The sequence below is a fragment of the Musca autumnalis genome, unplaced genomic scaffold, assembly GCF_047663935.1.
Source record: "Musca autumnalis isolate F117 unplaced genomic scaffold, ASM4766393v1 scaffold_3, whole genome shotgun sequence".
Lineage (NCBI taxonomy): Eukaryota > Metazoa > Arthropoda > Insecta > Diptera > Muscidae > Musca > Musca autumnalis.
The window spans coordinates 99,171,699-99,232,646 of NW_027411866.1; the positions used below are offsets into that span (position 1 = coordinate 99,171,699).

At 35.4% G+C, this 60,948-nt stretch overlaps 1 protein-coding gene across 1 annotated transcript; it reads left to right on the plus strand.

Annotated features, from left to right (window-relative positions):
• Positions 1-17,714: 17,714 nt before the first annotated feature.
• Positions 17,715-60,712, plus strand: LOC141398264 (uncharacterized). Its single transcript, XM_073975543.1, has 5 exons — positions 17,715-17,855; positions 44,811-44,943; positions 45,013-46,223; positions 59,296-59,428; positions 59,501-60,712. Exons 2-5 carry the CDS (start codon positions 44,821-44,823, stop codon positions 60,710-60,712), a joined length of 2,679 nt encoding a protein of 892 aa, XP_073831644.1. The 5' UTR covers positions 17,715-17,855; positions 44,811-44,820.
• Positions 60,713-60,948: the final 236 nt, after the last annotated feature.

Sequence of the window (60,948 nt, forward strand, 5' to 3'; positions counted from 1 at the left end):
ATTGTTTTCTTGAGTTTTTAACGGTTTAGTATCTGTGGAGCAGGGACCGAGAAAAGAGGATAAAAATCGCATTTGATTTACTATTTTGACCATTAAGGACCGTTTCTACAGAGTTCGTATGTTCTAGAAAGTTGTTTACTAAGATCTAAGGTACATTTTTATAGTTGGTTGGAAATTTGACCTTGAAGATGAGGTTAAATGGATTTTAGGTGTTCACAATTATTATTCTTTAAGACGAGAACTACAACTTTTCTTCTACGAGTAAACCCAAATTCTTAGCGGTTTGGAAGTTATGTGCCTGACAAAATGATCCCCTTTGGCATCAAGGCCTCAGGTCTATGGGGACCCATAACCGCGAAAGTTGAAGTGATAGGGAAAAACGCTGGGACACGTATCTTCTTATTTTTGGTCTTCTATCACGCTGCGGTGTCAGAATATGGTTAATAAACCATGACTCAAAAAATCACACACAGTGTAATATAATAATTGTTCCACAAACATCCCAGAAGGGACAGGGCGGGGTGTACTTCTCAATGTCCTAAGACATCACCTGTAGAGAAGTTTTACATGGCTAATATACTCAATTAATGTCGCCAACATTACTGAGGGGTATTTGCCACCTTTGAAAATTTGATGTGTAGAAAATCCAGGTCAGGTCACATCAATTTTTCAACGGTGGCAAAATACCCTAAGTAATAGAGACAATTTTTAGATTGATAGAAGGCGTGGTTCTCTACACAAAACCCATTATATATTAGGCAGTAGGCCCGTTATTTAGCAGACACATTATTGCAATTTGCTTCAGGGGAAAGGTTAGTAGTTCTTTTTCCATATATAGGCTACTTTGCCGGTATATGCCCCCCAGGAATTAACATATGAACCAAAAATAAAAAGTTGATATTTTTCATACCAAAGTAATGGTCCATTTCACCCGCTAAATAATATCAGATTTTCATCCAAAATTGTAGGCATCTTCTTCTACCTAAACTTTTACCTCCTGCAAAATTTCGTGACTATTTAGCAAATAACTTGATATATTAGGCTGTAACTCTGTTAACTGATTATGTACACCAACACAATTGGCATCAATACAAAGGTCAAGAGTTCATTTTCTAAGCATACTTTACTTACCTGGAATGTGTCTTCCAGAAATAAAGATATAAGCTGTATATTAAAAATTTTCACAATTTTCACACAAAAGTTGTGGTCCATTTGCAAGCTTCTTCTTTGTCATATACTATTACCTTTTTAATATTTCGAGGCGATCAGACTATTATTGCGACCTACAGAGCAGCTACAAAACCGCATAAAACTTGTGTTTTTGCTCCATTTCACCAGCTAAATATTTCACGATCATCACCAATAACAATAGCTGTCTATTCTGGTCTAAGCCCGACCTCCATGCAAAATTTCGTGACAATCGGTCCTTTATTGCGGCATGCAGTTTGATTACAATTAATAATGGACAGACGGACGGACACACATCTCAAAATTACTTTATCTAGTCGAGATATGAAGATTGGTATACCACATTGGGGGTCTAGGACCAATATTTTGCGGTGTTACATGAATCTTTACCAAAACAAACTTATAATACACGGTGCTCTTAAATCAACTTTAAATGGAAGGTGCTTACACCTGGGAAGTTTTTGCGGATTCTGAAACTACAATCTTCATAGAAGAGGAAAATCAAAAAATAAAAAATTGCCGGAGCGCTTTTTAAATAAATTAGGTTTTCACTGTTTTGCTTGGAAACCGCAAGTCCTATCGGAATAAGACTAAAGAAAATGTTATAGCAGTGACAATTCTCTACAATCCAATCCTGTATGATATTTCCGTAAGTTCTACCAGTTTTGAGATATAGAAGTTCAAGGTGCACCGTACATGACCATGGCACAATTACACAGGTAGTGGCATCGTAAAATTTTGAATATGTTATGTCAAAACTTTCTTTGTGTTGTTGGGGAAATTACAACAAAAATAATTTTTTATAAAGGGATTTGACTTTTCATATTCGATCAGCTGGTGTGATACCACTACCTTGTAGTTCTGCCATTGTACATGACATTGTTTTATAATAGCTGCTCATACAACAACAAACATATTTTGTTATTGTGTTGGTTTTGAAACACAAACATTTTGATAGTTTCCCAACATTCAGTCTGATTTTATAAAATTTACGAAAAACAATTCGTATAAATACATTCTACAATTACTCCGATAAGCTAATAACACTGTGATACAAAAGTGGACAAAATTTTTTTGCAGGATTTCTGTAGCACAAATTCGGTTTTGTGGGAGTCCATAGAAGACGAAAATACCTTTGGTTTCTTTGGGTCACTTCGGGTTTTGATTTTATAACGGTAAATGTAGTGAAAAATGGGCTTTCTTGGATTTTCAAATTTAAACGGACATTACTTCTTTTTTCCACAACCGATTTGCACACACTGTTTTTCATTACAAAGGGGAGAGTAATGTCTTTCGAACAAGCCATAGATTGTTAACATCGGTTAACAAATGGCTAAGTAATAGTGGTTTAAGTGTGACAAAAACGCATAAAAAAACAGTAAAATGTTTTTCCTTGTGCTCTAGGCTGCGTAAACGACACCTAACAGTACAATTATTTACTGTTAACAAGTAGGAAATTCAGTTGGCTTTCCAAAATGGGAAAAACCAACGAAATCGGTTGAAAAATGAATGCGTTATGGAATTTTTTGTGTTTAAACTTTTTGGTTTTTTTCATATTTTCCATTATAAAAGATGGGTATCTTAGCATGTATGATTCTAATTGTGAATATCCTGTTTAACAATTACGCACAAGGTATCAATGTTTTATAAAGGAAAATATGAAAAAAACCAAAAAGTTGAAACACAAAAAAGGTATTTTCGTCTTCTATGGACTCCCAAAAAACCGAATTTATGCATTAGAACCCCTGCAAATTTTCACTATAGCACAGTGTAATTAGCATACACCTTCATTATTTTCAAGAGAATCAAGTTTAGTTTATTTTACAGTGGTTACACAAGAATTTATAATTGAAATATGCTGTTTTGTTCGAGCAATGTTGGTTTGGTAGGTCCATACATTTACTGCCAAACTGCTGCTGCCGATGAACCCCTTGTGTACGTGTGTGATTGACATTCCTTCAATCTATATTCCAAAAATGACACATTGTCCTCCAAAACGCGACTTCGAGTTAAAGTTTTCAAAAAAATTGACTTTTTCACAAACAATATTTATTATTTTCAAAAACTGTTTTTTGATTTCTTGGAAAATACACAAAATTCCTCGGATTGAAAGTGTTTCATTTACAAAATCAAAACTATTTTGATTTCGATCCTGCTAAAAATACTCCCACATACATTGACAAACACTTCAAAATTTACTAATTCTATTACAAATGCTGTCCTGCATGCCCCCAGTGTATGGGTCGCATAATGGAAAAAAATGTGTATTGAAAATTTTCATTTCAAAAACAAATGCTCTCTTTGTCAATTGTGTGAGTGAGCAAACTGACACACACCGACAGCAGAAGTGCGTCCTTTGAGCAGCCCTATTTTATAAGGAGGCGTAAAGTCAGTGCATTCTCCCAATTTGAATTTCTATATCTCAAAAATGGTAAATTTCAATTTAAATCGCGATTTATTTAAAAAGCGCTCTTGCGATTTTTTTATTTTTCTCATCTATGAATATTGTAGTTTCTGAATCCGCAAAAACTTCCCAAGTATAAGCACCTTCCATTTAAAGTTGGTTCAAGAGAACCGTGAGTAGCCTTTCCACATAGCGTATAGAAATATGTGGGGTATAAAAATGTGTGGGCCTAAAGACCCATTGAAAAATTAGAAATTTCAATTTAGCATCATTTCCCAATCCCTAGTCTTTTTCCCAATCCCTAGTCTTAAAGCAGAAAATCTACTCCTTCAAATGTATTCCTTCCTTCCATTTGTATTCTGCTATTAATATCCACTCCTTCAAAATCAAGTCATTTCACAAAGGTACACCAACTACTCCAGAAATAATGCGCTCTAGAAAATTGCATTCCAAAAATTTAAATTTTTTCAAATTTTGACATCTGTTTTCGTTAGGGCATATCTTGGAGATGTAAAAAATTAAAACTGTTGGTATCTGTGTAAAAGTGGGATTCTCCTCTTTCAAAACCCCGTCTAGGACCAAAGATATTCGTCATAAAGGAAAAATATTCCGAATTCCATACAATAATTTTAGTCAACTTTGACCCCTAAATACTTTTATACTCTACACCACTAGGTATCATTATTTGTTTTGGCCAAAAAGTTTGTAACGCATCGAAATGGTCGTAACCCATACTTATATACACCAAAATAAATGTCTCGTCGAGCTCAGTCGATCTGGTTATGTGTGTCCGCTACAGGTCGCAATTTTGACGAATCGTCACCAAATTTTGGGTGTTGGCGACGCTCCGGGAGAGAAAAAAGCCTATTGATTTTGGTAATGGTCGGATAATATTTAGGAACCGAACTGTGCAAAAAACTTATTTGGAGAAAAGTTAACGTTTTTTCCAATGCGAATATCTCAGCTTATATGAGGGTTACAGCAAAACCTAACAATGAAAGTAGAAAATATCACCTTTGTGACGATATAAAGTAGGTTGTCGTTGGTGGTCAAACAACGAACATGTCACAATAGTCGCAGATAAAACCCAACTTATCATTTTTGCATTTTGGTTGGGGACTTTCCAAAACCAAAGCCTGACTATGCAAGTAGAAAATCCCATAATTTCATTGATTCAAAGTAGGTTGCCATAGGTGGGTCAAACAACGGAGATATCGCAAAAGTCGGTTAATAGGGCTCCCAGAGAGGAAGAAGCACATTGAGTTTGGTGATGGTCGGATAATATTCAAAAGTCGGAATGGGAAAAAAATTTATGTGGACAAAAATTCAAAGACATCTCGCTTTTAGTAGTCGTATTCCAAAAGGAAAGCCCGTGAATGAGGAAGATATCACCTTTATTATGATGCAAAATAGGTTGGCGCACATCCCACTTCCCCATTTTTATACCCTACACCACATTGTGTTAAGGGGTATTATGTCTTTGTGCATTTGTATGTAACATGTAAAAGCATCTCATTTCCTTTTGGGGATAGACATAGAATCACTTTCTGAGTCGATTTATGGATGTCCGTCCGTCTGTCCATCTGTCCATGTATTTTTGTGAGCAAAGTACAGATCGCATTTATTGTCCGATTCTGCTGAAAATTGAGGAAAATCATTTGTTTAGCCATTTGAAGAACGTTAGAGCTTTTGGTGAAGATCGGATTTGGATATACCTTCCATATATATTGTCGTCCGATTTGTGGTATTTCGTGCAACAAACACGCAAATTATGTCCAAAATTTTTGGAATATGCAAGCTGTCACTGAATTTAGACTAGAAATAAGTAAACCAAATTATACTGAAATCGGTTCAGATTTGGACATAGCTCCCATATATGTGTTCGCCCGATTTCATGTATTTGGTGCACCAAACCCACAAATTCAGTCCAATTTTGATGAAATTTGAAAAATGTAGCAAATTTCAAACCGTAAATAAATATGCCAAATTATACTGAAATTGGGTCAGATTTGGATATAGCTCTCATACATATCTTGAAGTATTTGGTGCACCAAATACCCAAATTCTGTCCAATTTTGATGAAATTTGGTAAATGTCGCCGAATTCAAACTAGAAACCAAATTATACTGAAATTGGTTCAGATTTGGATATAGCTTCCATATATATGTTCCCCCCAACGCATATTTATTTAAGGTAGACGTGACAATCAGCTGTATTCTTACTTTTTTGTAAATTTAGTTTTTGAAATTTCGAAATTTGCTACCATAAAATACTGCTTTTCATACTAAACTTGTAATAAAAATGCCCTACGACAGTTCTGAATGCTATATATTTACATTTTGATTCAAATTTGTTCTATTTTAGAGGATTTTCAAAATGTATTTATGTTTTTACTGAGAAAATTTTTGGAACAACCCTTTTATTCAATGTTTTCTTTGACAATTAATTTTCAATAACAACAATGTTGTTTTGTAAATTTGTTAGTTGTTGTAATTCATACATGTACAAACTTTTTTGAAATATGTTACAAACTTTTTGAAATATAAGTCCCAATTTACATTGGGCGAGTTTACTTGCGGCAATTGTCATTTTGTAGGAGAGAGAGGTGAGGCATATGGTAACCCTTTGCCTCTCAGCACCCTCTCTCACCTACAAACTGACAATTGCCGCAAGTAAACTCGCCTAATGTAAATTGGGACTAACAGGAAAGAACTTCGTACGAGCGAACGACACCGACGTAGCCAGAACGAAATAATTTTTTTTTTCTCGTTAGAGACGAGCTTACTGACCAATATGCTTTTTGAAAAAGGAAAGCCGACGATACGAACCCACACAACCACCACTGTGTGACATGACATGTTTCGCCTTTGGTTTATGAAGGCTCCTCAGACACATCGATTGTGGGGCGGCTTCGCTATCATCTAACTTTTTTCCTCTTTCAAATGCAATTTGTTTTTACAAAGTTGAATTTTTTGTTCAAATCTTTGTATGGCTTTCATGACAAACGCTTAGCGTAGCCTTTGAAAGTTATGAGTTTGGTTCTGAACACTAACACGCCGTGATAACACTTTTTTCATATGTTTTTCAAGGACGTGGGTTCGAACCCCAGCCTGGGTCAAGCTAATTTTTATTTGAAAATTTTGCCTATTAGGCGAAGGTCATTTTTTATTAATTTTTTAATTAATTTCTCGTTAGAGACGAGCTTACTGACCAATATGCTTTTTGAAAAAGGAAAGCCGACGATACGAACCCACACTACTGTTACTGTTTTAATTTTTTTAAGAAATATGTAAAATATTTACAAGAAGTATTACAGAGAACTATTTAACTACATTGGTATTATTGTCCAAAATATTTGAAAGTATACATATAATGAACAATTTAGGTTTTTTGAGCAATTTTCTGCATAGTTGTTGTTACATTTTAAAGTATTGTTTAAGCATTTAATTAACTTTAGGCTGACTGTAAGTGTTACTGGGTTCAGTACAAGAAATGTTGTTTATGTTTGAAATTTGCAAAAAAAAACTATATCAACAATTTTTATGATATAATTTCTGTTCCACCGCAGTGTCGTACGTTGAGATTATTTGAAACTGGTGTCTTGATACAAATTAGTTAATGTCTATTGTACAAAAAAGGATTTTTCTGTCGATTACTCTTTGAATTGTATTTTGGGAAGTACTTTCAATGGATGCACTTTTCTAGAAATATTCCTTTTTCCTTCTTCGGCAAAGGATTTTGTGACGACAAACGAAATAAAAAAAACAGATTCTTCTTCGTCAAAATCTCAGCAAGTATCTGTCGGCTTTGCGGACAGGAATATACCCTGAGCTTGTGTGAACTGAAACTTTCATCTATGGATAGAACGAATAGTGGCTACACAATCAAAATCCTTCAACCCAAAGCTATGTATTAGGAGATTTTCAGAATTGTGTAGCCATTTTCGGACGTATGAACTTGACAACAAACGGATGGATTTTATCATTGATCACAAGTGCTGCGGAGGAGGTGTCTGAAGAAATGGACCGGAAGTAGATCTTATTTTGGGAGTCATTCTTTTAAAGGATATTGCGCCCACCAGTCAATTCAGTTCGAAGGTCTGTGAGGGATGTACCCAGTATGGTCCATTTTCGAACTAAAACTAAGTTTGGACAAAATATTACTAAATCCAAATTTTAGGCCAAATCTGTTGCTTCGTTTAAGAAAATTCGCACATACCACTTTAGCAGAAATTCTTGAAATTTGTGGAAAAAATACCAGAAAGAGCAGGTGACACCATGGTGCAATGGTATGCACACCCGCCTTGCTCGCTAAAGGTCTGCGGTTTGATTCCCAGGCCAGGCGACAACAAATTTTCAAAATAGCCCTTAGTAATGTTAGCGACATTTCCTGAGTATTTATGCCATGAAAAACTTCTCTACAAGTGGTGTCTTAAGACACGTCGTTCGGACTCGGCAATAAAATGTAGGTCGCATGAGAGAAGTTTCCCTCGTCCCTTCAGGGATGTTTGTGAAACAATTATGTATATTATATATACCAGAAGGAGCAAACCGAAAATCACCATCTTCGAACTTTATATAAGGCTCGCAGAAATACTGTGATAAAAAAAAGTTTGGACCAACGCAGTATCCATTTCGAAAGTTGTGCGCATCAGCCACTACACATGATGGCATTTTCTCTGGAAGTATGGACTTGCACCTGAAATTTTGATATTTACTAATTATCCAGAGAACTCTTAAACTCCACTTTTTTTGATTTTTGAAATACTCTGTGGAAGGTTACCGAAAGAGTGGATCGATATGGTCCATCTTCGAAGTTGATCAAAATTTGGCCTTCGTGACCAAATTTTAGACCGGATCGGTTGATCTGTTCGAATTATCGTATTCTCCAGGCACCCACCCAGACGGACGAACATAGCTAAGTCGACTCCAAGTTTTCTGAAACAAATTTCTTCCAAACACACTTTGGCCCTAAAACCAATATTTCGATGAGACACATTTTGACTAAAAACTGAGGATATAAAGGAATGTATACGTGTATAGACCTTGGAATGGGCGCCAGAATTTCATTTTAAAAAATTCAAGACAGGTTGCTAGAGTTTTCCTTTTTCCTGATTCATTTATAAGAAGAACCACGATAGGAAACCAGAATTTCTATAAGAGAAGTCAAACGATTGGACTCCAAAATTAGTTTATTAACAGATGCACGATTGGGCGACAGAATTTGTCATTTACATACCCGCGATTGGGTGCTAGAATTTCATGATGGACATCCTCACTATTGCTCAGCACTAGTTCTCTATCAAGAAAACCACTATCGGCCTTCAGAAATTCTTTGTGATAAGATCTACGATTGGACACCAAAATATCTTTACGGAAATAACTACAATTGGGTTATTTATGATAATAACAACGATTGAACACCTGAATTTCCTAAATTGAAAAATTTACCATATTCTGACACCGGAGCGTGATAAAATACCAAGAAAAGAAGACTCGTGTCTCTGCGTTTTTTCCTTTATTTATATAACTCCTAAATTCTACCTGTAAATATAAAAAACACTAGTGGATAACGCCATGATATCCAAACGTTCCCTCTGCATAAATCAATTCTCTACTAATCCCATTTTCCTTCAATAAATAATAATAATAATAATATAATAATAATTGTTCCACAAACATCCCACAAGGGACAAGGGAGATTTCTCTCAGAGAAGAAGTCCTTCCATAAATTACTCAATAAAATTGGAATGGAAAATTTAAGCCGCGATTTTGGACTTTTGTGAAGTAGAAAACAAAGGAAAGGTCCTCAACATTCCATGTAAACAAAAAAATTAAATGTTAAGATATTTCTAAGGTTTTCCGATTGTATACTCTACTAGCTGAACCCGGTGCGCTTCGCTATCCCTACCAAATTTCATTAAAATCGTGTATATATATCGTGTTTGATGCATCAAATACATGAAATCGGACGAAGATATATATGGGAGCTATATCCAAATCTGAACCGATTTCGATATATTTTAGCACTTTGTTTTTTAGTCCAAATTCCGTCACAAATTCATTTAAATCGGGCATATATAGCGTGCTTGGTGCATCAACTACACGAAATCGAACAAAAATATATATGGGAGCTATATCCAAATCTGAACAGATTTCGATATATTTTGGCAAATTTATTTGTAGGCCAAATTCCGTCACACATTCCAAATTTCATTAAAATCGGGCATATATAGATTCTTTGGTGAATCAAATACATGAAATCGGACGAAAATATATATGGGAGCTATATCCAAATCTGAACCGATTTCGATATGTTTTGGCAAATTTATTTGTAGTCCAAATTCCGTCACACATACCAAATTTGGAGTCTCTATCCGTAATCGTTCTATAGATATTTCCATACAAAATCTAAATTTTTGGAGGTATCTCCGATTATGATGCTATATCTCCGAATCAGGGCCGAATTTCAAAACCGTTTATAGCCTATGTTACTTCCAGGCCATGTAGTGATATACCCTAAAAATTTCAGGAAGATCGGTTCAGCGGTTTTTAAGTCCATAAACTTCAAACAAAGAAACAAATAAACAAATATACAAACATTTTTCTACTTTATATATAGAAGATCTTTTGGTCTTACCGAAGTGATATCACTGAATTACATAACATTTACCGTAGTTGTGAGCTATTTGATAGATGATACACCCAAAATATATATATATATATATATATATATATATATATATATATATATATATATGAGATTATTAATATATACATTGTTTTGAACATATATTAACTCTGATATATTGACACCAAGGTTCTGAAAACGAGGGGTAATTGGCCAAGAAGTCTTACGTCATTTTAAAAAATACAAGTCTAAAATAAGTTTTAAATCATTGCTAAATAAGAAATTTTCGCTAACATGAATTTTCAAAATGAAATCCTGGCTACGTCCCTAGCGAACGATAATACCTCCACATCCATTGTATTGATGTAAAATGGCACAATCCACACTACTATATTACAGTCTTTACATTTGGATGACGAGTGTACAATAGGGTACACCGAAAATCGGGAGGTACCGTTCTATGGGGCTATAGGAAGGCGTGGACCTATATCTATAAATTTCATATGGAAAGTTTTATACCCCAAATGAAGACTATATACCAAATTTCAGCCATTTCGTAGGAGTATTGAAGCCACAATCTTCAAAATACCAAAGATCGGGAGGTACTGTTCTATGGGGGCTACATGAAGGCGTGGGCCTATACCAACAAATTTCTGAGGGAAAGATGTATACTCCAAATGAAGACTAAATACCAAATTTCAGCCATTTGGGAGGAATATTGAAGCCATAACCTTCAAAATACCAGAAATCGGGAGGTACGAGGAATCGGGGGGGCTATATGCAGGCGTGGGCCTATACCGACAAAATTCATATGGAAAGTTTTATAAACCAAATGAAGTCTTAATACCAAATTTCAGTAATTTCGATGGGATATTGAGGACATAACATTCAAAATACTGCAACTTCGGGGTGTACCGTTCTATGGGGGCTATGTGAAGGCGTGAGCCTATACCGGCAAAATTCATATGGAAAGTTGTTACGAAGGCATGGACCTATACCAACAAGTTTCTGGGGGAAAGATGTATACCCCCAACGAAGATCAATTACCAAATTTCAGCTCATTTGCAATACTAAACATCCTAGGAGTAATAGAAACTTCTATCCAAAGTACAAAACTCTGCCTTGACAATTGCGAGCTGTATCTTGAATTCAACAGACGGACATGGTTATATCGATCTAGAATATATATAATTTATAGAGTCCCCGACGAATATTTCGATGTGTTACAAGCGGAATTTAATTATGCCCTCCATAATATGGTGGAGGGTATAAAATATCACGTACAAACAACTTTGAAAAAATACCATGAAATGTAACAATTTTGTTTCTCAAACCATTATTTCTTGTAGCAAGAATGAATGAGCTTTTGCTTAGTAATGACTAAAAACTCTTATTCCATTTAAATATTGAAAAATGTCCCGCACAGACCACTTTTAATTGATATGATATATGAAATTATATATGAAATAAAATGATACATATATGTAATGACATTGTGATAAATTTAATGAGAAACAATAGGTTATGCCATTTTTGTTACGTCGCACAGTGTCACGACCGTGGCCAAAAATGGTAAAAACTAAATACTTCGTTGAACAAATTTATTGATGGGGAGTGATAGAAAACATATTAATTAAGAAGAATCTGAATTTTGGTACTGATAAGTGAAGTAGTTTTTGCTATATGAGGATTTAAATCCGACAATTTTAGTTAATACGTATTTTTGTGTTTTTTTTTTTTCTAAAATTAATAAATTATATTATGCGTTAATATTAAAATTTAAAAGTAACGATCGCTGCAAAAATTGTTCCTAAGTTCTCTTGGGGTGTAATAAACTTGGCTACACTTTTGTTTGCATGTAAATATTTATATCGGGTGGATATTGAGGCCACAACACTCAAAATACCGAAAATGAGGAGGCACGGATCTATGGGGGCTATAGGAAGACGAGGACCTATACCGACATATTTCTGGTGGAAGGTTATAAGTCCCCCAACGGAGACTTAATATCAATTTTCAGCCATTTCGGTGTGATATTCAGGCTAAAACCTCCAAAATACCGAAAATCGGGATGTACCGTCTTATGGGGGCTATATGAAGGCGTGGACTTATGCAGACAAATTTCAAAGTGAAGGTATAATGCCCCCCTACGAAGACTAAATACCAAATTTCAGCAATTTAGGTGTAATAATAATTATAAAATCTTCAAAATGCCGATAATCGGAAGGTACCGTTATATGGGGGCTATATCAAAACGTGGGCCTAAGCCCACAATTCTCTGTTGGAATGTTTGATACCTCTGCCGGAGACTAACCACAAAATTTAAATACTTTCGGTTGGTCATTGTGTCTAAAACATTCAAAATATCGAAAATCGGGAGGTACGGTTCTATGGGGGCTATATCAAAACGTGGACCAACCAACCCAATTTTTTGTCCTGAATATTGTTAGTCAATAATAGGTACGTGTACCAAAATTGATGCACCTACTACAACTCCTTCTATTTTTGGCCACACTTTATATGAACTCGCGACATTGTGCGTCGTGTGGCTCCAAAGCTCATTTTCCGTTATATATCTGCTCATAGTGACTTCAAAAGTTTGTCAAAAAGCTCTTATAGAAAAATTTTCAAATGACTTTGTTCGTAAACGTTTTTTATTAAATCACCTTATAATTAAGATTTAATCTAATCTTAGATAAAAACTCATCAAAGTATGTACTACCGAGAAAAAGTCATAACCCTAGAGTTCATCGTTCGAATCTAATCTAAAGCCTGGTTTAAGGCCCCCAGAACGAGTTAAGCACTAATGTAAGACCTACTACTCATTGAAAATATATTGAAATATGAAAGCATTGACAAACAAATATCTGACAAAAGAAATTAACAAAATTATAAATCATCTGTGGTATCTTTGTCCTGAACTTGTGGGCCTGGCATCAGATCACACAATGGCATTATGGATAGCAGAACACCGAAAAGAGCCAAATGGTGCCAATAATCTTAACAAAGCAAGCAGAATAAGTTGAGAATTTCTCCAGAAATAGTCAACGAAAACTAAAAAAAGAACAAAAACAAATACCTAGAAAAAGGTCTACTAGACTTACTTGTTGTTCAAGAGATTAAACACACTGTGCTACAGTGAAAAATTGCAGGGGATCTGACGCAAAGATTCGGTTTCGTGGGAGAAGACGAAAATAGCTTTGGTTTCTTGGGGTCACTTGGTTTTTTGATTTTATAACGGTAAATGTAGTGAAAACAGTGTTTCTTGGATTTTCATCTCTAGACGGGCATAACTTCTTGTTTTCACAACAGATTTCTATATTCTTTTTCTTTCCATAAAAGGGAAAAATAATGTCTTTCGAACAAGATATAATTGTTTAAAATCGGATAACAAATGGCTATGCTGTAGTAGCAGATTAAGTGTGAAAAAACGCATTAATAACAGGAGAATGCTTTTCCTCGTGCTCTTGGCTCCGTACAAGATGCCAAACAGTATAATCAAAACGTGGACCGATATGGTCCACTTTCAATACCAAATAATTATACCCTCCATATTATAGTGAAGGGTATAAAACGAAGTGACCCAAAGCAACCAAATGTATTTTCTTCTTCAGTGGATTCCCACAAAACAGAATTTATGCATCAGAACTCCTGCAAAATTTCGACTTTTGAATGTTGTGAACGACATGGTAGAAAGAGGTGTCAATCTCATCACAGATTATGGCCAATTAATTACAAGAGGGCGAGCAACAAAAACAATACTTTATCCAAGTAGTCAGCAGATGCTGTCAAATGTACCTAGATAGCTCCAAAACCACATTATGGCAGTTCCTTGGATAATTTTAATTAGGAATAAAATGTAAAATACATTTATTATACTTAATTTTTAGAGATGGGAAATGGGTAAATTGGGTACAATGGGTAAATAACCAGGTATTTACCCATTTCCCATCTTTATCAATGGGTGCACCCCGATTCATATTAGCTCAATGATATGGGACATACAGTTTATCGCCGAGCCCGAACGGCGTGTCCTAACACACCACTTGTAGCGAAATATTACATGGCTGAAATACAGGGGAAATGTCGCCAACATTACTGAGGGGTATTTTGGCACTGTTGAAAATTTAATGTTGCCTAGAGCCGGGGAATCGAAAACACGACCTTCTGCGTGCAAGGCATGCACAGCTGCACCACCGTGGCGTTTTAAATTTACCGATTTTTTTCTGTAACCAAAAAAATGAGTTACCGAATCGTTGTTTTTGTACCTAGATTCAATGTATCGTTGTGTACAAACTTTAATAGAATTTTAGCATCTGTTTCATTGAAATTTTTGTATCAATTTAAATAATTTAGTAGGTATATATTCCATTTTGTAAAATTAAAAATAAATAACACTTTAAATAATATTTGTATAAAACAAAATTTAATCATATATCTTTTAAAACTTTAACATAAAAAATATTATAACAAAATAATTCAATAATTAATGCATTCAAAAAACTACATACATGCTGAAGTTAAGTACACACAGTCAACCAAAAAAGTCTACATACACCCTATAAATCTCGGGTTTTAAGGGTAAGGAAGCATTTTTATGAAAATCCAAGTACATAGTTCTATCTCATATGCCTAATAAACAATATTACATACATCAAAAATATATTCCATAATACGAATAACGGTAAATTCAATAAAAATTAAAAAATAAACAGGGAAAAAGTGTGCATACACCCAATGAAATATAGAGATTACCGTAAAATTTATGGTATAAGCAATACAAATTTTACATTTTATTGCTTTATCGAATGTTTTTAGTCGTCTATGACATATTTTAGACAAAATAGGAACATATTTGTGGATTAATTGTCGTTATTTAATGTCAGACTTCGCGTATAGCTCGTTAAGGCGGACCCTTGCAGATTTCTTTGAGTTTTTCAGTCTAGTAGTTTATGAAACCTCAGAAAATACAGTGGGACTAATAATTTTGGGATTCAACAGCGCTATGAAGTTTTTCTTGTGGATAATATATGCTCCTGAGCTTCGCTAAATATATGAATTCCTGTGTTTTCTCATAAATTTTATAGTTTTCACAACATTCCATGCAGAAGCCTTAGAATTACCTTGTAATAAGGTCTGGTACAATCCTCGAGCATCCATTGAATCAGCAATGTAAAAGTTTCCGACATTTATAGCGCTTCAAGTGACCCTAACGATCATAATACGAGAGCATACTAGTTAACAGTGTAAATTTCATACAAATTTCATACATTCTTTGGCGGTGCTTTTATTTTGATGCTTTGGAAACTTTAGGAGCGGGTTTGTAGAATAATGTTGTACATTACTGATTGAGTTAAGGTCCAAAAATTTATTACAAGGTAATTCCAAGGTTATTGCTTGTAATTTGACCCTTGGAATGCTGTGAAAACTATAAAATTTATGTAAAACTCAGGAATTCGCATATTTAGCGAAGCTCAGGAGCATATATTATCCATAAGAACTACTTCGAAGCGCTCTAGGATCTCAAAATAATTAGTCCCACTGTATTTCCTGGGGTTTCATAAACTAACAGACTGAAAGACTCAAAGAAATCTGCAAGGGTCCGCCTTAACGAGCTATACGCGAAGTCTGACCTTAAATAACGTCAATTAAAGCACAAATATGTTCCCATTTTGTCTAAAATATATCATAGACAACCATAGACATTCGATAAAGCAATAAAATGTAAAAATTTGTATTGCTTATTCCATTAATTTTACGGTAATCTCTATATTTCATTGGGTGTATGTACACTTTTTCCCTATTTATTTTTTAATTATACCCTCAGCATTTATGCTAACGAGGGTATATACACTTTCATACCGGCAAAATGTGCCTAATCGAAATAATGGTTTTAGACCCCAAGTATGTTTGGACGAAATGTGTTTCAGACAATTTGGAGTCGATTGAGCAATGTCCGTCCGTCTGTCTGTCTGCCTGTCTGGCTGGCTGAAGCGCACGATAACTCTCGAACGGATCAATCGATTCGATCCAAAATTTGGCTTTCGTAATATTTTGTCCAAACTTAGTTTAAGTTCGAAGATGGGCTATATCGGTCCACTCCTTCCGGTACCTCCCCCACAGAAGTATGAAAATGTTCGGAAAATTTGTACGTACGATAACTCTTTAAGGGAGTAACCGATTTGGTCCATACTTTGCAAAGCGTGAAAAGTCTATCAGACTTAGGTGAGTTTCCAATATGGACTCAATCGGTCCAATCCTTCGGGAACCTCCCACACAAAATTTGGGATAAGTTCAGTTTAGGATCTGCTCTCGAATCGCTTTGATTTTTGTTTTAGCAACTTGTATTCACTGCCCCCCACACGACGGTACAAGTTTCATCAGGGGCAAGTCCACACTTCCTGAGAAAATAGCCTGAAAGTTGCAAAAAAAACCCTATGACACCGTGTGAAGTGGTTGGAGCGCAAGATAACTCTCGAGCGGATCTGCCGATTCGGTCCAAAATTTGGCCTTAGAAATATTTTGTCCAAACATATTTTAAGTTCGAAGATAAGCCAGGTCAGGTACCTCCCCCACAAAATTTCAAAAATGTTCGGAAAAATTGTTCGTACGGTAACTCTAGAAGGGAGTGGCCGAATTGGTCCATACTTTACACATCTTAATATATCTACCAGATATAAATCAGGTTCAAATATGGACTATATTTGTCCACTCCATCCGGTACATCCCACACAAAATTTCGGATAAGTTCACTTTAAGATTTTGCTATCGAATCACTTTGATTTTTGTCGAAGCAACTTGCATTTGCTGCCTCACTTACGATTGTAAAATTTTTTTCAGGTGCAAGTCCATACTTCTTGAGTAAACAGCCCGAAGGGTGTAAAAACCCCCTATGGCACCATTTGTAATGGCTGGAGATCCACTTCCATAATGGTCAATGTCGATCCAGTATCTCCTCCGCAAAACTTTTAGTCGTTAATCCTAATCAACATTTTTGTCGGTTCATACATCCAAAATTTTTAAAACCGCCTAAATACATATTACGTTTTTTGGGAAAAAATTGTTTCAATATACACAGGCTGAGGGTATATCTCTGTCAGCAAAGCTGACTGATACTTTTTTACTTGTTTTTATTGAATTTATCGTTATTCGTATTATGGAATATATTTTTGATGTATGTAATATTGTTTATTAGGGATATGAAATAGAACTATGTACTTGGTTTTTCATAAAAATGCTTCCTTACCCTTAAAACTCGAGATTTATAGGGTGTATGTAGACTTTTTTGGTTGACTGTATATGTACTCGCTTTCGGCAGTTTATAATTGCAAATTCCTTTGTAATCCATAGAAAAATAAAACAGCTACATTGTCAACATTGATACTGTTAACATGGGAATTCTCTGTGAGAAAATAATTCTCTCTCACAAACATCTCTTAAAAATTAGCATTGTCGGCAAATTGTCCACGCACTGCTGCAAGTTATTGTTTTGTTTAGTTTGTTTGAACACTTTGTTCGTCGTTGGCTGTGCCTTTATTATTGTCAGTATTGTTTTGCTTTTAACTTTTTAATAATTTCGTTGCAATTTTTGTACACAACAGCATTCGCGGAACGCAAAATTTCAAAAGAAAGTGTAAGTATTAGCACTGCATATTCAAATATTTAATTATTTTAGTCAGAAGTTTGCTTTTTAAGTAAAATTTCCCTATGCTTTTTTTAATCAAAGTGTGTTTTAGTTGCTCTCTCAAATCATGCTATTCAGGGTTGCCATATAACGCTAGATCCAAACCGAAAAATAAAATAAACTCAATCTGCCAAATTGGTTGTTATTCAGCCCAATCACGAATGAAAAGTCCGTGCGGAATTTCTCTCTTTCCTCTTCTCTCCTATCACAAACAAAAAATCCGCACGGAAAAAATTCCGATGGAGAAAAAGTAGGTTCATGAACGCTCTCAAACATGTGTTTTCCTCAAAAAAAAAATCTTCCTTGCAAAACTAAAAAGTTGGTATTTCCCAAAAATTTTGCACAAAACATGCAAAATAAACAGCTTTGTTGGGTTTTTATACTAAAATTCGCGGTTGGAAATTTATTAAAAACTGAACATATTTCACAAAATAACATTTGTTTGTAAACTCGGTCACTCTCAACTTTTTGCACCGATCAACGAAGGATGGCAGAATTTCGAACTTGGTCTTTAGTCTTTTATCAGATATGACATAAGCAAGAATGCCATGCTTCTTATGTGTCGAGGCCTTAATAAAAATATGTATGAGGAAAAAAGGCCTTTTGAGGCAAATATATCGTCACCATAAATGCCGGAAGACGTAACCCACAAAAATACAACTTTACAGGAGAAGCAAAAAACGTTATAAAATGAAAACGGTGTTATAAAATATCGAACATTTTTAGTATCGTGTTTTAAGACAGAGAAGAAATATATTTTTGGAAAAAATTAAATGTATTTCCAGAATGTTAGAAGCTGTGTGGGTTACGTCTTTTGGTATAGTATTTTTCTGAAATGCCAAACGACGTAACCCACAATTTATTGAGTATACATTTGAAGAAAGTAGTATAAAAGAAAAATTATAATTAAATTAGAACTAGTTTATTGGCCTACGCGGCTAAGCGAACTTTTAACTAACAATCTGGCGGTGTTGGGTTCAATTCCCAATCTTAACGGTGATATATCAATGGATCACAATTATGAGAACTGTCTATTCCAACCAGCACTGCAATTAATGTTGAGTGTTCCTTTCCTCCAAAGGATTAATTCATTTGCACTATGATTAGTGAGAATGTCCATTAGGAGCACGTAATGTATTCCAATAACACTTTACCCAAAAAATTTTATAACATTTAAATAGCCCAGTCATAATAGACATGCGTATAAGGGGGAAATAGCAAAAATTTCCACAAAGCGGGATTTTGGTGGAGAACTAGGGTTTACCATTAGAAGCAACGTCCAAGAAGTGCTCATCGATCCCATGTGAGCAAAAAAAGTTTTTCGGGGACAAAGGTCATTTTTGGAGGCATTATTCAGTTTTTATACCCTACACCACTATGTGGGGAGGGTATTATAAGTTGGTTTTGGCCAAAAAGTTTGTAACGCATCGAAATAATGGTCGTAGACCCATACTTATATATACCAAAATGAATGTCTCGACGAGCTGAGTCGATCTGGCTATGTGTGTCCGTCCGTCAGTCCGTCCGTCCGTCCGTCTGTCCGTCTGTCCATCTAAACCTTGTAATCACGCTACAGGTCGCAATTTTGATCGGATCGTCACGAAATTTTGCATGTTGATGGGGGTCCCGGTGGGGAAGAAGCCTATTGATTTTGGTGATGGTCGGATAATATTTAGGGGTCGGAATGGGCAAAAAACTTAGGTGGATAAAAAGACAACGTTTTTTCCAAAGCGAATATCTCAGCTTCTATATGGGGTATACCAAAAGCAAAACCTGACAATTAAAGTAGAAAATATCACCTTTCTAATGATGTAAAGTAGGTGCTCGTAGGTGATCAAACAACGAAGATATCACAATAGTAACGAATAAAACCCCAATTTTCATTTTTGCGATTTTAACTATATTGACGAATATCACAGCTTAAGTTGTAAAATTTCCAAAAGCAAAGCCTGACTATGAAAGTAGAAGATCCCGTCTTTACAATGATGCAACCTAGGTCGGCGTAGGTAACCAAATGACGGAGATATCGCAATAGTCGGTAATACATCCCATCTTTCTATTTTTTTGGAAATCACGCTACAGGTCGCAATTTTGATCGGCTCGTCACGAAAATTTGAAGGTTAAAGGGGGTCTCACAGATGAAGAAGCCTGTTGATTTTGGTGAAGGTCGGATAATATTTAGGGGTCGGAATGGGCAAACACTTATTTGGAGAAACGTCAACATTTTATTTCAAAGCCAATATCTCTGTTTCTTTAAGAGGTATATCAAAAGCAAAACTAGGCAAGGAAACTACAAAATATCACCTTTACAACGATGTAAAATAGGCTGTCGTAGCTGCTGTCAAATAGCAGAGATATGGCAATAGTCGATAATGCATCCCATTTTCCGATTTTTTTGTAATCACGCTACAGGTCGCAATTTTGATCGGATCGTCACGAAATTTTGGGGGTTAATGGGGGTCCCAAAGAGAAAGACGCCTATTGATTTTGATGATGGTCGGATAATATTCAGGGGTCGGAATGGGCAAAACACTTATTTAGAGAAAGGTCAAAGTTTTATTTCAAAGCCAATATCTCTGCTTCTTTTAGAGGTATATCTAAAGCAAAACCTAGCAAGGAAAGTAGAAAATATCACCTTTACAACGATGTAAAGTAGGTTGTCGTAGGTGGTCAAATAGAAGAGATATCGCAATAGTCGGTAATGCATCCCATTTTCTGATTTGCTTGTAGTCACGCTACAGGTCGCAATTTTGTTCGGATCGTCACGAATTTTTTGGGAGTGGATGCGGGTCCCACAGAGGAAGAAACCTATTTAGTTTGGTGATGGTCGGATAATATTCAGGAGTCGGAATAAGCGAAAAGCTTATGTGAAGGAAAGTCTAAGTTTTTTTCTTATGCGAATATCTCCGCTTCTGGTTGGAGTATTCCAACAGGAATACCCGTCAATGGAAGAAGAAAAGATCTCGTTTATATTGATGCAAAGTATGTTGGCGTAAGTGAGCAAACCGAGATAGGAGTATTGCAAAATTCAGTAATAAACCCAATTTTTCCATTTTTTGTAATCACGCTACAAGTTGGAATTTTGATCGGATGGTGACGAAATTTAAGGGGTAGATGGGGGCCCCACAGAGGAAGAAGCCTATTGATTTTGGTGATATTCGGATAATATTAAGGGGTCGGAATGGGGAAAACTCATGTGGAGACAAATTCAAAGTTGTATTATTTGTGTATATATCGGCTTCTAGTAGGGGTATTCCAACGGCAAAGCCTGTCAATGGAAGGAGATAATATTACCTTTACATTGGTGTAAAATAGGTTGGCGAAGGTGGTCAAACAAGGGAGATACCACAATAGTCGGTAATGCGTCCAATTCTTCCATTTTTTGCAATCACGCTACAGGTCGTAATTTTGATCGGATGGTTACGAAATTTAGGTTGCTTATGGTGTTCCCAGAGAGAAAGAGGCATATTATGTCTGGTGGTAGTCGATTATATTCCCTAATAGAAATGTTTACCAGTGAAAGGCTTATGCACAGGGGTAGTGGTGTAGGGTATCACATGGTCGGCCCCGTCCCGACTATAGTCTTTGCTCACTTGTTTTTAATTTGTCTCAGAAACGGTAAGACTTAGCAAAAGCCGTCTAGAGTACAAGTTGTAAATTTAACAATTATCTACAATACACAACTACGAGTATAGTAACCACACTATGTGTTAGGTATTTCCGGATCCGCCACCCGTGAAAACTATATTTATCCGTAATCAGCGCAACAAACCCTACCTTCGTTCCCGTTAGGCTTTCAATTACACATGTGGGTTAAATGGGCTATTTTTGCACAAAAATACTCTAACATGAAATAACTCTACTAAACACGCTCCGATTTTGTTGGAATTTGTTTTAAAAGGTATAATTTCGCTCTTCAAGGAAACATATATATTTTGGGGAAACAGACCCGGTTACTTCGGTTATTTTAGCCGATTCGTGTGTGTATGTGCATATTTCCATTATATGTGCATTAAAATCATATGTTTTTTAGAACAACTATATCTCAAGAATGGTTCCTTCTAGGAAACGAATTATAAAGGCCGAACTTATAGATAAGTTTTCTGTCTACAATATTTACTTTAGTCACTTTTCGATTAGATTAAACGTTTTAAAAATAATAAATCCGGAAACATAGAATTTCAATAAATTATTAAAAACAAGTAAGAACAGACTATAGTCGGACGGGGCCGACCATGTGATACCCTATACCACTATCCCTGTGCACTAGCTTTCCGGGCTAGCTGTTATAAGATGTGCATTAGAAATTTTACCAATTTTCACACAAAAGTTTTGATCAATTTAACCCGCTAAATATTATCCGATCATACCGTTGACTTGCACGCTACTTCTTCATCTCAAACCAAAACTACGTTTAAAATTTCGCGCCGATCGGACTATTATTGCGACCTACAGAGCGGCTACAAAATCGAGCAAAAATTTTGTTTTTGGTCCATTTCATCCCTTTAACATTTCACGATCATCGCCAAAAACTAATCAGTTCTATTCTGGTCCAAACCCGACCTCCATACTAAATTTCGTGACAATCGGTCCATAATTGCGGCCTCTAGCTTGATTACAATTTTTAATGGACGGACAGACGGACGGACGGACGGACACACATCGCTAAATCGCTTTATCTCGTCGAGATATGAAGTTTGGTATACCACATGAGGGGTCTACGACGAATATTTCGCGGCGTTACATGAATTTTTGGGAAAACAAACTTATTATACCCTTTTCCACATTGTGGTATAGGGTATAAAAATCGTATTCTTTGACATTAAAAATCACAGGTAGGTCTAGGGATTGTTGTATTGTACTCGCGCAATTATGCAACCAATAGATTTAAATTCCATTTTGTTTTATTCGTAGGCTATAACATTTATATAAATCAATGTCTATTTTATGTTTTTCGAGTACACGTCTGTGAAATGTATACACATAGGCTACGAAGTCTATATCCTTAAAAACACTGAATAAATATAAATCAATTATATAGAGGTTTTAGACGACGAAAATACTCAGGAAATGACACCTAAGTTATACTGGAAGAATATAAGATGTAAATGTGGTAGCCAGGAAATCGACTCCCAGTTTTAAAACGGTCGCAGCCCGCTATATTTGTTAAAAATTAATTCGATTACCTTAGATGTCAGATTATTATCTATTAAACGTCCTTTAATAATGATTTAAACTTACAAAATTATATGGTTTTGTTACTACTCGGTAATCCGGACAATTCGATAATCCTGACACAGCCGAAACATGTGGTGTCCGGATTATCGAGATTATACTGTACTTATAATATTAAGTGTATTAGACGATATTTAAAACATCAGATCCAGAATATTATATTTGTTGTGGTTTTTAAGTCAATTTATCGACAAAATATAGCTAATATAAATTAAGTGATGTGTAACAATTTAAATGTAACTTTTAATTCTCATAAATGTAATGACAATCACTTGGAATTAAGTGTTTTAAGTCTAGCATGTGCTGAAATTTCTTTTTTGAAACTTTAAGCCTCTGTGCGTACATTTAAGGAGGACCCACTGCCCACAATCTCCGGATCAAACGCTAATGTTTGCAGTTTATAGGATCTCCTGTCTATTTGCATAAGTAAACAATACAGAAAAGTTGCGTTTTTCTCTGGACCTATTTGAATATCATTAAAAGCAGTTGATTTTATTCAATCTCAAGCCATTATATATGTTATTCCACGGGTTGATAAGTACATTTTAGACCGACGAAAATTTTGAGCATATACACGTTTTCGGGTCAACGTCTCATAAGACTTGTCACGTGTCTTCAAAATAACCACTTGCTTTTTTGTTGTTCTTGGGAGTTTATTTAAAGCATGGCATAGGTCGGTCTTCAGACATCATCTTCAATTAGACACTTAAATCACTTTTTTATTAAAACTTTCGACATGTTACCAAACCTGGGTTTTGGCTATAACCTGCATATAAGGGGAAATATCCAAAATTCCCACAAATCTGAATTTTGGTGCAAAAAGTTATTCGAGTTACAAAAACCGCCTAAAGTAAAAGTTGTAGTTTTAAAAATTAGCAACAAGAATGGTCTTTATAATTTTTAAAACGGAATCACCAGTCATGAGGTATCGTCATCTGAGAGTCAAATTAAACATACAGGGAAAAAAGCCGCATAAGAGTCGAACCGGTTAAAATAACCACGCCATGTGATAGGTATTTCTATAAGCTTCCAAACGACACCCACTTTGTAGTAATAGGTTCAGTAGAACCGGGTCTAACCCGGTTTTTTAATCTGGACTTTCGGATCAAATAACCGGATAGCCGGATCCGCCCTAAAGGAAAATATACATTTCCGTAATCAGCTCAAAATACCCTCCCTCTGGCATTATAATTGCTGCAAAAATCAAAGACTAAATTGTTTGTACTGCTGTTTAATTTTCAAATAATGTGGGTTACGCCTTTTGTGTTTTATGAAAATTACAGTATGCTGTTACGTTTTTTGGCATTTCTTGAATAGGATCGGTATTTTTAAACGCAGAACTTTGAAATTTTGCCAGAGCATGTATTTTAGCTTAATGTATCAGATTCCACCAAAAAACGAATTTCGATTTTCATGTCGGTTGCGTCTTCCGGCATTTATGGTAACGATATGTATATTTGCTCTAGTCCCTAACATAACATATGTTTGGGTTCTGCAAACAAATATACAACAAACCTTTCCACTCTCCCGTCGTCGGGTTTTCTATTGCACCAAACACACTGCTCTTTATTAACCCACATATGCCCAATGTCCTATATATAGTACACACAAAATTCTTGTTTTTTTATATGTCATGCTTATCAAAATACCGTTTATTTTGTTGATATACTCATTACACATCTAGGGTAAGTGCACCAATAGTCGTCCACTTAATATGTTGTTCCTATTGTGGGCTACTTAATTTGTTGTTCCTATTATTTTTATCATATGCAGATCAATAGTTTTATTAACTTTTGTGGAACTAGAGGGGATATATATTTTATGTAAAAGTGGGCTTGTTTGAGAATAAAAATAACTGTGTTTTTATCTATCGACGTTTATATAAAATGTGGACGAATACTGGAACCGGCCGACAATAGGAGCGTTTACCCTATACCTCGTGGTATACTATAGCTTTATTCCAGAGCTAAATAGTTTTTACAATTTTTACGACTTTTACACATTTTACCCGAAAACCCGTTCCCGTACACAAAAAAGTTGTAAAATATTCACTTCTCTTTAAACAAAAATGGCGCTGAATGACGCTCTCTTTAAAAACTTTTTACTCGACAAATTTGAGCTTGTAAGGAATAGTAACGTGGTTGCCGGCGTCTGGTTGGCTGTTACGACGACTTTGACATTTGTTCCAGCTTTTTTTCGATTTTTGCGTTCCCGAACATTTTGAGAAAACTTTTGTGTGAGAACAAATTTTCTCTCTTTCTATCAAAATCGGAAAAAAATTTGCGTGTTTGGTGCACCAAATACCTCAAATGGGGCGAAAATATATACGGGGGCTAAATTTAAATCTGAACCGATTTCTACCAAAATAGTGTTCGTCCTATTGCCAAAAAAAACACCCCTTCCCCAATTTTCATGTGAATCGGACAATAAATGTGACCTATACTTTGTTTACAAAATACATGGACAGACGGACATGCGTAAATCGACTCAGAAAGTTATTCTATGAATATGCCTAAAATGAACTATGGGTCTATCTCGTTTTCTTTTGCATGTTACAAACTAATGCACTAAGACATAATACCCTTTACCACAGTGTGGTGCAGGGTATAATAAGCCAGAGCCTTGTTGTTACGCTCTTTGACAAAAATCCTATCTCCACCCATAAAAATATGTTCCAACATAAAAAATATGTTGGTACCCAATAAAACTGAGATATGTTACAAAATGTAGCATGATATATTTGTTTGCAACCAGTCTCAAATATGTATTTGTTTGGATCCAAACATATATCTAACATTTTTCTGCGAGAACCATAGCTTGGAAATTCACGAGATTTTTTCATTCCCGAGAAAACGAGAATGAAACAAGTAAAAAGTCGTTAAGTTCGGCCGGGCCGAACTTTTTATACCCTCCACCATGAAATACTCTGAGTTAATATGGGATTATTAGTTTTCTTTCTGTTGCAAAATTACCTAGCTATGCCCACAATTTTAGGTGGAGAAGTTACTTAACAACTAGAAACCCTAAATGCAAAATTATAGCTAATCCGGCCAGAAAATGTAGCTAAAACCGTCAAAATACCGCCAAAGTACCGTTATATGGGGGCTATAAGGAAAGGTCATGTCCATAATTTCTGGTGGAGAAGTTTCTTGGTCACTAGGAACCCTTAATGTCAATTTATTGCTAATTCGGTGTGAAAATGTAGCAAATAACGTCAAAATAGCTTAAATCGGGCGGGAGGTACAGCTATAAGGGAGGCTATACCAACACATTAGCTAATATTGTTCATATTCATCCAAAAATGATGCTACAGCCTTCTCTGCTCAAATACAAAATCGCTTAGGTTTAAAAATTAGCAAAATAACGAATTGCAGAAGAACGGTAGACCCCGGCTTATTCAGTCGACGACCAGCAAAAAAACCTTCCGCCTACATGTTTTACAGTGTGTTTGCAATATTTAGGATTTAACGGTTGTCCATGTGGTCCACGCCTTTTGCCATCTGAATACTTTAAATTAAACATAGATTCATCGGAAAACAGATCAAATGGGTCTCGGCGAATTCCAGTCTGGCTCCTTCATTTTTAGTCGACATGAATGTTTTTTTTTTGCTGGTCGTTGACTGAATAAGCCGGCGTCTACCGTTCTTCTGCAATTCGTTCGTTTGCTATTTTTTAAACGTTAGCGATTTTGTATTTGACTAGTGGATGCTGTAGCATAATTTTTTGATGAATATGAACAATATTAGCTAATGTTTTGGTATAGCCCCCTTATAGCGGTACCTTCCGATCTTCGGTATTTTGGATATTTAGACCACATTTTCCTACTAAATTTGCTGTAATTTGGTACTTAGGGTCCACGTTTGGGTATAGCCCCTATATAACGGTTACTTCCGATTCTCAGTATTTTGAAGATTTAAGCTATATTTTCCGAAAATCATTATTTCGCCTGCAATAATTAATAATTTAGTATCCTTTATGCCTAAAAGATGTGACTGGGTCATCCAGAATAGAGGATATGCAACGAAATATTGATTTCAATAGTTTTTGTTGTACCTCAAATGGGGGGTGCTTTAGTTTTGTCCGCTTATATTTGCGACCTAAAATGTTTTTTGAGTTTTAACCTTTGTTTATTAAATTCTGATCTCCTTATTTTTGTATTTTCCTATTATAAAGATATAAATAAAATATAAAATTTTGCTCGAGGTAAGATTTTAGGTCGAGGAAGTTGCCAATAATTTTGGATGATGATCGGACATTATTTGGTGGGTGAAATTGACCATAGCTTTTGTGTAGAAAATCCGAAATTTAGTTTTGTTCCATATTTTAATTTTTAAAGAACATGTTTCGACAAAATAGCTTATATAAGGAAAATAGCTCTTGATATTTCGCTTGACGCTAATTATATTAAGATAGCCGTTAAATAACTGAACTACTTGGTAGCATAAAAGTGTATTCCTTTACTTGTTATTAAAGAAATATATATTTTTCTTCCATGCGAAAATTTTTCATTATATGATGGTAAAGAAATTGGAGCAATCGTGACAGATAAAACCCTAGATTTACATTTATGCTACCTTCGGTTTTGTTTAATAGTAATGTAATACCTCGAAATATAGGTCCTATCTGGCTTTATGCGACTATCGGCCCGTATGTTAATTATAAATTGTAATGAATCTTCAGAACTCAGACATGTGCCAATCGTCATGAAATTCCGAATGGAACTCGGGACCTTATGACAATGACGAATCCTACTTTTGGATATTGATCATATAAATAGCAATGAGTCAAATGGAACATATATTTTGTGTGAAACTTTCAAAATGTTTATTGTATGGATGAGTAGTTTTGGAGAACTAAATTATATGAAAGAGAAACACTTGACCTCTCAACGTAAAGAATGTGGTCGGTTTTGAATACAAATCACGTCAATAATGTGGTCGATATGGTATAGAGTCAACATTTTCCTATATTGACTACAATTGAAATTTATATATTGATCAAACACCTCCTGAACTTTAAACTAAAGTACACGCAACTTGGAACTAAAATTATTTATATTTTGCCTGATCTCTTAACATGCGTGAGGATCTACAGTTTTTTATGGATATTTTCACGTGACTTGAATGAGTATTTTAGTTTACAAAATTAATTCTTATCTGCCAAAAGAGAGTGCAAAAGTAGTGGAGTAGGGTATCACATGGTCGGCCCCGTCCGACTATAGTCTTTTCTTACTTGTTTAATATTTGATGTTGTCAATGGTTACAATACATATCCACCAATAATTGTCAACATAGGTCCAGATTTAGGTATAGCTCCCATACGACGATACCTCCCGATTTTTGATATTTTGAGGAGTTTAGCTACAGTTTTTGACCGAACTATCAACAATTTGACATTTGAGGTTCCCAGTGGCGACAACGTATCCACCACATTGTTTATTAAATTCTGATCTCATTTTTTGACCGAACTACCTATAGTTTGACATTTGACCAAAATTTTCAACATAGATCATTGCTTTTGTATAGCTCTATACAACGGCACCTTCCGATTTTAGGTATTTGACAATTTCAACTATATGTTTTCACCGAATTATCTGTAATTTGACGTTTGTGTTTCCCAATGGTCACAGAACTTCTCCACCCAAAATTATTTGTGTTTTGATATATGTATGTAGACCCATATAAAGTTACTACCCGATTTTAGGTGTTTTGAGGAGAATAGCTACATTTGTTAACCGAACTATCTGTGATTCAACATTTGAGGTTCACAGTGGTCACAAAACTTCTTCACCAAAAGTTAAACATAGGTCCACACTTTAATATAGCCCCATATAAAAGAGCCGCCCGATTGAAGACATTTTTAGATGCATGTTTAACCTTAGTTAGGTGTCCGTGGCCACAAAATATTTCCACCTAAAATTGTGGACAGGAAAGAAATATGGAATATTATATTTAGTATCAGAACATTTTATGGTGGAGGGTATAAAAATGTCGGACCGGCTGAACTTTTTTACTTGTTATTAATTAAATTTATTAATGTGGATTATTAATGATTTAAAACGTCATATATGTTTCGAATATGTTGAAATAAGTAAAGACACATAAAGAAAAATGCAATATTAGATATCCCTCTCGCGATTTCGCTCACTACTGGGCTGAACCCTTTCGAAATTCGGACGGTATAGTTCACCTGTCACCTCGTTAAGTTTCTGTAGTCCGCATGGGAGTAGAAACTCCAATGTTCTAGCTTAAAATTTACTCAAATTATTTCAAAATTGCAAAAGAAAAAGTTTAAAAGTGGGTAATGGAATTGATTACTACGGGCGGAGGCGGAGAAAACTTTAGTTTCGGATGCAGTCATACATCCAATATAGTTCCTGTACAAACAACTTTTGTACATACTTCTAGTTTTTGTTGAGGCGTTGGAAAATCTGATAATTAAGAATAAACCATCTATTCGATTTTTGAGCAGGCTAATTAAACAAATATGTATATTGTAAAAGAGTAAGGCATTTTTGTTCACTCTCTCTTAAAAATTGTTTCTAGTTTTGCCACTTTCTGTGGAAAAAGAACGCTTTCCAGGTAAAAAATGGTAAAACCGGTAGCCTGAGGCTGGTAAAAGAACACAACTAATAAAAGTTTTTATGGCTTTTAAAAGACATATGTACATACATATGCATGCGCGCATGTCAGAGCCACTTAGGAGGGTCACAGCAGGTATAGAGCCGTTCTTTATTTACATTTTAAATAGAAGATAAGAATAATTAGGTTGTGTCTAGGTTAAGAAATAATAATATAAGAAATAAAATCAGTGTCTCAACATTTCCTTCTGTTTAGTTCCCTTATTCTGGCTTAACAAGAAACAACCGCCGGTCATCAGAGAATAAACCAAAAAAGTGGCCAGAGAATAAACAAAATTAGAATTATTCTGAATTCTCGTTAATCTGTTACCCACACAATTAAGCCGACCTCAAAATACAGATACTAACTTAATTAGAGGTAAGCAAATGATGACACAATAAAATCCGCGTGTTAAACCGTAAACACATTCAAAGTTTCGTGTGATCAGACTTCATCCCGGACACAAAAAGCAAGACAACTGATGGAACTTACTGAGAATGAGAAATGTGTCAAATACTGTAATTCGAAGGCCAAGTTAATTTGAATTTGTAAACAGTCAATGGAAGTAAAATTGGGGAGGTCATCTGATATAGTAAAATTGCATGAGGATTGCATTTTTCATATATCACAAAGTCAGAAAGATAAACAGACGAATAATGAACGTAGTCACTTGTCAAAAATCGGATCCTTCTATTCAAATTTGTTTAATTGACATTGTTTGAATAATTATCTTAGAATTACCACCATTAACTTTTACAGCAAAAGTTTTAAAATCGCGGAATTTGTTATCACTACAAATGCAAGGGATGTAACCAAATGACTTAAACTGAATAAAGTGTTACAAATTACCATGGTCTTAATCCAAAATTTAACTTACTTAGTTGGCCCTCTACAAAACATTCTTGATCTTTTCATGTGACTCACTTAATACAAAATCTTTTTCGATTAGAAGAGCCCATTTTCCGACACTGAATCGTTGATTTACTATTTATTCATTCTTCTATCAATTCGTGGGGTCACTATTTTGGGCCATTCAGTTTGAGCTTTCCTTCTCTCTTGACGTTGTATATGATGTTGCGTGCAGTTCTAAACTTTAGAGCCATTATACTTACTTAATTGGCCGAACATTTGTCCTATAAGCCGAACAAAGAGAAGATTTCCATTCCTGTATATTTGTTGTATTACTGTATTATTTGAATCCACTTCTTTACTCCATCGAAGCTTTGGCCTTCCAGTTTTGTTTATACCGACATGCGGCCCGTATTCATCATCGCTCATTCTTATGACATGGCCTAGTCAAGGCAATCGCAGTATCTCGATAAGTTTAACAATATTGATGTCGTTGTATAGTCGATACAGCTCGTTGTTTATACGACGGCTGTATCCAAGCTTCGGAACCATACATTAGCACGGGTAGTATCAGTGTTTTGTGAAGTCTTATTTTTGTTTGACGAGATGTGGCTTTGTTGTTAAAATGCTTACATAAGCTAAAATAGCATCTGTTAGCCAATACTATTCTTCTTCATATTTCACAACGGATGTTATGGTGGTTTCGAGGTAGACGAAGTCTTCAACTACCCCAATTTTACAGGAACCAACATCCATACCTGGTCTTGTAGCCATTTACAGCCACAACAACTTTAGCAGCTTCTCCTTCGACTTCCTTACTTATTTTACAGATCAGTTACACATTTTACTGATCGACTCATGGTTAAAAATTTCAGCTAAGGAGTCTTTTTTTGTGAAAAATGTTCGTGACCACATAGAGCCTCAAAAGTCAAATTACAGCTAATTCGGTTAAAAGTAGTAGCAAAAAGCCTAAAAATACCCAAAATCGGGAGGTACTCTTATATGGGAGTTATACCAAACCATTTACCTATGTTCACGATTTTTAGTGAAGAAGTTTCGCGACTACAGAGAACCTCAAATGTCAAATTACAGCTAGTTCGGTTTAAAATTTTAGCTTAAACCCTCAAAATACCGAAAATCGGGAAGTATCCTTATATGGGAGCTATACCAAAACATGGACCTATGCTGACTATTTTTAGTGAAGATATTTCGTGACCACTGGGAACCTCAAATGTCAAATTACAGCTAGTTCGGTTAAAAATTGTAGCTAAAATCCTCAATATACAGAAAATCGGGGGGTACTGTTATATAGGGGGTATACCAAAACTTGGACCTATATGACGATTTTTGGTGGATAACTTTTGTGGCCGCTGAGAACCTCAAATGTCAAATTACAGCTAGTTCGGTTAAAAATTTTAGCTAAAATCCTCAAAATACCGAAAATCGGGTAGTACCGTTATATGGGGGCTATACTAAAACATAGCCTATGTTGACTACTTTTAGTAAAGAAGTTTCGTGAAAATTGTAGCCACAATCCTCAAAATACAGAAAATCGGGGGGTACTGCTATATGTGGGCTATATCTAAACTTGGACCTATATGACGATTTTTGGTGGAGAACTTTCGTGGCCGCTGAGAACCTCAAATATCAAATTACAGCAAAATACCGCAAATCAGGAGGTAGCGTTATATGGGGGCTATACCGAAACATGGGCTTATGTTGACTAATTTGAGAAAAAAAAATTTTACCACTGGGAACCTCAAATGTCAAATTACAGCTAGTTCGGTTAAAATTTTTAGCTAAAATCCTCAAAATACCGAAAATCGGGAGGTCCGGTTATATGGGGGCTATACCAAAACATGGGCCTATTGTTGACTACTTTTAGTAAAGAAGTTTTGTTACCACTGGGAACCTCAAATGTCAAATTACAGTTAGTTCGGTTAAAAATTGTAGCTAAAATCCTCAAAATACCGAAAATCGTTAGGTCCCGTTATATGGGGGCTATATCAAAACATGGACCTATGCTGAGTGAAGAAGTTTCGTGACCACTAAGAATCGCAAATGTCAAATTACAGTTAGTTCGGTTAAAAGTTGTAGCTAAAATCCTCAAAATACCGAAAATCGTGAGGTACCGTTATATGGGGGCTATACCAAAATATGGACCTATGTTGACTACTTTTAGTAAAGAACTTTCGTGACTACTGGGAACCTCAAATGTCAAATTACAGCTAATTCGGTTAAAAATTGTTGCTAAAATCCTCAAAATAGATCGACTCAGAATTTTACTTAATATACCCTCCATACTATGGTTGAGGCTAAACAAATTGAATTTATTGTTTTACCCTTTTGCAGATAGTCAATCAATAAAATGCCTTTGAAGTCCCAAAAAACCGTTGCCATAACCTTACCAGCCGATTGAATTGTTTTTGCCTTCTTTGGGTCACTTCCTCCAGCTTCAGTCCATTGTTTGGATTGTTCTTTTGTCTCTGGAGTATAGTGGTGGATCCATGTCTCATCAACAGTTATGAAACGACGCTTAAAATCCATTTTATTTCGCTTAAAACGATCCAAACAAGCTTGAGAAATTTTCATTCTTATGCGTTTTTGATCGACTGTTAACAAATGCGGCACCCATCTTGCAGAAAAATTTTTCATCTGTAGTTCTTCATGCAAAATTAAGTGGACCCGATCATTAATACAATTTCTGTTGTTGTTGCTGTTTTTGGACGTCCACTACGTGGATCATCTTCAATGCTTGTACGACCACGTTTAAATTCAGCAACCCAATTTTTTACTGTTGCATATGAAGGAGCACTTTCACCTAACACATTCACCATATCATTATGAATTTCTTGTCCCGATAAACCTTTTTTATGTAAATATTTAATGACAGCACGCATTTCTAATTTTTCCATTGTAAAAAAATTGCGGATGCGTCTTTTTTGAACACCTGTTTCTATATGAAGGAGTTGCCAGATCGAAACAAAATTTAACATGTGTTCATAACAGAGATGACAGTTTCCAAAACACTTAACTTTTTTCTGTTTATACCGCGCTTTTTGTGCTAGGCTAAGAAGTTTCCGAACTGACCTCGTACAGGAGGATGTACCTGTACCAAAGCCGTCAGTTTGATGTTTCACTCTTTGGTAGAATTTTCGGACTACATTCTGGCTCCTGTACATCTCGATTTTTTGACGCTCCCACTTTTCCTCTTCTCTCTTTTTCATATGGAATAGATGTTTCTCCTTCCTCCTTTTCAACCAATACCTCTCCGGTGCGCTACGTGTTTCAACTGACTATAGAGTTGCCCTGTGTGCCGCATGTTTCTCTTCGGTTCCTTGGTGCAGGTCTCTGGTGCCCATCTATAGATTTTGCGGCTGTTTCCATGGAGTGGATAATACCTTGCCATTGCTGATATTTTATCTGGACGAGGACTGATTTGATTAAGCAATTGGGCTAGTTGAGTGGAATATGTTGTGATTGCAGCATACCGATGTCCAACTTTCGTGTTGTGTCTGTTCTCGTACTTTATTTGTTCGGGTACGTACCTTTTCGAGTCTATGTCTGCTCCTCGGAACGAAGACATTCTCATCTATCAAAACGTGATCAATTTGATGTCTTGTTTCTTGGTCTGTAGACAGTCAGTTGCCCTTATAATGTCGAGATGCTTAAATCTGGTACTGCTAGCTACCATGTTCTTTGCCGCTGTGAAGTCTATCAGCCTCATACCATTGCCAAAAGTTTCACTGTGGAGCCTGAGTTTCCCCAAAGATATTCTCCTTTTCAATTTTGGCATTAAAATCGCCTAGAATAATTTTAATGTCATGGGCAGGACAACGGTCATATTTTTCTTTAAGCGCTCGTAAAATATATCTTTGGTCTATTCGTCCTTGTCTTCAGGAGGCATGAGGGCAAATAAAGCTGTTGTTGAAAAATTTAGCCTTTAGCCGAATTGTAGCAAGTCTTTCATTACCTGGGGTGAAGCTGGAGACCAGATGTTTTAACCTCGGACCAACTACAAATCCGCCACCAAATTTATGCTTTATTTCATGGCAAGAACAAAATAATTATTTTTTTCTTTTCCTCTTCGCTTGCTACGTTGGTTAACAACAACAAAGCACGAAACACACGTGTTATCTATATATATAAAAGAGCAGTGAGGTGAGGTATTCACTGACTGACTGATTGACTGACTGACTGATTCATCAGCGCGCAGACGAAACCGCTGAAGCTATAAAGTTGAAATTTTGGGTGTAGGTTGCTGTTGGTGTGTAGGGGTGAGATAAGGCTGGGTTTTTGGAAATTCGACCTAGAAGTGTACGAAAAGTACTAAAAGGTACTAAACATGGTACCCTTTGTATTAGGCAAACGGTAAGAGCTAGAATTCTGAAATTTGGAATGAGGGTCACTGATGGAGAGTTAGAAAGATGTACCAAAGGGTTATTGGAAATTCGAACTATAAGTGTACGAAAAGTACTAAAATTTAAAAAATTTAGTACCAATTGTATATTTTGAACGGATATAGCTAGAACCATGGAATTTGGTAGGGAAATCAAGGTTGGGAAGTGGCGTTGATGTAATTAAATGGTTTTGGAAAATCGTACTAATGTGTACGAAAAGTACTAAATGGTACTAAATTAAGTACAACTTGGATTTGGGTGAACGGATAGAGCTGGAATCCTGAAATTTGGAATGAGGGCCACTGATGAAGAGTAACAATGAAAGGTTTTTGGAAATTCGAACTATTAGGGTACGAAATGGTACTAAATTTAGTACATTTAGAAATTTGGTGAGCGGAATGAGTTGGAATCCTGAAATTTGGAATGAGGGTCACTAATGGAAAGTAACAAAGAAAAGTTTTTGGAAATTCGAACTATATGTGCACGAAAAGTACTAAATGGTACCAAATTTAGTACAATTTGGATTTGGGTGAACCAATAGAGCTGGAATCCTGAAATTTTGAATGAGGGCCACTGATGAAGAGTAACAATGAAAGGTTTTTGGAAATTCGAGCTATAAGGGTACGAAAAGTACGAAATGGTACTAAATTTAGTACAATTTGAATTTGGGTGAACGGATTGGGTTGGAATCCTGAAATTTGGAAAGCGGGTCACTAATGGAAAGTAACAAAGAAAAGTTTTTGGAAATTCGAACTATATGTGCACGAAAAATAATAAATGGTACTAAATTTAGTACAATTTGGATTTGGGTGAACGGATAGAGCTGATATCCCGAAATTTGGAATGAGGGTTACTGATGAAAAGTAACAATGAAAGGTTTTTGGAAATTCGAAATATAAGTGCACGAAAAGTAGTAAATGATACTAATTGTAGTACAATTTGGATTTTGGTGAACGGATAGAGCTGGAATCCTGAAATTTTGAATGAGGGCCACTGATGAAGAGTAACAATGAAAGGATTTTGGAAATTCGAACTATAAGGGTACGAAATGGTACTAAATTTAGTACAATTTTAATTTGGGTGAACGGATTGAGTTGGAATCCTGAAATTTGGAATGAGGGTTACTGATGGAAAGTAACAAAGAATAGTTTTTGGAAAGGAAATTCGAACTGTAAGGGTACGAAAAGTACGAAACGGTACTAAATTTAGTACAGTTTGAAATTGGGTGAACGGATTGAGTTGGAATCCTAAAATTTGGAATGAGGGTCACAAATGGAAAGTAACAAAGAAAAGTTTTTGGAAATTCTAACTATAAGTACACGAAACGGATTTGGGTGAACGGATAGAGGTGGAATCCTGAAATTTGGAATTAAGATTACTGTTGGAATCTAGAATTGAGATATGGAGGTAGCTTTGGAAAATCGTACTAATGTGCACGAAGCAGTGCTAAATGGTACTAAATTCTATACAATTTGTATTTGCGTGAAAAGATTAATGTTGGAGTGTAGGATTGAGTTAGTTTTGGAAATGCGTACTTATGGAAAAGTGCTAAATTGAACTACATTGCAGATATATGAAAGTAGTTATTGGAAAGTCGTGTACGAAAAGTGCTAAATGGTACAAAATTTAGTACATTTTGGTATTTGCTATATGGTACAGAATTTTGTTCAATTTGTGATCTTGTAAAGGGGTAGAACAGGAATTTTGAAATTCGGTATTAGATTAGAAATTGGTGTTTAGAGAGGAGGTTCAAAGGAGGTTTTGAAAATGCTTACTTATTTATACAAAAAGTACTAAATAGTATTATTGGTTTCAGAGGAACAGATAAAGCTGGAAAAGTGAATTGCGGTTGGTATTTATGTTGAATATTAGAAGTAATTTTTGAAACGTTTGCCTACATATGTGTACGAAAAGTTTGGTAACATATTGGTACCAAAACCATTTTGGTATTGTGTAAACGGCTAAAGTGAGAAATACATACATAATATAGGGGAGCGAAAAGTACTAAATGGTTCTAAATTTGGGTTGGGTGTAGGAACAAAGCTTGGATTATATAATTTGGACAAAAAACTACGAAATGGAAAAATATTTGTTAAGAAGATCATTCTGATATTTGAGATAAAGTTCGGAGTTTGAAAGTTGTACTGAATATTGTTCTATTGATTTTATGCTAACGCGAAGGTGTTTCTAAATAATGTACTGGAAGTATGTAGTTAAACGTGAAGTATCTTTTCAATTTTTTTTTTTTGTTTGTTTTTTTAAGTTAGTTTGAAAACGTGGTTCAATGCGATAATTTTGTTAACTAGAAGGTTATTAATCCCTGATAATAAAAAGGCTTAAATTGAAATGCATCAAAAAATGTACCGTTATATACGGTTAACATACCCGTGCACATTAAGTAAAATTTTTTATAAAATAGTTTTTTTCTAACCTTTCTTGCCACAAAGTCTTCAAAAGATCTCTTCTAATAAAAGTGGATTGAAGTAGATATTTTTTTAAATGAAACTTTTGTATCCTCTTAGTATACAAGGTCCAGATTTAAAGAAAATTTGGCAATATAGATTTGTTCTATTTTTAAAATACACTAAGTCGAGGGGTACCGTTATATGGTGATATACGAATTTTTTGTGGCCATTTTGAATTCCGAAAATTAGGTTCGTAGAATTTTCGGTATTCGTAGAATTTTTGGGTTCTTGGCGAAACCGCTGAAGCTAGAAGCTTGAATTGAGATAAAGTTTAGTGTTTGGAAACTCGTACTGGGAGGGAATGCTGTGTTAGTGAAGGGGTAAAACCAGAAGTCAAGTCTGAAATTAGTAATATGAGTAGCTGTTGGTGTATATCTGTGATATGAGGTCGTAGTTTTGGTAATTCGAAATAAAAAATATAGTAGGGGTGCGATACGGCAGATATTTTTTTTGGGAAATTCTAACTATAGTATATAGTATTAAAAGGAATTAAATCAATTAAATGTTGATATTAAAAATAGGTTTTAGTACAACAGAATCGCCAGTGTTCACCTCTTCTATATTAAATATTGCTCATATATATTTTTTCCCTTTCCGCATACGAAGTAGCGGGCATTTGCTAGTATTTGTTATAAAACAGCATTCCGCATACGCGAGAGCCCTGTTGTTACTCTCTTTGACAAAAATCCTCTCTCCACCCATAAAAATATGTTCCAATATAAACAAGTAAAAAAGTGTCAGTCGGCTTCGCCGACAGATATATACCCTCAGCCAATGTGAAGTGAAACTTTCACCTACGGACAGATCGAATGTATTTAAGGTCTCTTAAGAATTTTGTGGACAAAAATGTGGATTTGGGATTAACTGCACTAAGACACAAATGTTGAACCTTTGTGGGGGAGGTACTATTAGGGCCATTTTAGAAGTTTAACTAAATTTTGACAAAATATTAGGAGATCCAAAGTTTGGTTGCCCCATTCTAGTGATATCATCCTAGCATTTTACTGACATTTTTTTAATATTGGGGAGAAGTACCGAAAGTTGTGGACCTGTATTGCCCCATGAAACTAAGATTGGAATAATATGAAGAAGACCAAATGTTGGACCAAATCGTTTGAACAGTTCGAGAGTTATCGTGCTCTCCGACCGACACATAAGGTGACATAGGGGTTTTTTTACACCTTTCGGGCTGTTTTTCCAAAAAAAATGGACTTGGCCCTGAAAAACCTTTTACCGTCGTAATGGAGGTAGCGAATGCAAATCGCTTCAACAAAAATCAAAGTGATTCGAGAGCAGGCCTTAAAGTGAACTTATCCGAAATTGTGTGTGAGAGGTACCAGAAGGAGTAGACAAATATAGTCCATATTCGAACCTGATCTATATCTGGTAGATATATTAGGATGTGCAAAGTGTGGATTACATCGGTCACTCCCTTCAAGAGTTATCGTGCGCACACTTTTTCCGAACATTTTTGAACTTTTGTGGGGGAGGTACCTGAAGGAGTTGACCGATATGGCTTATCTTCGAATTTAAACAATGTTTGAACAAAATATTACGAAGGCCAAATTTTGGACCGAATTAGCAGATCCCATCGAGAGTTATCTTGCGCTCCATCCACTACGCACGGTGTTGTAGGGGCTTTTTGCATCTTTTAGGCTATTTCCTCAGGAAGTGTAGACTTGCCCCTGATGAAACTTGTACCATCGTATGGGGGGCAATGAATACAAGTTGTTGCAACAAAAGTCAAAGAGATTCGAGAGCAGGTCCTAATCTGAACTTATCCGAAATTTTGTGTGGGAGGTACCCGAAGGAGTGGACCGATTGAGTCCATTTTGGAACCTCATCTAAGTTTAGTAGAAATATCACGATGTACAAAGTGTGGGCCAAATCGGTTACCGCCTTCAAGAGTTATCGTGCGTACAAATTTTCCGAACATTTTCGAACTTTTGTGGGGGAGGTACCGGAAGGAGTGGACCGATATAGCTCATCTTCGAACTTAAACTAAGTTTGGACAAAATATTACGAAAGCCAAAATTTGAACCGAATCGGTTCATCCCTTCGAGAGTTATCGTGCGCTCCAGCCAGCCAGACAGACAGACAGACAGTCGGACGGACATTGCTCAATCGACTCCAAATTGTCTGAAACACATTTCGTCCAAACATACTTGGGGTCTAAAACCATTATTTCGATGAGGCACATTTTGCCCGTATGAAAGTGTATATGAAGAAAAGACAAAATTTTTTAGTTTTCCATAAAAAAAAATTTAAAAATTTTTTTTTAAGCTACATGAAAGATTTTTGGTGCATAGATTGGGAAAAAAATCCCATTCTTAAATCTGTTCGAGATACTAATTTTGGTTGTTGCGCGCAAAAGTTATGGCGGTTTCAATTCTGATAAAAAGAAAAAAATCTTTAAAAGACTCGAATCATTATACTGAGAAACTCTCTTAATTAGGGGCTCTCTATATACTATATGTTTACTGAGGTCCCATAACTTTAGTGAAAAAGTTGTAAATTTTCGCGGAAATTAGGAAAGCATTCAAAACAATTGGTAGCTTACAACTTGTTTTAATAAAATTCCAGTTGTTTATGCATCTGAAAAATATATAAAAAATATGTACGTAATCTAAACATCGCGAAGATTCAAATGAAACCAAAACTATACAAATCCGTTTAGTGGTTTTCATATTATAGCGAAAAGAAAAAAATATATTGAGGAAATTTATAAAATTTTTGTAAGAGAAAATATTTATTAAAATTTATTTTGTGAGTTAGTTGAACAAAATTTAAGAAAAATAGGTCGGAGTTTTTCTTCTATTTTAGTTAAATTTCACGCAATAAATCACATTTTTTATTCTAATCACTTCTCGATAACACGCTAACATCTAGCAGAAGATATGGATATCTTTCAAATAAATGTTGGGTTCCTTTAAATGGGGTATAATCTTGAAATAAAATTGTATCGGGTAATGTTCATTTTGAAATGCGTGTAAATCGCGAAATCCTCAAAATCACTTGATGCGCATGCGGTTTACCAATACAGCGAATTCTTCTCTTTTAATTTGTACACATTTGCCAGGATTTACTTTGGCCGCTAAGATGTAGCATCGTCTGCAGTTTAGTGTGCAACAAACTGTATAACGCTTATATATTGCACAAAGTGCATACACTTTTTATGCGCATCCGATTTCACTATCAACCGTGAAAAAATATATCGATCTAAACATATTTCAATAAAATCCATCAAGAACCGTGGATGTAGCATCACACAGTATTTTTTGGATAAATCGGATACAGCTCCCACGCCACTACATTTTTCAAACCGCTGTTTTCGCACAAACGCGAGTGATGATTCACTTTCTTCATTGAAATGGAAACGACCACATAAAACGCGAATTAGTCAGCGATATTTTGAAAAACATTTTTCGCAAATTTTTCAATTTTTGCAGTAGCCATTTCCGCCGTTCTAGTAGATGGATTTTTATGATCTGTGATTCATATGATCCGGATCGTCGAAAAACTAAAATATCGCGGGGTACCAGCACACTCAAAACAATATTGTAAATACTGTACCCAAAAAATAGGTTTTTTAGAAAAAATATCACACTAAATTTTGGCCTTTGGCAGTAGATTACTCTGCTGCTGTGTGGGCTACATACTCAATACACATATCAGATTATGCGAAATCGCGAGTTCTTTAATCCTATAATTGGTTTTTCGAAATATCCGAATGCGCGTCCCAGTTACATAAAAAATACAAAAAACACCTGAAATCCGGCTTCAAAATGTCAGCATCCATAAAAGGTGGATGCAGTGGAAATTTTGGAAAGTGATACATTAGAAGTGTAATCTTCATTTTGTATTCTCCTACTTTTACTTTGGACAGATGTCCGTCATTTGAATGGTTTAATCAGGAATCGAATAGCAATGTAAAAAACCTGTTTCGCTTCAACGTGTTTTCCCTATGTTTTTTCCTTTACGCGGTCGTAACTACCACGTAAATTAATTTTTTTTGCTAAATTTTTGAGCTTTGTACAAAAACATCTAAAATAATCCAGCAATAGTCATAGTTATTGGTAAACTACAATAGTTCGCGTATTATAATAATGCAAACCTTGGCTTCATGGAAACTAAAAAATTTTGACTTTTCCTCATATATCAGGAAAAATGTCTAAAATTGTCTTTCTCATTTCAAAAAAATCAAAAAAAAAATTTTGATACTACATCAATGATTTTCGGCACATAGATTAAGAAAAAAATCAGCATTCCAAATCTGTTTTCGTTACTAACTTTGATCGTTGCGCGCAAAAGATATGACTGTTTTAATTATGATAATTAGAAAAAATTCTAAAAAAATCGCGGCATAATATTGTTAGCTGTTATATCCTATTATCGTGAACTGAATTCGTAACCTTTGCGATGATGCAAAAAAATAATCGCAAAGTCCCAATGGATTCGCGAAAAATCAAATTTGTTAAATAATTCCACGTATTTACAAACATATTTTTGAAACAATAGCGCTCATACTTACGAAAAATATATAAAAAAATATAACAGCATCCAGACATTTTGAGGAGTAAAATGAAACCTAAGTTGTGAAGGTTGGAGCTATAGTATTCAAGTTATTTGCAAAAATACGAAGAAAATATTACGAAAAAATTAAAATCATATTATTCTAATTTTATTTTTTTTATGGTTTTCTAGGAAAAGTTGGAGAAAAAATGTTTGAGTTCTTCGGCATTTTCGTCAAAATTTCACGCAATAATGATGATATTTCGTTGTAACAAATTTGTCGCTTATAGTTTTCCTATTGGATAATATTATTAGAACCTTATATCAAATCACAAGGAATTCCAATGGTGGCATAACGTTAAAATAATGTTATATTGAATATTGCAACATTTGAGATGCATATAAACCGCGCAATTGTGAAAATGACATGATGCGCATCCGATTTTCCAACACAGCGAATCAATCCCTCTTATTTGATGTACAGTTTGTCAAATTCTATTTGGCGACCACGATGTAGCATCTGCTGCATATTAGGGTGCAAAACACAGTAAAATGGTCATAATTTGCGCGAAGTTCATTTACATTTTATGCGCATCCGATTTCAATAATCACCATTAAAAAATACATCATTCTATGCCGTTTCAATGCGATCCATCAAAAACCGTGGATGTAGCATCGCACTCAATTTTTAGAAAAAATCTGTTATATCTCTGGATTTACGAGAGTTTTTAAATATCTGTTTTCGCGCAGTTTAAACACGCGTATCGATCTATTTATTTAAGTAGAACTGACACATCCAAAACGCGTTTTAATATGCGATATTTTCAAAATAATTTTTTGCAAATTTTCAAAATTTGAGGGGTATCATATCCGCCGATCTAGTGGGTGGATTTTTACGCGTCGTGGCTTGTTAGATTCAGAAAGCAAAAAAACTAAATTTACGCGGGTTTCCACGGAAATCGATTGACGTTTGTAAATTTTAAACCAAAAAAATAGATTTTTGAGAAAAATTTACGCACAAAAATTTCGTGTTTGGGCGCAGATTACTGTGATCCTGTGAGGGCTACACCCTCATGTTATACATTAAAAAATGCGAAATCGTGAGTACTATAATCAAATAATAAGCTTTTAGTGAAATCCAGCTGCGCGTCCCGATTAGAACAAAAATTCAAAAAACCCCATTTTTCTGGTTTCAAAATGTCAGCATCCGTTTGAGGTAGATACAGTGGATATATTAAAAAATCATACTTTAGAAACTTCCACTCTGAAGTGTACTCTTTAACTTCTCCTTTGAGCTTTAAGCTCTACATTGTGTTGTAAAACCACTAATTGGAAAATAACATAATGAAACTCGTTTTTTTTCAACGATTTTTTCCGATTTTTTTACATTAGTACGACCACAGCTTCCGCTCAAAATATTATTTTAAGAAACCCCTCGGTGAATCGGGCTAAAACAGTTTATTTTAATGCGGTCAAAAGTTATGGTATAGTAAAACTGATCGCGAGTTACAATACCCCATACCTCAGTTTCAACATAAGTTAATTTTCTACAAAAAGCTTGATATACCCTTCATAGCCTAAAGGCTGAGGGTATAAAAATATGTTGGTACCCAAACAAATAAAATTGAGATATGTTACAAAATGTTTCAGACATATATTTCTAACATATATTTTTTGCGTTTACGTCTCCTTTGGTGTTATTGTGACGCCTTTCCCAATACATCGCGTTTCCTATATGACAGTAATATCGGCCTTGTATTTTTCAAGTACATCTTAAAATGCATAAACTGTAACATCTCTATAAAGAGTGCGAACATTCCAGCTGCAGATATATGGTCCTTAAAACGTTTGCGGGGGTCATCAACTTTAGAGGAGTTTTTTTTGTTCCTTTTTTTTTTTTTTCACAGTATGAAGTGTTTTTGGAGGGTTGGGATACTAGTCCAACGCCAAAACCAAGTTTTTAATGTTCTTATGTACGCAGATAAATATATGTTAGAAATATGTTTGGATCCAAACAAATATTTGTTTGGGACTGGTTGCAAACTTATGTTTGGATACAAACAAATATGTTTGTAACATTTTGTAAAATATCTCAATTTTATTTGTTTCGGTACCAACATATTTTTTATATTAGAACATATATTTTTTTGGGTATAAACAACCACCATTATTTATAAATGTGTGTATATGTTACAGATATCTAGTGAGAGCTTATTGAGAGCAAATGAGCATACATTTCAACGTGTTTTACATTGAAATTTACGCTCCCTTGGTCTCAGTAAGCGCCCACTGGTGCATGTGTTTGTTTTTTTTTTCTTGGCTTTTGGGTTTGTATATGTTTGCACCCAAACATATAATTTGTTTGCACTCAAACATATAATTGTTTTGCACCCAATCATATGTTATGTTTGGGACTGCTTGCAAACAAATATATGTTTGCTGCAAAATATGTTTGGGACATATGTTAGAGAGGCCTTTTTTCTGTGTGTTTGTGAACGAGCGGCACATGTTGGCTCACTACCTTTACGAGTGTTAAAGACAGCTCCGCAGGTGACACCACGGGTAGGACAGTGTCCATTTGAGATTAAAGAGGGATAAGATAAGTTCAGGGCATTACCATGGTAATGCCGGCCAGTGTCGTTGCTTGGTATATTTCATCCCCAACATCGCCATTGGTGACATGCCAGGAAAACTGTTTTTTGTTTCCAAAGAGAAACACGCTTCAAAAAGTGTAACTAAAGTATATAAAAAGATGCCGTCTATTTTAGAGAAATTATTCAAAATAATACAAATTTCCATTTTCTTCTGTCTTCCTTAATACAGTCCCATAAAAATGGCTTGCACCAATCTTTGTCGACTATGTCGAACTTCTTGTAGTAATGAGTATCGCTTACGTGATGAACATAACAATGCCACCCTCATATACCAGATATCGACAAGATTTTTTCATCCCACGGTAATTATTGTTTTTTACTTGTACGCATTTTACACACACATTAAATTTAACAATGCCTCTTTTCCTTAGTTCCTTGAAATCGATTATAATTCTGAAAATCCAATTGCTGTGTTATGCAGTAAATGTTGGGAGAACATATTCGATTTTCATAATTTCAAACAAAGCATATTGTCAGTTCAGGAGCATTTTCTTCGGGAATTGACCCAACCAATTGTCATGACGGAATCCTCTGGGGAAAATGTAACTGTTACAAATAATCAAAGCAAAGAGTGCATAACGCCGGCAACGTCTAAGGAAGCCACAAAAAGTATAGCATCTTCGCCACCACCAGTCTTCGATATTATAAAAATCGAAGAAACATCCTTTCATACAGAAACAATGATGAGTTTTGAAGATTTGAATCAAAACTATGGATCACTTAATAGCGCCGATATAATGAATGATGAAACTACAAGAGAAAAACAAGAACGTAATATTTCAAGTGGAGAAGAAGAACATGACGATGAGGTGGATACAATTTCCTTAAGTTTAGGAAATATAACTGATCACTCACAAGACTCCAGTGAAAAGAATCAAAAGCCACAACGAAAAACCAGTCAAACTCGTAAAACTTCCAAGCAGTTGGACGCCATTATTGCCGAGTTAAAGCCTACCATGCGTTGTTATGTATGTAATGACAATTTTGAGCATTTTCAAGCTATTCAAGATCATTTCCTTGCTGAACATTTAGACAATGAGTTCTACATTCTATGTTGTGATCGTAAATTTTCGTATCGTAATAGATTCATCGAACACATTCTCTATCACAGAAATCCAAATAATTTCCAGTGTTCATTGTGTGGCACTACTTATTCATGTAAAAAGAATTTAGACGAACACAACCGTTTCACACACCCAACATACGCCGGTGGACTTGAGTATGGGATACCTAAACAACCTGAAAATCCATACAAATACAAATGTGAAATTTGTGAGAAAGGATTCCGGAAACCCTATTTATTACGTGAACATTTGGGTAGGCATTCGGGATCGTTTGTTCGCAAATGCAACGAATGTGGACGAGAATTTACACATCGATCTTCGTTGTATCTTCACCAGAGAATGGAACATCCCAAAGATGGCCAGAGCGAACAAAGAGAATGTCCTGATTGTGGAAAAATATATAAAAATTATAATGGTTTGTATCACCATTTACGTAGTAAAAAAGAAAAGGGAATAACTTGCAAAACTAAAAAAGAGAAGAAGAGTAAAACATCCACAAAAGCAAAGAAGCAACAAGTGTAAATGATATATTTATTTCAAATTATAATGTATTTACATGTATCGAATTTAATAAAATTTGTATATTTAATACTATATACATATGTATATATAAACTAAACATTTAGTTTAGTTTTATTTTAAAATAAATGCATGTGTTTCTATTTGATGGGAGTGTCAATAATGAATGTTTATACACCGAATTGGTTGTAATTTGGAATTTTGTGTACTGTATATACATATTAGGGTTATGACTTTTTTACAACCTCATATCCCTGTATCATAGCGTGATTAGTTTTTACGTAAGATTACATAAAATCTTAATTATAACGTGATTCGATAAAAAAAGCTTCTGCACAAAAAGCTTTTAAAGTTTTTATGTTTCGGAACTTTTGAAAATTTTTTGAAGTCACTGTCTGCCGATATATAACTAATAACAAGGTATAGGGGTACACGACATAACCCAAATGACAAAACCGTTTATTTCTCACTAATTTTATCATCGTATTATTACATATATACAATCATACCTCGATTTGCGTTAATAATTGGTTCCGACGCAAATCGAAACAACGCAAGTCAAAAAACATGTTTCCACATGTTCTGAGCAACTTTTTCACAAAATTCAAAGTCAGAAATATTAGTTATTAATAACAAAGACATAAATACAACTAAGACTAGACAAAATGCATGCAACAAAAAAATGTTTACGAAACTTTGTATAGAAACATTACCGTTAACAGGTTGCAGTTTATTCAAAATCGCAACCAAGGAGGAACATTTCATGTAATGGTATCAGAAACGAAATTTATGCATTCAAGGGTCTATTCAAGAATAATTCTATGTCAATTGGATCGGTAAATTCGGTTAAATGCGTAAAAATGTATAAAAGAAAAAAATGTTATATCACCATATCGTAATATAACATTATGTTAAATTCAAAAGCCATTCACTGAAGAATGATAGCAAAAAAAATGTCTTATCTTATTGTATTTATGTCTTTGTTAATAACGCAAATCGAATCAGTAGCGCAAATCGAAGAAATCTATTATATTGTTTCTTAACGCAAATCGAGGCAACGCAAATCGAGGTATGAGTGTATCATTTTATATTATATATAATATTATTTCATATATCACAAAAATTAAAAGTAATTTGTGTGGCACCATTTTCAATATATAAATGGAATAAAAATTATTTTAGTAATTAATAGGCAAACGGTTATTCATTCGTGCAACAGGAAATAAGTTTTTGAGATTTTTTTTTCATTTCATAGAATTTTTTCAAAAAAAAAAAAAAATTCTAAGTGGTGCGGACAATTTTTTTTAATAGAATTTATTTTATTTTATGCATTAATAGGCAAAAGTTCATTCATTCTCACTACAGGAAATCATTTTTGAGAAAAAATGTCAAAAAATCATAAACCTAATGGACACAAAATCGCTTTATCTCGTCGAGATATGAATTTTGGTATACCATATGGGGGTCTAAGACGAATATTTCGCGGTGTTACAGGATTTTTTCGAAAAACAAACTTATAATACCATTTCCACATTGTAGCGAAGGGTACATTTTTCATTTTCATTTTTCAATTGCTATTTCCCAGCATTTTTTGAAAATTTTAATCAAATTCGAGTCTTTTTTGATCCGACTGCACGATTAAAAAGCTGGAATATGAGCTCATTTTCTGATCATAAATGACTCCTTTGTCGAAAGGAAAACGTTACCTCAGGCGACCCTTCTAAACAAATCACAAATGAGTCTTCCTCTGCATTAGTTTCGAGTAATTTTTGCCCATTTTCTGATGGTATATAATAAAGTCTTTTTCGAATCGTATTTTAATCATTTATTGATGATTTGTTGATTAATTTGGGACTCTTTTTCGAGTCTTTTTTGAGTCATGTTTACTATCGTTTATGAGTCTTTAGGGAGTCATTTATTAGACGAAAACATTAAAAGAATTTTCTTTTTATTCTTCTTTGTTTTTTTGTTCCTTTCCTTTGTTGTGTTGTCTTTTCTGCTTTGCTATGACTTTTAATTATCCCCTTTACGTGAACAAGTGTTGTGTTTGTCTATACTCTTAATATTATACGTTACATTTATATACAAGTTTTGTAGAAAGTGTATATGGCGAATAACAAAATTCCTTTACAATTCCATTTGAAAAAAATTAAATTTTTTTTTTGCGAGCACATCTACGATTTTTGGTATAGAGGTAAAGGAAAAAAATCCGGTTTCAAATCTGCTCGCGTTCATGAAATTGGCCAATGCGCGCAAAAGTTAAAGCGGTTTTTATTCTCATATAAAGACAAAATATTTAAAAATATATTTTTTGTTGTTATGAGAAAATGTATGCATAAATCGTTAACAGCATTCCATATCTATTCGTAGATGTTTAAATAGTTATTAAATTTATTATTATTTTCGCGGAAAATCAACAAATAATAAAAAAAATTTGTAGTACATCCAAATTATCCTGTCCCAGAATCCGTACAAACCCTCAAAAAATAAATTAAAAATATATGCGGAATCTAGACAATGCGTAGAAAAATATGATACCAAATTTATAGATATTGGGTACATAAATTGCATATTATAGCAACAACAAAAGAGAAAAACGTATTGTTGGAAAATATTGTTGCAAATATTTTTTTGGTTTGATTCTAAAAATTAGAAAAAAATATTTGGGAGTTCTCCAACTATTTTGCTAAAATCCCATAGAATAATGAATGTATACTGTTAAAACTTCATCAAAAAATATGGTTTACCATCGCGAGAGTTTAACTGATTACTGTGATAACTTATAAGGGTAGGAAATTAAGAGTAATATTGAAATTACAATCATTCAATTAATATTAAAATTAAAAAGCCCGTTATTCGCGAATTAGTTAAAGTCGGTTGATGCGCATCCGTTTTTGGATACAGCGAATCAATCTCTTTCAAAATTTATGCATATTTCGATGTTTCACTCAGGGGCCATTGTGTGCCGCCAGTTGCATCATACACTGCAAAAAACATTAAAGTTGGTAAAAGTCGCGCAATGTGTATACGATTTTGATGCGCATCCGGTTTCATCAGCGCCTATCAAAAATACGTCAAAATATACCAATTTTAATTAGATTCTTCAAGAACCGCGGATGTGCCTCCACATTCAATTTTTTGTGAAAGACCCATATTACTCGCGTATCTCTTTTCTTTTATGACACGCGTTTTCGCAAATATTATAATCGCCAGTAAAGGATTCCATTTATGTAAAAAATTTTAAAGAAAATCGCGATTTAGTACGCGGTGTTGTCAAAATATATTTTTGCTGATTTTCCGATTTTCAAGGTATCTATATCCGCGGTTTTAGTAGATGGATTCGATCGCGGAAGGCTTCATTAGAACCGTCGCGTAAAAAAACTAAATTCACGCGGGTTTCAAAGGAAATGGAATGACAGTTGTAAATTTTACACGCAAAAAATATGTTTTGTAAAAAAATTCACGCATCAAATTTTGGCCTTTCGACTCCAATTACTACGATGCTGTAAGGAGCACACTCATGAGATATGCATCAAACGACGTAAAATCACGAGTTCTATAATCGTGTTAAGAGTTTGGAATATAAACTTCTTGCGCGTCCGGATTTTTAAAAAAATTCAAAAAAACACCGAAATTCCGGCTTCAAATTGTCAGCATCAATTTTAGGTGGATGCAGTGGATATATCGAAAAATCGTACACTACAATCTTGTTGCCCATGGAGTATTCTGTGATTCGTTTTTCGGGGATAGGTCTATAAAATGTAAGGTTAAGCCAGAAATCGTATGGGAACATAAAAAAACTTGTTGGCTTCAACCCATTTTTATTCATTTTCCTACATTGATGCCAACACAGCTTCCACGAAAATTAATTTTAATGGTCGACATTATGGGATCCCTCCTAAAACAATTCATTTTAAAGAATTGTAGTCATACTTTATAGAATATGTTAACAGTTCGCGAATTCTGATAAGGTGAAACTGGGATTCATCGATTGCAAAACATTTTTGTTATTTACCATATGAGAATTATGTTCAACAAAACAAAAATAAAACAAAACAATCAGTTTTTAATCACCTATCTGTTCAAAATATGATCAGAAGTTACATTATTATAATCACTTTTCAAACACCTGCATGACCATTTTTTGATTAACCATTTTTCAATCTTCTGATGATCAAAATGTGACAATAAATAACGAATGATTTATTTGTGATTAACCATTTTTCAATCTTCTGATGATCAAAATGTGACAATAAATAACGAATGATTTATTTGTGATTACAACACATTTGTTGTTGTATTTTAATTTGAACTCTTTTCAATCGTTACAGGGAGTCACTTTCGAGTCCCTTTCTGATCATACAAACGACTTAATCATTTTTTGATCACCAAAAGGACTCTAAAATGACCCCTCAATGTGATTTTTGAAAAAACAATCTTCCAAATACCGGCTGGGTTATTATTCCATTTCAATTCAAAGGATACTTAATAGCTAAAGTATATTATTCATACAGTAAATAAACATTCTCCTGATTTAAATACTTGGAGACTTCGATATCATATAATATGTTGCTGAATATTAAGTGTAGCGGAGGGTATAAAAATGGATCAATTTTATCCAAAATTCGTTAAATTTGTTTTAAATCTCTTGATGTGCTCGATAACCTAATAAAAATGTAAGGTGACTACTACAGTTTGGGAATTACCGACTTTCATTCATATGAAACTTGTAAAAGAGAGGAAGAAAGAAATTTATTTCTCACGCAAACGTTTTTTCAGTTCGGGAACACAATAAAGGGAAAAACGTCAAAAAATCTGGAACAAAGGTCAAAGTCAGTGTACCAGCCAATCAGACGCCGGCAACAAATTCCCGGAAATTTCGAGCCAATTTCGTGGGAAATCCCATCTAAAAATATAGGGAAATAGGAATCGCGGGAATACTAAAAGCAATTGAAGGCCACACGAAATACTCAGCTTGTTTATTCTGCTGTTCTTGTTGTAACAGTGTTTATTATTATGATATATTCGTTCTTCTGTTCAATCTGGCTCTGGGTCTATATCCAGTTCCAGGAAAGTGGCTGCTTCGATGGGATGTAGCCACAGATCCACTGGAGATTGATGAGTGGGTTTGGCGGGGAAGTCGAAAAGGCGTTTTGTGTCAGATGTCTTGCACGGTCGCGGTCGATTTCCGCCTAATAAGTTTTGGGCGACTGCAATATGGTTTGTCGTGGCAGCTGTCGCTACTCAGCTGCGACATATCGCGTTATAAGTGGTCAACAAGGTGCTGCCGGCTGGGGATTTGAGGATCTTGTTCCTACCAGTTGTTCCAGTTTGTCGCAGACAGCTGTGGCGTGCCCGCTCTACTTGAAAGTAGTGTCGAATGTGACTCCAAGAATGTTTGGGCAGTTTGTAGTTGGAATCCTGATACCGGCTACCACGACATTCACCTCTATTCCAAACTGCGCTGTCCATGTGGTGAACAGAGTGGCTGTAGATTTTGTGGCGGAAATCTGCATATTCCTCGCGTGGAAAAAGATGGTAATATCGGTTAAATAGGAGTTCAGTCTCGCACAGATGTCATCAGGGAAGGTACCTGACGCCATGATCGTGCAATCGTCCGCATACGTTACGATCTCGATGCCGTCTGGAGGGGGGAATACAGGAGAAGTAGAAGTTAAACAATTCCGGAGATATCACCCCACATTGGGGAACTCCTCTTTCACTCTACGGTGTTTGGACTTCCTATTACTGAATTCCACGTACGACTGGCGTCCGCTTATATAGTTGACTAAACAACGTTTCAAGCTTAGCCGGAGGGTTGTCTACTCAATGTCCTCAAATAGCGGTGAACTCTCTGAAACTCGACCAATCAGCTTTCCTATGATTGACGAAGTGGGACATTCAGATTAGATGAAATCTTGTGGTCTGCTAATGGGGAGATGGTCTGATCCAAGGGGTTGCCAGGTAACGTCATTTGTCAGACCAGGTGACACGATGGTTATGTCTGGCGAAATGTGACACTCTCCTATCATTCTGGTAGGGGCGTCCCCATTGACCGTGCAAAACGTAGAGCTATCAATCTGCTCAGCCAGAGCTGTACCCCTCTGGTCGTTTCCTAAGGCCGAATGCCACATCTCATGATGCACATTAAAGTCCCCCAGGAACAGACGATTATGACCTTCCAAAAGCGGGCTAATGTCAGGCTCTTACCAGAGATACGGCTTTTTCTCGGCGGGATGTATACGTTCAGCAACTCTATCTCGGCAGTTCCACACCTGTCTGATACCCCATACACTCCATGTACGGGTCATTGGAGACAGGCTGGGACATTCAGATTAGATGAAATCTTGTGGTCTGCTAATGGGGAGATGGTCTGATCCAAGGGGGTTGCCAGGTAACGTCATTTGTCAGACCAGGTGACACGATGGTTATGTCTGGCGAAATGTGACACTCTCCTATCATTCTGGTAGGGGCGTCCCCATTGACCGTGCAAAACGTAGAGCTATCAATCTGCTCAGCCAGAGCTGTACCCCTCTGGTCGTTTCCGAGGGCCGAATGCCACATCTCATGATGCACATTAAAGTCCCTCTGGAACAGACGATTATGACCTTCCAAAAGCGGGCTAATGTCAGGCTCTTACCAGAGATACGGCTTTTTCTCGGCGGGATGTATACGTTCAGCAACTCTATCTCGGCAGTTCCACACCTGTCTGATACCCCATACACTCCATGTACGGGTCATTGGAGACAGGCTAAAGCAGGATATTTCTGGTGCAATAGGAAAGGTAATCCCACTCCTCCACTCCTGGTGCGATCCTCCCTTAACACGTTGTAACCATCACAACGTTGTAAACTACAGTTGTTGTTGAGCTTGGTTTCTTGCACCGCCGCGACCTTGATGTTCTTCCGACTCATGAAATGAACTATTTCCCCGAATTTTCCTCGGAGTCCATTGCAATTAAATTGCAAAAAGGATGCATTTCTGCGATTGGGACAACAACGGGTGGTGTTAAATGCTGTGTGTGCGGTTCGTAATCTGATGACGACTCACGGGGGGCTGTATTCACGCAGCATGCAGCAACATAATCCCTGTCGTAGTCCCTCACGTGGACAAGTCCATAGCAACCCCTCAGATACACCCACTCCTGACATCTACTGTATCTCACCGAAGGTTAGATATGGGTGAAGATGCGAGCACAAATAAATTGGTCCTGAGTTTCCCTACGTCCCGGCACGGACTAAGAGAATTCGGAGCAGGCATTCCGGGATATGCTGCTCCCAACACAGGAAACGAAACAAATACAAACACATGTACACTGAGGTGGCCGCCGCTGGCCGGAACGCTAATGTTGTGTGGTTCCGGTTCAATCCGGTACGAAAGAACCCGCTGTCGTGGAATTGCTTTATTTATTTGTTATGTGGGAATTTTCTACTTATTTTTATTTTCTACTCAGCCAAATTTTTCTAGCAAAAAAGGGTAGATAGAAATGATTTGGCGGTTTTTAATGTGCCCAACGTTACGAACAACAAGCATTAAGGTGTTCCTGTAGTCGGTGTGGGAGTAGAAACTCCTCTTTTCTTGCTTATAATTTACTCAAATTATTTTAATATTAAGAAAGAACAATTTTAAAAGTGGATAATGAAATTGATTACTAAGGGCGGAGGCGGAGAAAACTCTAGTTTCGGATGCCGACACAGTTCCTGTACAAACAACTTTTGTGCATACTTTTGGTTTATATTGAGGCTCTGGAAAATCTGACAATTAAAAATAAATTATCTATTCGATTTCCCAACACGCTAATTAAACAAATATGTGGTAGAAGATAAATGTGTTTTTATTCTCTCCCCTAAAAATTTCTTCCGGTTTTGGGCTAAAGGAACGCAGGTAAACATTTTGTGAAATGGGAAAACTGGTAACATAAAGGAACATAACTAATAAAAGTTTTTATGACTTTTACAAGACATACACGCTTGCGCGTAGGCAAGAGCCAGTTAGAAATGTCACAGCAGGTATAGAGCTGTTCCTTATTTACGTGTTAAATAGAATATAAGAATGCTTAGGTTAAGGAATAATTTATAAGTTAGTAAGTGAAAATTATTTTAAATAACATCAGTGTCTCATCAACATCGCCTTCTATTCAGTTCCTTTGTTCTTGTTTAACAAGAAAGAACCGCCGAACCTGTGTCTCATCACCTCAATAAGAGTGACCAGATAATAAACAAAATTAGAAATATTCCGAATTCTCGTTAATCTGTTAACCGCATAATTAAGCCGACCTCGAAATACAGCTACCAACGTAATAAGAGGTAAGCAAATAACAGCACTATAGCAGCATCCCAGACACAAAAAGGAAGAAAGACAACTGGTGGAACTGACTCTGCTAATCCTTTCGGTGACTCTATGCCATATGGCATACCCAGTTTTTGAAGCCCGTTTTAAGGCAAAATACCTATGGGTACCCTTTTTTAGTAATTTTGTATTTTTCCCTGAAGTTTTATCTAAAAACAATTTTGATTGGTGGACCCTATACATTGTTATGTCTCAAAGAGCGAGCGCTCCTCGCTCGATTTAAAATTTGCATGAAAGTACCACCTTATAATTTTATATATTTTATTGACTCCCAGATCTTCTATAGTAAAATCCCTAGATCTTGTATAAATAGACCTCCAAGTCGTCTACGAAGACCTCTATAAGAAAACCTTCAGATCTACCATAAGGAAACCTCCAGATCATGTATAACAATTTCGCAGATTTTCTAAAATAAGTCCTCCTAGTAGAAGACCTACAAGATGACCTCCAGCCCTTCTATAGGAAGACATTCAGATCTGCTATAAGAAGACATTTAGATCTTCTATAAGAAGTCCTCCATTTTTTCTAAAAGAAGGGCTTAGATCTTCCATAAGAAGGCCTCAAATCTTCCATAAGAAGAACCTAGGTATTCTATAAGAAGCTTTCAATGTTCTAAAAGAAGGCCTCCAGATATTCTATAAGAGGACCTTCTATGTGAAGACCCCCCAAATCTTCTAAAAGTAGACCTCCTGCTCTTCTATAAGAAGACCTCCTGCCCTTCTATATGCAAACGTACTGCTCTTCTATGAGAAGACGTCCTTCTCTTCTATGAGACGACCTCCTGCTCTTCTATGAGAAGACATCTTGCCCTTCTATGAGAAGACATCCTGCCCTTCGACGAGACGACCGTTTGCTCTTCAAGGAGAAGACATCCTGCTTTTCTATAAGAAGACCTCTTACTCTTCTATAAGGAATCCTGGTCTTCTATAAGATAAAATTGAATTAAAAACTTAAATATATTAGTTTTGTTTTTTTTCTTTAAATACATTTTATGCCATATGGCAAAGTGTCCAAAAACCACTTTTCCAAACAAAATGTTAAAAATATTACTCTCTGCAATAGAGAGTAATGATGAAGGTTAAGCCATTGAGGGTAACACTCCAGACTTAAAAACAATCAAAACTGAAGTATTATCTTAGAGTAAAATTTAAATTATCGCCATTACACCGTCTGAAGGATTAATATCGGGGAATTTTTTATCAATCAAAAATGGATGGGTTTGGGTGGGGAATTCCCGTCTCAAGTTTTAGTCTCAAAGTTTTAACAGAATAATCCTATGTACAGGAATTGTAAAATTCGGTACATTGTCTTCGTTGAGGATATACAGCATTCCTGCAAAGAATTGTCGGTTAAACTTTTCTGAACCAATTTTTACCAAAATAAAGAGCAATATCTTCCCAAATGTTCATGCGAATCGAACAATAAATGCGACCTGTACTTTGTTTACAAAAATACATCGACAGACGGACATGCATAAATCGACTCAGAAAGTTATTCTATGTATATTCCTAAAAGGAACTTAGGGTCTATCTCCGATTTGAGGTATTTGATGCACCAAACACGCAAATTCTGTCCGATTTTGATGTAATTTGGAAAATGTCACCAAATTTAGACTAGAAATAAGTTTGTCAAATTATATTGGAATCAGTTCCGATATTAATATATCCCCCATATATATTTTCGTCCGATTTGAGATATTTGGTGCACCAAACAGGCTAAATGTACTTGCCAACTTATATCGAAATTGGTTCAGATTTGGTTATAGCTCCCATTTATATTTTCGGCATATATATGAATACGTGAATTTGCTACACCAAACACCCTATATCTGTCCAATTTTGAAGACATTTGGAATATGTGACGGTATATTTTATAAACATATTTACAGTGGTGTAGGGTATCATATAGTCGGCGCCGCCCGACTTTAATACCTTCCTTACTGGTTTATATATCCAATATAGAGGTACCTCCTGATTTTTCGTATTTAAAGTTACCGCCCGGCCGAACTTGACGCCGAGCAATGGTTCAGAAATCAATTTTCCTGGCCAAGACCCCAATTTCTTGTCGTCACCGATTGTTAATTTCTTTATGGAACTCGATAGCAAACATATGGAATCTAAAGATACCAAAAATAAGATCAACATATTTTAGGACGTGGGCATGATATGCTCCTAAAGACGACAATTTTCCCCATTTTGGAAAATATGTCATTTTTGCAGATTTTTGGAGAAAGAAATTGATATTTCTCTGAAACTATAACAGGGCCTAATTACCTGATTCGATTCGATCGAGAATATGCTCGTGAATAAGTTTTCGACACGATAAAAAACGGGCATGACAAAACTCAATCGAAAACGTTCAAGCAATGTTATCGATTTTTTCGATAGTAACCGTCAATCGATTAGGTAATCTTCAAGGAATATTATGAAGGTAGACGCCAAAAATGTGTTTATTTTAAAACAAAAACTAAAAACCAAAATTATGAATGAAAAAATGTAAATATTTGTGGAATTTGTTGAATAATACATTGAATAATAATTTCGGAATGAAGTAGTGCTAAGAAAATAAGAAAATTATCTATGTATGTTTACAAAACCTTTTTGGCATTGTTGTAACAGATTGCTAATTTTTCCTTTTAAAAATGTGTTCGAACAAACACCAATTTATGTGACCGGTTTCGCTGTTAGTTTGCAGCTCATCAGACATATCGGCTGTTGAGTGGCTTCTCTGTCATCGAACTTTTCATTTCTCAAATTTAATGCTTTTTTCCCATTCAACCTGTATGGCTTCCACGACAAACGCTTTTTAGCGCAGCCTTCGGAAGTAATGAGTTTGGTTTTGAACGCTAACACAATTTTTATATGTTTTGAAGCCCGACTCAAGCTAATTTTTATTTATTTGAAAATTTTGCCTATTTGGGCGATGATAATTCTTAATATTAATTTTAATTAGTTTTGAGTTGAGCTTAATGATCGAAGATTTATTGCAAGTGAAAATGAAAAGTCGAAGATTCAAATCCACACAACCATCAAATTATTTCCATTTCCATTAATACACCACCATTTCATTAATACATCTTGGCAAAAGTAGAGTACTTAAATCGGCAGGTCTATACAGTAGTTTTCGCACATTACGTGCAAAATGGCAGCCATTTCTGTGCACCTAAGTCAAAAATGCAGCTAGCTTAAATATTATTATTTATTTAGCGTATTCCATCAGGAACATAAGCCGTTTACATAGAATCTCCATCTCTGTCTATCTGATGCGATATATCTTAATTCATTAAAAGTTTTTCCGGTTTCTGTAAAAATTGTACGTCTCCACGTTTTCCTTGGCCTTCCGCGGCCTCTGTATCCTTGGGGATTCCATTCAAGAGTTGCGTGAGATATTTCGTTGTATGGTCTTCTCAGAGCATGCCCCAGCCAGCAGTATTTTCTTCTTTTGATCTGCAGATTGATGTCTTCTTGTTCCGCTATTTCTAATAGGTTTTCATTCGATATGGTTCTAGGCCACCATATTCTGAGGATGTTTCGTAGGCATCTATTTGTGAAGGTTTGCAGTTTGCGTTTTATTTCTTCGTTTACAGTCCATGTTTCTGACCCGTAAAGTAATACGGATTTGATGCAGGCATTGTATATGTGTATCTTTGTTTTAGGTGATATGGCACTGGATTTCCATATATTCTTTAGGTTGAAATAAGCTGCTCTCGCCTTAGCCACGCGAGATGATACGTCGTTAATTGCGCCTCCGTCGCTAGTTATGATGCTTCCAAGGTAGCTAAACTCACTGATATTTTGGATTGGGAGGTTGTTGAGATAGAATGCGGTTTGATTGGCATTCCCCTTTATGACCATAGATTTGGTCTTGTCTGCATTGATTCGGAGTCCGCATTCTGCAGCCCGCTTAGAAAGTTCATTGATTTTATGTTGCATGTTTTCTTTTGTCGTGGCTAGTAAAACAATGTCGTCTGCGTATTCTAGATCCTCGAGCTGTTGGTTAATTCTCCACTGGATGCCTCTGTTTTGATTGTTGGTGTATGCTAGTATTTCGTCCAAGGTACAGATGAAAAGTAGTGGTGAAAGCAAACATCCTTGTTTTACCCCGCTGTGTGTTGTAAAGGGATCGCTAGTTTTACCGAGGTGAGACACTCTCATTGTTGCGTCCGTGTATTGTGCTTTAATAAGATTAATTATTTTTGTTGGCACACCTTTTCTCTCTAGAGCTCTCCATATTACGACTCGGTTAATTGCGTCAAAGGCCTTTTCGAAATCGACAAATGTAAGGTACAAAGTTGAATTGAATTCATTGCATTGTTCGATTATTAATCTTAAGCTGTTGATCTGGTCTACGCAGGATCGGTTTGGTCGGAATCCAGCTTGTTCTTTTCGAAGGCATTGATCAAGTGGTTCAAGGATTCGGTTTAGGATTATTTTGTTGAATATTTTACATGCAGCAGGAGTTAGCTTAAATAAACTAGATAAAAAATAGCATATTTGTTCTTCGCAAGAAAAATGAAATTGGCTAAAAAATCTGAAACTAATGCAGCTAAGTGAAAACTACTGCATTACATCACGGTTCCTTTCTCTATAAGGACATGTCATGAATAACTCTTTTTTGTTTCCAATGAGAAACTCGATTCAAAAAGTTTAACAAAATGCCCTTTATTTTAGAGGAATTACTCAAAATAATATATTTTCCATTTTTTTGTCTTCCTTAATATAGTCCCATAAAAATGGCTTGCACCAATCTTTGCCGACTATGTCGAACTTCTTGTAGTAACGAGTATCGCTTACGTGATGAACATAACAGTGCCACCCTCATATACCAGATATCGACAAGTTTTTTTAATCCCACGGTAATTATTATTATTTTTTACTTGTACTCATTTTACACACGCAATAAATTTAACAATACCTGTTTTCCTTAGTTCCTTGAAATCGATCATAATTCTGAAACTCCAGTTGCTGTGTTATGTAGTAAATGTTGGGAGAATATATTCGATTTTCATAATTTCAAACAAAGCATATTGGCAGTTCAGGGGTATTTTCTACGGGAATTGGCGCAGCCCATTATAATGACAGAAATCTCTGAGGGAAATATAACTGTTACAGATAATCAAATCAGAGAGTGCATAACGCCGACAGCGTCTAAGGAAACCACAAAAAGTATAGCATCTTCGCCACCACCAATTTTTGATATTATAAAAATCGAAGAAACGTCCTTTCATACAGAAGAAGTGATGAGTTTTGAAGATTCGAATCAAAACTATGGATCACTTGGTAGAGCCGATATAATGAATGATGAAACTACAAGAGAAGAACCAGAACGTAGTATTTCAAGTGGAGAAGAAGATCAAGACGATGAAGTGGATATAAATTTATCAAGTTTAGAAAATATAACTGATCACTCGCAAGACTCCAGTGAAAAGAATCAAAAGCCACAACGAAAAACCAATCAAACTCGTAAAACTCCCAAGCAGTTGGACGTCATTATTGCCAAGTTAAAGCCCACTATGCGTTGTTATGTATGTAATGAAAATTTTGAACATTTTCAAGCTATTCAAGATCATTTCCTTGCTGAACATTTAGACAATGAGTTCTACATTCTATGTTGTGATCGTAAATTTGCGTATCGTCATCGATTCATCGAACACATTCTCTATCACAAAAATCCAAATAATTTCCAGTGTTCAAAGTGTGGCACCAGTTTTACATGTAAAAAGAATTTATCCGAACACAACCGTTATATACACCCAATAGACGCGGATGGGCTAGAGTCTGGGATACCTAAACAACCCGAAAATCCATACAAATACAAATGTGAAATATGTGAGAAAGGATTCCGGAAGCCCTACGAATTACGTGAACATTTGGGTAGGCACTCGGGATCGTTTGTTCGCAAATGCAACGAATGTGGGCGAGAATTTACACATCGCGCTTCGTTGAATTTTCACATGAGAATGGAGCATGCCAAAGATGGTCAGAGCCAACAAAGAGAATGTCCTGATTGTGGAAAAACTTATAAACATTATAATAGTCTGTATCATCATTTACGTAGGAAAAGAGAAAAAGGAATAACTTGCAAAAAAATAAAAAAAGAGAAGGACAGTAAAATATCCCCAAAAGTGAAGAAGCAATAAGATTAATTATGTTTTTTTTTTTAATTATAATCTATTTGTAATAAATTTTGTATTAAATGTTTAGCTTTATTTTAAAATCAATGCTTGTGTTTGTATTTGATGGGAGGGAGTGTCGACAATCGAATTGATCACCGAATCGGTTGTAATTGGGAATTTTGTGTGAGAAAACATTTACACAAATACATAAAAGCTTTATATGGGTGAATATTGCGAAAAAAACTTGTTTCTGTGTCCCG

Bases quoted from the DNA above. Each gene is read 5' to 3' on its own strand.
- LOC141398264 (XM_073975543.1), top strand. From the start codon at position 44,821: ATGGCTTGCACCAATCTTTGTCGACTATGTCGAACTTCTTGTAGTAAT. The intron at 46,224-59,295 runs GTAAATGATATA...TCCTTAATATAG, and splicing joins AAAGCAAAGAAGCAACAAGT to TCCCATAAAAATGGCTTGCA. The intron at 59,429-59,500 runs GTAATTATTATT...TGTTTTCCTTAG, and splicing joins CAAGTTTTTTTAATCCCACG to TTCCTTGAAATCGATCATAA.